Source organism: Xyrauchen texanus, chromosome 22 (genome assembly GCF_025860055.1).
Source record: "Xyrauchen texanus isolate HMW12.3.18 chromosome 22, RBS_HiC_50CHRs, whole genome shotgun sequence".
Taxonomy (NCBI): domain Eukaryota; kingdom Metazoa; phylum Chordata; class Actinopteri; order Cypriniformes; family Catostomidae; genus Xyrauchen; species Xyrauchen texanus.
In genome coordinates this window covers 14,569,322-14,641,410 of record NC_068297.1, presented here as the reverse complement: position 1 = coordinate 14,641,410, position 72,089 = coordinate 14,569,322, and the positions used below count along the sequence as shown (strand labels likewise).

Below are 72,089 nucleotides of genomic sequence, written 5' to 3'. Positions count from 1 at the left end.
CCAAAAATGAAAATTCTCTCATAATTTACTCACCCTCATGCCATATAAGATGCGTATGATTTTCTTTCTTCTGCTCAACACAAATGAAGATTCTTAGAAGAATATCTCAGCTCTGTTTGCCCTCACAATGCAAGTGAATGATGACCAGGAATTTTAAGGTCCAACATTGATATTAAGGAGGCATAAAATAATCCAGTGTTTAAATCCATATCTTCTGAAGCAATATGATAGGTGTTAGTGAGAAACAGATCAATATTTAAGTCCTTTTCTACTATCAATCTCCACCGTTGACCAGTCCCAACCAGTAGGTGGCTGAATGTGAAAGTCACTTCCACTAGAATGTGGAAGTGAAAGTGTAGATTTACAGTTAAAAAAAGGATTTAAATATTGATCTGTTTCTCGCCCACACCTATCATATTGCTTCAGAAGATATGGATTTAACAACTGGAGTCTTATGGATACATTTTTGTGGTAAGCAGGGCGATGCCGAGCGGCATCCGGGCAGAGCGAGGTCGGGAAGATAAGTGGTGAATGACTTCCACCTGTGTGCCACACTGGTCTCGTGTTCCAGTGAGGGGAGGTGGGAGTATTTGAGTAGGGGAGACAGTAGCAGACGGGGAGAGAGAGAGACGCATAAGCGATGTGTTTGTGTGTGACTTTGTCTTGAATGTGTGTGATGAAAAGCAGCACGTGCAGTGAATGTTTCGGCTGAAAAGCCTTATTGTGTGACACTGAAATGTTTATGATGCCTACGTGTTGTCAAGCCGGTCCCAGCTTCCTCCTTGTCCATCTTAAGAACTCGTTACACTTTTATACTGCCTTTTGGATCTTCAAATTTGTGGTCACCATTCACTTGCATTGTGAGAACCAACAGAGCTGAAATATTCTTTTAAAAATCTTTGTTTGTGTTTTGCAGAAGAAAGTAAGTCATACACATCTGGGATGGTATGAAGGTGAGTAAATCATGAGACAATTTTCATTTTTGGGTGAACTCTCCCTTTAAGTGACTGTGATCATATTTTTGCGAAATCATATCTTGTGGTTGACCATAGGGCAGCAAAAATCGCATTAGTTCAGAGGTGAAATGTTCACCGTGTGTTATCGAGTTTTAAATCAACAATACCTACCTACCTCCCTACCCCAAACCTAACAGATAGTGTCATTAATGCAAATGTGAGATGAAAAATAGATAAAGATTTTTAAGGTTAATGCTGCATCAAGTTTTAAATCACCATAACCTAACTCCCTTCCCTAAACAATACTGTCATAAAAAGCAAAGTGTGACAAACGCAATTTCTGAAGCAACCATGTCAATTTGTGGTGCTTTTATGACTCTTTCAGCTCACTTGCCGACTCACATGCTCTTCTGGACTCGTACCCGGGGCCTTTGAACTGAATTGCAATGCTCGATCAGTTGATTACACTTGAAAAAGCATGTAAATGCAGTTGGTTATGTAATGCAATGTTAAAATTTATCTTCTTACAAGTCATGTGTACAAGTGTTTAAATGTCATAATAAGCACTGTCTGAGGAACAGGGTGAAAAGTTAATGTTTATGAACTGTGTGTGAAAGGGAATCAAATAGCTGTTGTAGCACTTCTATTGTTCATTTTACCACAAAAGTGCATGGATTCAGAAATATAATTTTGCAAAAATGTAGGTATAGTAACACGATTCCATGAAACCAGGTTGGCTAGGGCGGATGTCAATCCAAAGAAGATGCTAAATGTTCTGCATTAGTCATATGGACCACATTTTTGTTTGGAAGATTCTATTTGCATCCTGGTGCAAATAATGGTATATGCTATTTACTCCTCAGTGCAAATAGTGGCAGACATGATTTGCAGCCTAACCCTGGTGCAAATAATAGTAGTTCTCTTACGAGAGGTTCTCTCGTATTGCGTAAGCTAGCTTACGCTATGGGAAAGATTCATCTTTTCTGAGATATTGAAGCCAAAAAATTATCCTTAATTTTGTATCCATTGTCAACGCAGTGCAGCAACTGCATACCTTGAGTGGGCTAGCTAGCGAGCTCATAGGTTGCTCTGCGGCAACTGCTGCAGCCTATAGACGAACTTGAGTGAACTTGCGTCCAATGACAGGCACCCGCGCCGTCACTGTATCAAAGCCCGCCAAAATGGGCGTGGCTAGAGTGCATATAAGCGTAAGTTCGTAGGCTGGAACCCTGATTTTCATCTATTCAGCGAAGCTCTTCGCATCTCTGAACTGCAGAAGCCGCGTCGCCGTTCGAGGGGCATCTAGCAAGCTTGGACAGCGCTCGAAGAAGCCGGCCGTCTTCGCCACCTTCAGCCGTCCTGCGAGCTACGCCATCCGGCGACGTATCCTTTTAGAGCAAGCTAGTTCTTCAGCTGAACTTCACAAAAGAGCAACGAGCATCTTTTTAAAGATGCCTCGCACCACCTGCGCCTCATGCCGCGCCCCTCTCAGCGCCGGAGACCGCCACCTCATATGCGCTCTCTGCCTGGGACTGGAACATGCAGAGCTCGCCCTCGCTGACGGCGGATGCAACCTCTGCGAGGAGCTTCCGATGTCGACCCTGCGGGCTCGACTCGAAGCACTCAAAACCGAAGCCACCGCGCCGCCTTTCGTTTCGCCGCGCAGAAAGAAGCGCCGCTCCCAAAGGCTGCCGGAACCGGTGTTAGAAGCGACTACCTCGCCGGAGCCTCTCCCTCGAGCCTCGCTTTCACCCTCCCCGCCCCCCCGGGACGCGCAGTTGCCGCCGAGCGGCCACACTGTTGCCATCTCGGATGACGAGGCGGAGGATAAGGGCTGCTGTTCCATCATGGCTTCGGACAGCGAGGAGTGGTCAGGCTCCCAAGCCTCCTCCTCGGCCCAGGAATCCAGCAGGACCCGCGCCGGAGTCGAGGAAGAAATAACGCGCCTCCTCACACAGGCCATCGACCGCCTCGGGCTCCAGTGGTCACCACCCTCTGAGCAGGCTCCCAACAGACTCGACGGCTGCTTTCTTCTCTGTATGTAAGTCCCATGCCCGTGACTATGCTCGCGCATCACTTCACAGATGTGACTCTTTCCCCATTTACCTCAATCGGGAAGTCACTCACAGAACAGCCTGTCCCTGCTGTATGCGAGCAGTCATGCATAAGCACAGTAAGCGCGCTCACACATTCTGTTCAGCTCGCTGTGTGCGGCAATCAGGGCGACTTGGCCATTCACCCTCTAGCGTTACGCTTCAAAGCGTGGAAAGCTATCCCAGGGATATCCAAATGGGTGTTAAGCACAATAAAACAGGGCTATTTGCTACAGTTCGATCGCCGCCTCCCCGCTTCAGAGCTGGCTCGAAACTACTGTGAACACAGAAGCAGCCTGCATGCTTCGTTCAGAAATAGCAAACCTTCTGTGCAAAAGGGCCATAGAGAGAGTGCCACCTTCTCTGAGCTGAGTCGGGTTTTACAGCCGTTATTTTCTTGTCCCCAAGAAAGACGGCGGCCTCAGACCAATATTAGATCTCAGGGTTTTGAACAAGGTGCTCGCAAAAAGACCGTTCAAAATGCTTACAATCAGGAAACTCCTTGCGCATGTGCGCCAGGGGGACTGGTTTATTTCTCTCGATCTGAAAGATGCCTATTTTCAGATTCAGATAAATTCCCGTCACAGGCCATTCTTGAGATTCGCCTACGACGGCCAGGTTTATCAATACACCGTCCTTCCGTTCGGCCTGTCTTTAGCACCCTGTACTTTCATGAAGTGCATGGATGCGGCGCTCGCACCCCTGCGGAGTCAGGGCTTGCGAATTCTGAACTATTTGGACGATTGGCTGATTTTGGCACAGTCACATACGGAGCTTCTGTCTCACAGGACAGTTCTCCTCAGTCATCTGAACAGTTTGGGCCTTGCAGTCAATTGGACCAAGAGCTCACTACAGCCCAGTCAGGCAATTTCCTTCCTTGGAATAGAACTAGACTCCATGGCGATGACGGCTCGCTTATCTACACAGCGCCGTGTTCAGTGACTAGCCACGTCCTTTCAGATGAACAGCCTCACGCCTCTGAAAAAATTTCAGAGAATGCTAGGTTACATGGCCTCAGCCGCAGCAGTACTTCAGCTGGGTTTACTGTGCATCGCCCGCTTCAGCATTGGCTGAACACCAGCTGTCTCGCCGGGCTTAGGCCACGGGCCGCCAGCCGATCAGAGTGACTCAGACCTGTATCTCAGCTCTGCAGCCCTGGGCAGTGGCCGAATGGTATCAGTGGGGAGTGACGATGGGAGCTGTATCTCGTCGAAAAGTCATCTCGACAGACGCGTCCAACACGGGTTGGGGCGCGGTCTGCGAGGGCTCTCCGGTTTTTGGCCTATGGTCAGTTCAGGAAAAGCTCCTTCACATAATTGTCTGGAAATGATAGCGGTCGAGTACGCGCTCGTGCGCTTCCTCCCGGTCATTCAGGGTCACCACGTCCTGGTCCGTTCGGACAACAGATCGGTGGTATCCTATCTAAACTGTCAGGGCGGTGTCAGATCCAGGAACCTCTTCCATCTGACAAAACGCATACTGAGTTGGTCCCAGTGCCACCTGCGCTCGCTGAGGGCGACGCACGTGCCAGGCCCTTCCCTCCCGTCTCGCTATTGCCACAGGTAATGCAGAGGATCAGGGAAACGCGTCACTCGGTGCTCCTCATAGCCCCGCGCTGGGAGAATCAGACATGGTTCCCGGAGCTTACGCAGCTGTCACTGACAGCCCCGTGGCCCATTCCAGTGAGAGCAGATCTCCTCTCTCAAGCTCGCGGCACGATCTGGCATCCCCACCCAGAGCGCTGGGCGCTGCACGCGTGGGTGATCAACGACTACCCGTCGCTTTGCCAGAAGGAGTAATAAACACTATCATACATGCTAGAGCCCCTTCCACGAGAAGACTCTACGCATCCAAATGGTCTGTGTTTTCAAAATGGTGCACCGACAGAGACCTGGACCCACGGACATGTGGGGTGTCGTCGCTGCTCGTGTTTTTACAAGAGCTGCTGGATAAGGGCAGATCCCCATCCACGCTCAACGTGATGCGTGACGGCCGTCGCGGCGTTCGCTGAACCCCTGCACGGCCAGTCACTGGGAAAAACGAGCTGGTCATCCGCTTCCTCAGGGGAGCTAGAAGGATGAACCCCGCGCCCCCATCGGTTCCTATCTGGGATCTTTCCGTAGTTCTCGAAGCTATGAAAGCCCCCTTTCAAACCGCTTCAATCCGTGGATTTGAAATACCTTTCACTCAAAACCGTTTTTCTGACTGCCCTGTCATCAGTTAAACGTGTGGGAGACCTTCACGCGCTGTCTGTCAGCGCTGCATGTCTTGAGTTTGGACCAAGTGACTCCAAGGTCATTTTAAAGCCTAGACACGGCTATGTCCCCAAGGTGATCGGTACTCCTTTCAGAGCACAAATCATTTCCCTATCGGCGCTGCCAGCATCCGATAGCGAACGCGACGCCAATCTCCTTTGCCCAGTCAGAGCACTGAGATTGTATACTGCGCGCTCCGCCTCTTTCAGACGCTCTGAGCAGCTTTTCGTTTCGTTCGGAGGGCGCACCAAGGGTTTCGCCGCCTCGAAACAGACACTGTCTAGGTGGATAGTGGACGCTATTGCTGCCGCGTACGCGTCAAAAGACCTACCATGCCCGTTAGGCATTAGGGCTCACTCCACTAGAGGCATGGCCTCCTTGTGGGCATGGTCCAGCGGGATTTCCATTCACGACATATGTGTGGCAGCGGGCTGGGCTTCCCCCTCCACCTTTGTCAGATTTTACAATCTGGAAGTGCCCGCCCTGCAGGCAAAACTACTAGCGGTTTAATACGCTACAGCTCCCCTGGTGAGCTGCACTGATGGGACACATTCCACACAGACCGGCACCGCCGCTCTGTCTTTTCCTTCCCACTATGTGCTTACGTATTACACACACACTGGCCCGCACTCTTGCCGTCCAAATATTATTTCCCCACTCACAAGGGCTCCCCCGGGTCCCCCCACCCCCGCGCGGGCGCCTGTCATTGGACGCAAGTTCACTCAAGTTCGTCTATAGGCTGCAGCAGTTGCCGCAGAGCAACCTATGAGCTCGCTAGCTAGCCCGCTCAAGGTATGCAGTTGCTGCACTGCGTTGACAATGGATACAAAATTAAGGATAATTTTTTGGCTTCAATATCTCAGAAAAGATGAATCTTTCCCGTAGCGTAAGCTAGCTTACGCAATACTCGTTCCCTCTTCTAGAGAGAACCGAGGTTACGTAAGGTAACCGATTCGATTCTAATTGCACCCTGGTGTAAATAGTGTCAGATACTAATTGTACTCATATTAAATACTAACATACAGTATATGGGCATCGATACAGTGTTTATTGTGTTTATTTAGAGTCCCACAGACACACTACATTAACCACTACCCCTAACCTAACCTTAGAAAAACTAACCTTGCTTTTACTACAATAACCATACATTTCACCATAGTATTCTGAAGTAAAATTATAGTAACCACAACGTTAACCATGGTTACTATATTACCACCATATTACTGTAGAAACACCATGGTTAACTGCAGTAAAACTATGGTTTCTGCTAAAACATTGTTATTAAAATATTAGTAATATAGTGATGCAATCTACGCACAAGCAACGCCGAGCCGCGGGAATGAGCGTGATCGACAGACCCCGCCTCCGGATCAAACCCTTCTCTGCACTACCTGACATTCACCGTGACCAAATCACTGCAAATTAATCGACATTTATTTGTATCTATTATTTGAAGTACTTTTTAAAGGGAATATTAAGAGTTGAAACAGGAAATCTGATGGGAAAAAGAGTAGGACAAAAGGCGGAAATCGAACCGGGGTCGTTTGGACAACAATACACAATCACACACCATCATTACACCCCACGCAATTTGTCTCTCCTCTGCAGAAGATAGAGCCACAACTCTGCCTGTTTATCATTTCAAGTGGTAATATTCGGTGCTAAATTATAGGTGCAGCAGATGATTATTATTGCATTGTTTACCAGACCTGAATGCCCTTGGATCAGGTGGATGCTTATAAAATACAAAAAGTAATTGAGGCAAAATATAAAAAGACTAGATTTATGTGTCAAAATATAAAAAAGACTTGATTTGTGTCAAATGTGTCAATAAAGTGACGCATTCAAATGACAGGGACAATGACTCGCACCTTGCACCAAAAAACAAACACACAGTGCAATTTAACATGTACAATCAAAACTTATTACACATAATGTCTCACTATAACCCTAGGTTACCCAGTAGAAACTAGGAAGCATATAATCATCCATCTGTGCACCCTGTGGAAGTGCCCTGAAAGGAAATATATATAAGAACATGACAAAACACTGTGCATGAAGTTTTTTTTAGACTTCTAATAGTCACCGTTTCAGAAGACACCTAATGGTCACTGTTATGGAGACAAATTCTGCAACAAAGGCCTGCACACATATAGCTGGGCTGCACATGGCTCATCCTCCAATCGTGTTTTTCTAATTCTCTTCATCTCTCCTTCCTCCTCCTCTCACAGCCGATTTCCACTCATTCATTTTGACTTCGCCACATGCTCCGCCACTTTTGACACACTCTTGAAACCATGAATCGACCTCAAAACCAGTCCACCCCGTTCACATTCGGTCATTCAGCACCAACAAAGGGAAGACCTGGTCCCAGTTCCTCTTCCTTCCCCTTTCTCCTTCATATTAAGGGTACTACGCCGCTCGCTGTGCGGGAAATCCAATTACCCATCCGTTGCATAAGCATTTGTTCAGTAATTCAAACTAATAGTCCGTTGGGTATCATTAAGCATCTGGCATACAGTTTTACTGACGTGGTAATTGAGAGCCTTCAACATTTGAGTGGCACATATTAATCGCTCGTAACAGGCTCATAAACACAAAAAAAAAAGGACATTGACAAGTGAAAAATCACAAAACAAATGCTAAAAGCTTGTGCAATTTTAAATGTGGTGTGTGTGTGTGTGCGTGTGCTCTATCTTTTAAAGCAGAAAGTGGTTAGGGGGAAATAACAGTGTTTTGCATTTATTTGCAGGGTAGCATAATCACAATGTAAACTAATAACCATGGTTTTGATGTACAGCATTAGTAAACTGTGTCAGAAATGTGCAGTAGGGATCTGAACATTCATTCAAACTCTAGCAGCAAAACTTGTTAATGCATACAAATATGAGCTTATGAATCTTTCAACTTGCCATTAAAAGCAGCCCTAGTGTTTATTCAATTTCAGGTAAATTATATTATGTGCCGTATATGAAACACAAATAAAAATAGAATATACTTGTAACTAATAAACAATATATACTGTAGCCTATATGAAAAGTGCAACAGATTAAAAAAAAAGAAAAAATAATAAACATTAATTTGATTTAAAATTCAAAACACACAGAATAAGGGGAGTGAATTTCTTTACTCATCATTTCCCCGTCCTTGTACGAAGTCGTTTTTGATCAGGTTTTCACTCTCTTTCTCCTCTGGATTTCGGTCAATGATCTCTAAGACAGGACTAAATTCAGCTGTCACAGGATAGTGAGAATTAGGAGAATACCAAGACGTGGGACATTCTCATTCAACGCCTTCAAGTCTCATTCAGCCTCTTGATACCAATAGAAATCTCGCTTTCAGATTGAAATTGATGAACATTGCACAATGGTGTGCACTGTGAAAAGTGTCTACCATTGCAGTACCTGATGGACAGGTATGTCCATTGGGGAGGAGATGTCCGGTATGTTGTGCCGATGTTTGGGACATTTAGAAATTAGTTTTAAAGAGTGTCCCCTGCCATCAGGGGACTTTCCACTCATCAATCCCATGATCCTCTTTGCTGGACATAGAGAGAGAGAATGTGAGCATCAAACAGCCTTTGGAACTGGATCTATGACTTTAAAAGCTGAAATTAGTAAATTTTTTTGGCAGACTATTATAAAATATATATATTTTAAAACAGCAATTATTTTGTTTATAATTTTTGTTTAGAGGTGGAATTAGCTGTTCAAATTCAGATTATAGAAATACAGGTTCAAATTTAGAAATTTAGAACTGCAAATACAAATCTCTCATTACGATTTCAGAAATTCAGATATTCTGTGAACAAACTACACCAAAGATCAAGCAAAGCTGTGTTATTTACTTGTGCCACCAAACAGATCTATGCAGTTACAGTTAATTCCACCTCTAATAGACTTTATGCTACAGCCATCTTTAATTTTTTATGAGAATGACAATGAGGCTGTGAGGGATAGACTTAAATGGCACAAATGGTAGAAAGATGTATAATGCTCCTAGATCACATCTGATTTTCCACAACTTTTCTGGAGTTCTTTGTATCCTGAATTTTCATGGACAGATATTTTATCAATGTTTTGTCCACGGAACGATCCAAAAACACCTTAAACTGCAGTACAACACCTTAAACTGCAGTACAGCCCATCGAAGAGACCAAGTCTACCCTCTCATCCTCGTTGTCATTCCCATTAAACATGAAAGATGGCGCTTTGCATTTTTAAACAGCAAACATTTGTTTTGAATTTTATTAAATATATCATGTCTAGAATTCAACAAATTATAGATTCAAATATATTTGACGGGCCCAAGCACCGTGGGTCCATTTCCACTTGGTGGCTTTTTAAAAACAATGCATGATGGACACATGCATTTGGTCGAGTAAACAAGAAAGACACAATGTCTTACCTTCTGCTCAGACATAATGGTTAAAAACTTTGATGTGTGCGGCCAATTAAATACATTTCTATTTATGTAAAGTTTTGGAATACCCTTGAACATCTATTGTTGCCAGCCGGAGGCCCTAAGACCATGACCCTCCATAGCCATAAGTGTTATTAAACATATGTGTTTAGTTTGTCAAATACACCCGAATACACCACAACATTATGTAATTTGATCAGTTGCCATGACAACACTTTTCAAGATATCAAGAATCCCTTCACAATTTTATATCAGCTGTATCTTGACATTATTGTTAACTATTTTGAAGCAATTTGTAAGAAGACTATTTCAAAGTCTGTTGTAAGTGCCACACTTCCTGCTGCCAGTTGGTGGTGCTATTACCATGACCCATAATAGCCACATCCATGTGGTCAGCCCCACTCAGCTGAATTTCAATCATAATCATACAATGCACACAGAAGATATAAGGCACTTTCTGTTTCCCATTTTTCACGGGCGACAGTTCAAAATATAAAAAAATCTGTTCGCAATTTTGCATCTACAATGTCTTGGCATGATATTGCTTTTTCAGAAAACTGCCTGTGATTTTCAGAAAATTCCTGTTAGGTGGAGCTAATGACTGAGTATGAAAGTTGTTCAGTTTGATGAAAACTATATATACTGGCTCCCAAATGTTTGTAATAATGTACAGAATTTGCTCTTATGGAAAGAAATTGGTACATTTATTCACCAAATTCATTCAACTTATCACAATGTATAGTAAGGACATTTATAACATGAAAAATTCCTTTTACAATTGGAAAAAAAAAAATCAGAACTCAAACTACTTCAAAGAGTTGTCATCAAAAAATCCTCCACGTGCAGCAATGACAACTTTGCAGATCCTTGACATTCTAGCTGTCAGTTTGTCCAAATACTCAGATGACTTTTCACCCCACACTTCCTGTAGCACTTGCCATAGATGTGGCTGTCTTGTCGGGGACTTCTCACACACTTTACAGACTAGCTGATCCCACAAATGCTCAATAGGGTTAAGACCCATAAAGCTCTTTTCCAATTATCTGTTGTCTAATGTGTTTCTTTGCTCACTCTAACATTTTCTCTTTTTTTTTCTGTTTCAAAAGTGGCTTTTTCTTTGCAATTCTTCCCATAAGATCTGCACCCCTGAGTCTTCTCTTTACTGTTGAACATGGTGTTGAGCGACTAGAATTCAATGAAGGCATCTATTTCTCAAAATAGAGACTCTGATGTACTTATCTTCTTGTTTGGTTGTACATCTGGCCTTTAATATCTATTTCTATCCTTGTTAGAGCCAGTTATCCTTTGTCTTTGAAGACTGTAGTGTACACATTTGTACGAAAGCTTCAGTTTTTTTCAATTTCAAGCATTGTATATCCTTCAGTCCTCAAAACAATGACTTACTGATGAGTTTCTAGAGAAAGCAGTTTCTTTTTTTGTATATTTTTGACCTAATTTTGACCTTGAGACATGCAAAAACACAATGTTAAGCTTCATTTAATGAACTTATATCTATTATAATTGAACTATAGCTTTCAATTGTGTTTGATATAATGACAAGTGATTTTTTAGTACCGAATTAGCAATTTAGCATGATCTCTCAACGATAAGGTGTTGGAGTGATGGCTGCTGGCAATGGGTCCAGTCTAGATTTAATCAAAAATAACTTTTTCAAACAGTGATGGTGCTGTTTTTTACATCAGTATTGTCCTGACCATATGGGATCAGTTGAATGCAACTTTGGTGAATTAAAGTGCCAGTTTCCTTCCAAAACAGCTAAACCTGTACATTATTCCAAACCTTTGGCAGCCAGTGTATGTACCAATTTTGTTGACCATATGTGAAAAATGGGGGTGCTACAGAGCCCCACCCCTACAAATTTGCCCAGACCTAATGGCTGACGACTCTGATGTGTGTGCAAAATTTCAAGAGTTTCACACATGGTAAGTACCCCCAAAGTACCTAAAACCTTAAAGAGAATAACAGTAATAAGAATAATCCTTACAAAATCAATAGGGCCTCAGCAATTTCAGTGCTTGGGCCCTAATAATAATAATAATCCTTAGGAGAACAATAGGGCCTCTGCACTTTTAGTGCCTGGGCCCTAATAATAATCCTTGGAAGAACAATGAGGCTAATCTAGATGAAAATGTGATGCTACCTCAGATATGTATTTATTATCCTACGGGAAGGACCAATCACAGCTGTAGCTGTAATAGTTTGTATTGAAGTGATGCGTAGCTACATTTTAGGAGAAGTGCATGTCAAGCTATGATGAAGAAGAATAAACCAGCCTTAAATCAAGTAATCCAAAGTAATCAAGAAAAACTAAAGAATCCAAAGAAAGAAGCCTTGTTAGTTTCATCCTAAACTTTACTCAAAGTAAAAAGAAAATCTACTATCTTTTGGAGCATTTTGTCTTTTTTCCCTCATTGGCCAAAGTTTGAATCCTGGCAATTTGATGGCTGAAAGGAAGGAGAGTTCATCATTCACTGTAATCACTTGGAACAGCTATGATTAGAATTCAAAACTTCCCCAATCACAGTCTTTGATGAGTGTGTGTGATGAAGTGACTCTGATCCACTTATTCTCTCAACTATGTCTCTTCCCTCCTTCCTCACATCCCTACATCATTACATCTAATTTTTGCTAGTGTTGTAGACTTGCAGCTTGGCTCTGCTACCAGTGTCTTTATGTACCATGAGGGCTATCTATTACTGCCCATAACAGATATTAGATTGTAAAACATGTAATACATTTTATTAGCATCCAACATTAGATTAAGGTTACTCACCTCTTCCTGATTAGGTGTTAGGTGAGGAGTGTTTATACTATATTATATATTGTATTCCTCTACTATCACTCTCTATCCCATTCTAATGAATGTGAAAGTTAATGAATAAACAAAACCTTTTGGAAATAGGTCCTCTTATGTAAACTGTTTTATTTCCATTAGTTAATCTGGAAAGAATGTGCATATTTAGCTGTGATTGGTTAGACAAGATGTGATACAATGATCACTGGAAAAAACTGTTAAAGTCAACATGAAATGTAGTTTGCAATCCATTTAACATCCATGATGTGATATTTTCTGAGAGCAAAAGGATATTCAAAGAGTGACATTTTTTTTCTTAATGTGGAGTCTGGTTGGAGGGAAGTGGGAAAGTGGTTGAAAAGTAAGAGGGGCTGGTGATATCCACCAAATAGGAAAGTAATTTCAGAGTTGGACCAATATATTGCAATTTAATGAAAGAGTATAAAGATATATATATATATATATATATATATATATATATATATATATATATATATATATATATATATATATACACACATATTAGGGCTTTCAATAGATTAACATTTTGAATCGAATTAATTACATGGAATTAATTAATCGTGATTAATCACATATACAAATATTTGTTGAGAAAGCCCCTCATATAACAATAATTAAATATATAAAGATTATTCATATTTATATCAATATATAACATTATACATAGTTACCTTTAAATATTTCAAAATGATATATATATATATATATATATATATATATATATATATATATATATATATATAAATAAAAATATTCAGATAATTAAAATGCATTACATTCCTGTAGCAGAAGAGTTAATCATTGATAAGACAATACGAAAAGCGGTTTTAGAATACAATGTATTGTTTACTACCATATTATTGATCATAAGTCACTGCATTCAGTTCACAGCAATCCATTTCACAAGTGAATTTGTCAATCAGTTGGAGATTTATTATGAGGGCTTGTTTAAGGACCCGTCAATTTACATCTACGTCAGACTTTTAAAAAAATGTTTTATTAATGCTTACAAAACTTTTACATCTAGAGCCAAGAGGTATATTAAAACAAACAACAACAAAAAGAAAAATAAACAAATAAACAGTTCAATAAAAAAATATAAAATTGTTTACATATTTCAATACACTTTACAGCTTTCTTGTTACTCAAATTGGAAATTGTTCTTAGGTATGGCTGAAATTAAAACGAATGGTTTATAACCACCATAATTACATTTATGAATAATAAACTTTGCCAACAAAAGCAGAACATTTAAATCTCTCTACAAGAAAATAATTAGTGAGGTAGTTCTTATAAATAAGTTTGAAGGAAATTTCTTTGATTTTATTCGTGATAAAATTTTTATGGGGTAATTTCCAAATTTTTCACCAGCTCATACAGCTGAAATTTCACTTACTGCCCTCTGGAGTAAACAGGTGGTACTACAAGCTTGCATTTCTCAGGACTCTTCCTTATTATGGTCTGTGGGCATGCGATTAATGTACAGTATTTTACATTTTATATATCTATATATATATATATATATAAAATACTGTACACTGATGAATTGTGCAAAATAAGACCTGGAATGAGCAATAAGCAAGTACATATGGTAAATTTTTATTTCAAATAAACAATTCCCCTGAATGCAGTGTTTAATCCCTAAATCCATTCAAAATGTATATGGAAAAACGTCAAGGTGACTGTTGTAACCTCTGTTACAGGGCATCTTGAATGGAAGACCCCTTGTGTCACTTAATTCGACACAACGTCAAGTGAGTTACAGAAGGGGAACAAAACACAATCCCATGCTGTGTTCCATGTCATCCAGGAGTTTTAAGACCTGACTCTCTAACCTTAATCTTTAATCATCAGCAACAAAACACAAACTGGCATCAGGTCATCTGGAAAGAGCAGCAGTGACATTTTTGACAGCATAAAACTCAAAAGAATGAATCCCTAAGGATTAGTTGTCAGATCTAGAGCCAAGTACAGAGCATTAAAGCTTCTTCAATAAGACAACAGAGCATCTGGCTGATTCCTCTCAATCTCTTTAAACACCCACAAACACACACACACAGCACAAAAAATAATATGAAACCATAATCAAATCTGTTGAATAAATGAATGCATCAGTCTGAAAGCTTGCTTAGTATCTCTCCGGTGACACATCAGTTTTCAATCTTTTTTCCCATCCTGCCTGCATTTTCTCTCTTTATCACTCCCTTCCTGTTGCCATGTCACTCTCTCTTGACAAGATCCCACCTGTGATATTGCATGTGACAGCCAATGCCATGCTTGCAACTGCCCTGCAGCCTAAACAAGGCAGACAGGGCAGATCTGTCTGTCAGTCACACTTGTCACCTGCTGTTTCACATGCTGGGAGGTGAGGTGCTATTCCACTGTCTGATTTACAAGCTCACATTAAAAGCAGACTAATGCCCGGACTCTGAGAAACCTACCAATTCTTTCACCATGCAATTCCACCAGATGGAAATGTGTGAGAAATGGAAAGTGATGGCTTGCTCGGCAGTCAGGTGTGAATGACCCTTGGCATGAAAAAGTTTCATTAAAAATGTATGATTACAGTGACTTCTCCCAGTGAAATGTGAGAAGTCGTAACCTTAAGGATTTTGTGAGTGACTGATTACAGTATGTGTAGAAGATGGAGAGGTCTACTTTCAATTCTACAGAGAATTATCTCCAAAAGCCTTTGTTGTTTATCTCTCTTGCAAAATTGTTAACTAAAAGAGATTTTAAAAATGTAAAAAATAAAAATAAATATACATCGAAAAATATACAGAAATTAATTTTACTAAATCTCTCTCTCTCTCTATATATAAGTATCCCACACGATTTGAGTGGTTTAATTCATGTTGTCTGAGGCAACAGAATTGCTTTGGGTAAGAAACAGACCAAAGTCCTTATTCACTGTAAAAATTGACATGTCCCTTTTGGTTACATCTCATAAGAACAAATGGTGTTTGGTGTCATTGACATCAAACCTGGTGCAATGCATCTTAATGCACCAAATCTGAAAATGTAAATGATATTTGAGTTATAGTGGAAGATTTTCAGTAAATAACGACTGGAATTTTGGTCTGTTCCTCAAAAGTTTATTGTAAACTTTTCAGAAGACTTGGAGAGTAATGCACAGGTCATATAAACTACTTTTATTGTGGATGTTTTGTCCTTTTGGAGCATGACAGTCTGTGGACACTATATTCGAAAAATCAGTCAACATCATTAAAAATGTCTCCTTTTGAGTTACACTGAACACATATGGATTTGGAACAACACAAATGTGAGTAAACCTTTTGAATGAACTATTCATGTAAGTATAAACTAAGCAAATTTTGAAGTAGCATCTGCATTAGAAAAAAATCCCAATATTGATCTGGAATGAGGGGGAGGGCAAAAACTGTAACTACATATTTGTGATTAATGGATTTATATTTTTTACAAATATTTATCTCTAGCTCTGTGGGTTGACCTGATGAAAGCAACAGAACCCCCAAACGTCTAGACTGTGAACGTCTGGTTCCACACCATTAGGTTCTGTGTTCTGAAAGTGGAAGAGCTGCTGTGGTTGCACTGAACAGGAGAGGGTACATCAGAATCAGGTTTAGGGAAAGCTTTCTTTTTCACTGTGGTGCTCCAGCCTCCTTTCTTCTTCAAGTAAACAAAAATGTAATTAATAACAATTTGTGCCATTCAATTCAATTATAAAACTTTCCAAAAATTAGCTGTGACACAGTGTGAGGAAGCATGACTCTGTTGCCAAGGACAACCAGTGAGAGAGTGCACGAGTCTTTAAAAATAAGAGAGCACATATTTAGAGTGGAGATCATTCTTTCACTGGAAAGGGTAACAACTTCAGTGCAGCGTTTTATAGTCTAAAGTGTATGGCTACTCTGGGAGGGCGGTATGACCAAAATATTATTTCACAGCATGAGAAATTTTATATCCCAATAACAGTATATTCTTCTCTGTAAAATCTTAACTAAAACATAATTTAATATTACGTAACCTTGAAGTAATGTCTAAATTTGGATAATCCAGTCAAATAAATTCTTCGCAAATGAAATGTATTTCACCATGTTGGATTGTCATTTTCTCTTCTCTTTTAATCTACTGTATTTTACAAACCAAAAGATTCATAAAAATGAATGACAAGTCTCACATTATATATAAACTGTTACTGTTTGTCAAAACAGTAAAACTGACAGAAAACAACAGATACTTCTGTCTTTAAATTAAAATTTTAGCCAATTTTTATTTATTAATAAAAGGCGAGTTTTGATGCTGCTATGCAACTGCAAACAGCTAGGCTCCATTTAGTGTCCCTTTAACATCCCTTTCATCAATTAATCAACCTCATGCCATTCCAGATGTGTATGACTTTCTTCTGCTGAACACAAACAAAGACATTAGAAGAATATCTCAGCTCTGTAGGTCCATACAATGCAAGTCAAAAGGGTCCAAAGCTTTGAAGCTCAAAGAGCATGTCAAGACAGCATAAAAGTAATCCAGTGGTTAAATCCATGTCTTGAGAAGCGATATGATAGGTGTGGGTGAGAAACAAATAAATATTTAAGTCCTTTTTTACTATAAATCTCCATTTTCAAACAGCCATCCTAAATTATCTTCTCTCCTAAGAGGAGTTCTTCTTTTGTTTTTGCCGATTCGCATTCTTCGTGCATATCGCCACCTATTGGGCAGGAAGAATTGAATGTAAATAAGGACATAAATATTGATGAGTTTCTAACCCATAACAATCATATCACATTTGATGACATGGATTTAACCACTGGAGCCATATGGGTTACTTTTATGCTGGATGTATGTGGTTTTTACCTACAAAGTTTTGCTGACTTGCATTATGTGAGAGCTTACATATAATTTTAAAGTCATCACTTGTGTTCAGCAGAAGAAAAAAGTCATACACATCTGGTGTTGCATCAGGGTGAGTAAATTATTAGAAAATGTTAAGTTTTGGGTGAACTATTCCTTTAGTAACAAGTTTACTAGCAAATGCACTAATCACCCACAACATTAAATCCACCTGCCTTATATTGTGTTGGTCCCCCTTGTGCCACCAAAACAGCGCCAACCCCATCTCAGAATAGCATTCTGAGATGCTATTGTTCTCACCACATTTGTACAGAGTGGTTATCTGAGTTACTGTAGACTTTGTCAGTTCAGACCAGTCTGGCCATTCTCTGTTGACCTCTCTCATCAACAAAGTGTTTTCATCTGCCGAACTGACCCTCACTGGATATTTTTTGTTTTTGGCACCATTTGGAGTAAATTCTAGAGATTGTTGTGTATGAAAATCACAGGAGATCAGCAGTTACAGAAATACTCAAACCAGCCTGTCTGGCACCAACAATCGTGCCATGGTCAAAATCACTGAGATAAAATGTTTTCCCCCATTCTAATGGTTGATGTGAACATTAACTGAAGCTCCTAACCCATATCAGCATGATTTTATGCACTGCACTGCTGACACATGTTTGGCTGATTAGATAATCACATGGATGATTGTTGGTGCCAGATGGGCTGGTTTGAGTATTTCTGTACCTGCTGATCTCCTGGGATTTTCAAACAAAACAATCTCTAAAATTTACTCCAAATGGTGCCAAAAACAAAAAAATATCCAGCGAGGAGGCAGAACTGGTCTGAACTGACAAAGTCTACAGTAACTCTGATAACCACTCTGTACAATTGTGGTGAGAAGAATATAATCTCAGAATGCAGAATGCAATTCAGAATGCAATTCTGAGATGCGGGTTGGAGCTGTTTTGGAAGCATGAGTGGGACCTACACAATATTAGTCAGGTGGTTTAAATGTTGTGGCTGATCGGTTTATATCAACCACAGTAAATGGTTCAGCAGAATCTCTACCAGTCACATGATATTTACCATCATACCACCCAGCCCAAATGGCTCCCCTTATGAACTATGCTATAATAAGCTGCTTACACACTGTTTATCACTACATTTACCGTAGATTTTCATACATTTGTAATCCTTTTGTGTGAACAATTCAGTCAAATTTATATAAACAGTTGTTAAAAATCTATAAACAGTTTAAACTCCGACTGTGTATTCAATACTGCATTATGTCTCCCAGAACAAGTGTCCACAGCAGTCTGTGGTTTATGTTGCCTGGAGAAGTTTGTGTGAGGAGAAGCCAACACTTTTAACGCATAGGGGAGCATGCTCAACCGCTTACACATAAATGTCTTCTCATACATAGAACCATATGCTTAATGGGACTGTCATTTTGCTGCCCATGCACAATGAACACTGATCGTTAAGTTTAAGTGGGGAAAATTAGAGCCTAGTTAATGACTAATTAAGGCAATTAATGGGCTGCTGGCTGTGCAGACTGGGTCAGAGGCAGATGGTCTGCTGATTTTCTGGAGAAAAACAATAATAAATATAGCCGCAAGTGACTATTTTCGGGGACCAAGCACATATGGTGAGATGACCAAAATAATAACATTTGACAGAAAAGATCCTGTTGACAGCTATTTTGATATGACATTTGATTTCACCTAATTTGACCACAGTTGCAAAAATAGGATTTTCTTAAGATATAGCACCCCCTAGCATCAAAAATGTATAAAACTCAGTATGTTCCCTCATCTTGTCCATGTGTACAAATTTTGTTAAGTTTGAAAATTGCACTCACAAAGTGTAGACTAATCAGTAATTATAAGCCACGCCCAAAACATATTTACTTATATCATTAGAACGATTCGACGCATCAAAATTCTTTTGATAACTTTTTGTCAGGAGGGTCTGTAGATTATATATATATACCAAGTTTCGTGAGAATCAGGCAAACGGCCTAGGACGAGTTCGAAAAATTCCTGTTTTCGAATAAATCGAAATTGTAAAAAAAGTTTCTTGCAGAAATTGAAATTCAGTAACCATATCATTGTGGGGCACTGTTGGATTCAGATAAGCTACACATTTGTATTGTAGCCTATATGGATCCGGAGTTATGAGCAAAAATGCAAATTAGCTAATTATACTGACAATTTTCACAAACTTTGATATGCAGCTTCGAGTTGACACCCTCCTTGTGTATAGTAATTTCCATAACTCTCATCCATTCCAAGTACAATTTATAAGGTGAATTGTTATTGGCCTTTGCTGAGAATATGTTATCACTTGAACCAAAGAAGATGGATATTTAATTTCAACCCGTTGACTATGTGTACATTTGGAGTTTGTGTTGAGTAGACATTGATCAATTACTCAAATTGCATTAAACCGAATGAATTGTATTGTTAATATCTTCGGAATGATTTGACTTGGGGGGGGGGTCTGTAGATTATGTATAGCAAATTGCATGCTGATCAGACTAACAGTCTAGGAGAAGTTCGAAAAAGTATGTTTTTAAAAAAATTCAAAATGGCACAAATAAATAAATAAATAAATAAATAGAAATTTTTATTCTATCCCTTATGGTTGCCGAGATATGAGTCAAAACTTAACAGTTTATTATAGCGCCACCTAGGGTCAGATGGGTGTGCATTTGTGTGCCTTAGTAGTTGGGAGGATTTGGGATCTTCCTGCCAAGTTTATTGTCTCCACAACTTACGGTCTCAGACACCCAGACACTTGTAGGGCAGAAAAAAGAAATTAGAAAATGAGAAAAATAAGAAAATCATTACAATTACAATAGGTTGTCCCTGTAATAAATGCACTGTAAGTCGCTTTGGATAAAAGCATCTGCCAAATGCATAAATGTAAATGTAAATGTAACAGCTTTTCAGACAGGCGCCTTTCAGTGGCCTAATCAGGGCATTCAATATTTGGGTATTTTATACCCAGCAAATTTGTGTGTTTTAGTTAAGAGTTAATTTTGACCTTTAAAAAAAAGTTTTTTGAGTGATGTGGGCAGGAGGGCTTCATTACATTTATCTATGATTGGGAAGGTTAATGTTATTAAAATGTATTCCACAATTCAACTATTAATTTGAATTTTTTATTTTTTTCACCCCAATTTGGAAGGCCCAATTCCTAATGACTCTACCAGCCCTAGCAACTGGGCCAATTGGTTGCTTAGGAAGCCTGACCGGAGTCACTCAGCAAGCCCTGGATTCGAACTTGCGACTCAAGGTGTGGTAGACAGCGTCTTTACTTGCTGAGCATCCCAGGCCCCGATGTGAAGTCCTTCATTTGGAATGGTAAACCTCCCAGATTATATTTCAATAATTTGCATAGGCCGTTTGACAAAGGTGGGCTAGGCCTACCAAGATTTTGTTTTATTATTATGCATTTGGTCTCAGACATTTGGCTCATTGGTCACTTCCACCTGAGAGAACCCCTCCCTGGTTTTGAATTGAAAAGGAAGTCTTGCCCCTATTTCGCCATTGCAAAGCCTTTCTATCAAACTAACCAGAGAAGTTAAGTTACACCCAGTTTTCTTGAATTTGAACTTGGTATGGACAAAAGTGTCCAGAGTGTTTAATTCAGACATTTATTTATATGTAGCTTAAAGCATATGGCTGAACCAAAAACTATGTATTAATAAGTCCCCTTTTTGCTTGACAGAGTGGATTGTGAGGGAGGTTAATATGCTCGGTGACCTATATAAGAGTGGAGTGTTGAGAGTGGGCTAGGATTCTATAAAAAGTCAAGTCTACATCTAGAGATGCAAGGATGCGCCTTATGCAATTTAAGATTTTACATAGATTCTATTGGACCCCCTCTAGATTGTATAGGCTTGGTCTTAAAGACACACCCACCTACTGGTGATGCCAATCAGAAGATGGGGCACAGCCCATGTTTTTGGTGGTGTGTTAAGATCCAAGATTTTTGGTTGAGTGTTCAGAGTTTTGTGACGTATTGGACACTCAAATGTAATTTTGCACCAGACTCTGTAAGGTGATGCGGCGGTCATCAATATACTGGATAAATACATAAAAAAATGTGGTCCTAGACTAGCGAGAGTTATGATTGGCAGGCAGGTCATCCTTATGGACTGGAAGTCAGCTGGAGTGCCCTCATTTCAGATGTGGTGCATAGAGATGGGCAGGGAGGTGGTTCTCGAAGAAATGTAATTTAGAAGGCAGGGAAACTTGGATTTATTTAATAATATTTCCATTTTTGGAAGGCTCTCGGGGAGAGGAAGTGGTGAGAGATGTGTAGTTTTAAATGAGTTGATTTATATATTTATAAATAAATATAAATATTTTTTGTTGTTGTGTGTATTCTCAAGTTTGACCACAGGGATATTTGTTGAGGTTCAGGGTGGGGTTGGGGATTGAGAGGGGGAAAGGGATTAATGGGGGTTAAAAGTTGATTTGGTGTATATATGTTTTCTTTTCTATTTCATTTGTCTGAATCAATAAAAAGTGTTAATTGGAAAAAGAAATTATTGTTCATATTACAATTTAACAATATTACTATACAATTTATATTAGTCTACAAAGCTAATTTCAAGCATTTAAGCATTCACCGTCAGATTAATATGTAAATTGTCTGCTACATAACAATGCAGTTTTTGAGTGCTGTAAGCAGGATTGTACTGACCTCTGGTGTTTGGGGGGTGTTACTGGACGGAAGGATTGTGATCTGTTTGTCTTTCTCTGCATTAGCCGTGATGAGTTTCTGCAGCTGAACTTCCAGGGCAGAGACCAGTGTGTCTCTCTCTCTCTTCTCCAGCTTTTCATCTCTTTGTCACAAAAGACATGAAGCTAGAGACTGCTGTTGGACAAACATAAACACAAAATCATTAACTGTAAGCACAAACAAGATTTGTGATACTGAATCTATTAGACACCAACTGTAACTGAAAACGCACACTAGACACGACTTTGTACCATTTCGGCCTGTTGGGCGAACACTATATTTCACAGAATAAATTATCTATGGCTGACTGTGAACAGAGCTATTCAAAAATGGCATTGGTAACTGAGAACTATTGCTTTTGTGTAATGTTGCATTCACCGTAGCACCATCTGTAATTTTGTATGTGAATAAAAACGAGGCTGTAAAGTATAGACTTATAGCCACTTCAGTGGTTTGAACTGTTGTTTAAAATGTTTTTTTTGTTGTTATATAGACATTAAACTCCCAAAAAAGTTGTGGAAAATTAGATGTGATCTAGGAGCTATATACACAGCACATGCCATTGTAAAGCCAACAAGTCAATCCCTCACAGCCTCATTTTCATTCCTGTACAAAATCTATGGCTCTAATGTGAATAAGGACTATAAGTTCAAAGCAACAGCCATATATTGGGCACAATGTAAACAAAAATTACTGAATGCACCTTTAACTGCTGTACAGTACAATAATGTACAATAGATGCTATATGCTCGATGTCATCTCATACCTTGGGTGAGTTCATTTATATGAGTCTCTCCAGGTCCAGCTGTGTCTGTGTTTCATCTTGTTCCGTCAGAGCCAATCGCATGTCTTCAATAACTCACGTTCCTGCAAATCTACACACACGAGCCATTAACAATCATTAACATCCATAACCATGTGTTATCACGCAGGTAAACACATTTAATTAAATATTCATGTGGTTCATAACAGCATGCACAAACACATGCAGTAATGAAGAAGAAAATGAGTTTAAAGAGAATCACATTTACATGCTCTCTGATAGAGCATCAGATGCTCATTTGATATTGGAATCTGAGGATCATTCCTTTTGAAAGGGAAAGTCTCATATCAATGATTTAAATCAGATGACCATTTCAATATGTGATCATTATAAGCACTTAAAAGGGAAATGTATTCTCTGCAGTTCAAGGCTGGTATTTGACACTAAATGAGGCTTAGAGCTTTGAATGGTGTGATCCCTGCTGGCGATCTCATTCTAGAGCCACGTTTTGGCCTTTAATAGATCACTGAGCCTCAGTCTTAAATATTTCTCTGAGTCCCGCATTGAGGTGATCTAAATGAAACCACACAGCGCATTTCAGCACTGGTTAGACTATAAGCTATGACATATTTCACTCCAAATCCAAGATATTGTTGAGACCACTTAGGTGAATTCTCACCTCTTTCTGCACTTGTTGTATCTGCTTATTTGAGTAACTAAGTTTATCATGAAGATCAGATGAATAATCATCTCTCCTCCGCAGATTGACTGTCAGACTGCTCACTTCACACTCTTTGGTTTTAATCTCCTCCTATAAACTGGTTGATGAAAAACGCAAAACCACATAACGAATAACAATGACACCAAACTCAGTCAAAATGACCATTTCATAAATGGACCATTAATTTGACAAAATGCACTCTCCATAATCTTGATAAATTTTTTTTTTACAAAGAATTGTCTTTTTTATTATTCAGCAAGACAAATTACTTATGGTACCTGCATCCAACAAAACAGCCTTCCAGAATACTAAAATAAATCAATGTCATTTTGCATTGGCAGATCATTAATCTAACAAAACCAGCCATCAAGTGCATGCAATCTCTCAACCGGGTGACTGCATTTCAACAGGAAAAAAGCTCTCAGAAACTATTTGATGCTTTCGTGATCATTCAGTGTTCAAAGTAACGTTACTTACACTTTTTTTAGGTCATCATTGACCAATGATGGGATTTTGGAAAAATAGGTGGATTGAAGCTCTTTAAGCTGCTTTTCTAGAACTTTTAGTCTCTCTTCTTTTCTATCTCTCTCTTGTCAATTCCTCACAACAAAGCTCAAGGTCTCTATGCAGGGAAGCAAATGTTTCTGCTTCCTTTTTCAGTAGTGTCACTTCCTGTTCAAGGGTCTTGACAAGTTTGTGTTTTTCTCCCATTTCATGAATTTGCTTAGCCAACTGTGATTTGGCATCTGTAAGTAATTTTTTTAAAGTTCTTTAGTGTTGCTATGGCTGGTCTCCATGGAAATAATCTCTGCTTTTAAATTGCTACGTTCCTCTGCCGTTGTCATAGATTTGGTCTCCATGGGTGCAAACTCTGTCCCCATCTGACCCTGCTTCTTTTGTTGAATATATTCCTCTGAATTATTTTCTTCCATTGTAGACTTTAGATCCTGAATGCAATCTTCTAAAATGTGGTATTCCTGCTCCAGATCTGTGATCCGCTTGTCTTTCTGTCTGGATTCTTCAAGACAACACTCAAGCTGATCTTTGAACTCCAGCAGGGCAGCGTCTTGGCAACCATTATCTGCAATGGCTTCCTGCACTGTTAAGTCCTCCAGAGGACCTAAAGACAATGGATATATAGATAGCTTTGTATATATGTTTGAGGTGTTATTATGACTGAAATTCATGCAAAAGAAGATTTGTGTGTGTGCTTAATATGAATTGCTGACTAGTCTCCTAGTTCCTGCCGCTGAAAAACATCCCCACAGCATGATACTGCCACCACCATGCTTCACTGTGGAGATGGTATTGGCCAGGTGATGAGCGGTGCCTGGTTTCCTCCAGACATGACGCTTGCCATTTAGGCCAATCTTTGTTTTATCAGATCAGAGAATTTTGTTTCTCATGGCCTGAGAGTCCTTCAGGTGCTTTTTGGCAAATTCCAGGCGGGCTGTCATGTGCCTTTTACGGAGGAGTGGCTTCCGTCTGGCCACTCTACCAAACAGGCATGATTGGTGGAGTGCTGCAGAGATGGTTGTTCTTCTGGGAGGTTCTCCTCTCTCCACAGAGAAATGCTGGAGCTTTGTCAGAGAGACAGTCGGGTTCTTGGTCACCTCCCTGACTAAGGCCCTTCTCCCCCAATTGCTCAGTTTGGCCGGGCAGTCAGCTCTAGGAAGAGTCCTGGTGGTTCCAAACTTCTTCCATTTACATATGATGGAGACCACTGTGCTCATTGGGACCTTCAATGCTGCAGACATTTTTCTGTACCCTTCCCCAGATCTGTGCCTCGAAACAATCCTGTCTCGGAGGTCTACAGACAATTCCTTGGACTTCATGGCTAGGTTTGTGCTCTGACATGCATTGTTAACTGTGGGACCTTATATAGACAGGTGTGTGCCTTTCCAAATCATGTCCAATCAACTGAATTTACCACAGGTGGACTCCAATCAAGTTGCAACCGCAACTTGCGGTTCAACCAATCAAGGATGATCAGTGGAAACAGGATGCATCTGAGCTCAATTTTGAGTGTCATGGCAAAGGCTGTGATTCCTTATGTACATGTGATTTTTTGTGTTTTTTATTTTTAAGAAATTTGCAAATATTTCAAACAAACTTCTTTCACGCTGTCATTATGGGGTATTGTTTGTCGAATTTTGAGGAAAATAATGAATAAAATCAATTTTGGAATAAGGCTGTAACATAACAAAATGTGGAAAAAGTGAAACGCTGTGAATACTTTCTGGATGCACTGTACAATATAAACATGATAACTATTATATGCTGAGTGTTTATACTAGTCCTGTACGTTAACTGTATCAGTCTAATTCATTCTTTTCCTTCACATTGCTTGAGCTTAAATGCTTTCATTCTATTATTTTTTTTTGTTTTCACGCTTTTTATTGTTTAAATATATAACAAAAGAAAAACAGGACATGATTTAAGCTTGATTTGATTATAACTCTAAGATGATTTTTTTGATGGTGACACAACCTTTATGACTATGAATCATTAAGTACCTTCATTTAAATAATAGAATATTCTAATATTTTTTTTTATGAGCTTAAATATTTAAATACCAAATTATTGATGAATGCCATCCCTAATAAGTCTAGTCCACTTTTTGTGTTAAAATGCCAGAACACCATTCATTCACAGAATCCAGTCATGAAAAATGGAATTAACAATAAAATGTAGAATGTCAAGGAATTTGACATACTTGGGATAAAATGGATTTATGAATGCACAATAAATCTAAATCAAATCGTGATATGTTCTAGTGTGATGATCAAACCACAAAAGGCTGCAATTTAATTAAATAAATATACAGTCTGTATGTGGTGTACACAATTCAAATTGAACACGTGAGGCAGACAGTTCATACAGTGACAACACCTCATCATGAGCATCACGCCTGCTCTGTGTGTGTAGTAGATGACATCAAGCAGTGTTCATTAACCTTGAAGTGCACAGCACACGCAGACTATATTTTATGAAATCTTTTGTGGTTTAATAAGCACATTAGGGCATGTTGCAAACTGATTATCCGGATTTCAGTTGTCGTCAAAAACAAACTGAAAGAGCTTCATTCAGTTTTCCGTTAAAGCACAACTAGAAGCGTTAAACTGAAAAACTGCAACAAAAATATATTACTACTGAATAGTAAAATGTAATATTCAATATAATATTAATAAATAATAATATATCAATAATAAATTCATTGTATTTAAGCAATATATCACAAAAAAGTGTGCTGTTGTCCTTTAAAATAAATAAATAATAAAAATAGGGTGGCCTTCTTCAACTCCTCCAGTTCATTTGACAATCTGCTCTGGGATTTCAGCTCTGTGAGGGAGTATGGCTTGGATAGAATAAGTGATTAAAGTGGTTTTCACACTGGCACATTTGCTGTGGTACGAATGTGAGCATGATTGTTCCCAGTGCCTCTCGGAGCTTTGGTCTGGTTTCAGACTTGTTTCAAATTCTGTCGACCCCGGTGCTTTTCGGTCATCATAAATGTGCACATGCCGGTTGCTCTATTTGTATGTTTAAAAAAAATTATAATTTGGTGTCATTATGCACACCAGAGTGAACGACACATGAGCCTCTGTGCATAGCATGCCATAATTCAGCAGATATGCAAGTCCAGGAGGAGGCGGTTGTATCTGATTTTTGCAAAACTTATTTTTGAGTAGACAGCTGATTGTATCGATTGCCTAGAGTTGCTGGCTGTTATCTTTGCCCTACGGAATTCACATTCCCGGCAACCTCAATGTGATAGCGGACACGCTGTCACGACAACGCTTGATCAGCGGAGAGTGGAGGCTTCACCCCCAGTCGGTCCAGCTGATTTGGGAATGGTTCGGCAAGGCCCAGGTAGACCCGTTTGCCTCCCGAGAGACCTCCCACTGCCCGCTCTGGTATGCCCGAACAGAGGCTCCCCTCGGGGCAGACGCACTGGCACACAGCTGGCATGCGGGGCTGCGCAAGTACGCATTTTCCCCCAGTGAGCCTTCTTGCACAGGTGCTGTGCAAGGTTAGGGAGGACGAGGAACAAGTCACACCAGTGGCTCCCTATTTGCCCACCCGGGCCTGGGAGGAGGCAGACCCAGCCCCTTTGTTGCTGTGTCCGGTACGTGCTTTGCGTACCTACTTGGACCGCACGCAGAGCTCTAGACGTTCTGTGCAGCTCTTTGTCTGCTTTGGCGGACAGCGGAAAGGGAACGCTGTCTCCAAACAGAGGCTTTCCCACTGGGTCGTGGATGCCATTTCATTGGCCTATCACACCCTGGCCATGCACCCCCCTTTTTTCCGAGCACGCTCAACAAGGAGTGTTGTGTCCTATTGGGCATCGGCCAAGGGCACCACCCTAGCAGACATATGTAGAGCAGAGGGTTGGGCAACACCTAATACCCTTGCGAGATTTTTTCAATCTCAGGGTTGAGTCAGTATCGTCCTGTGTTTTTTCAGGTCCGAGCCGGTAGAACTCGGTAACACGCTGACGGACTGGTCGGGTGGATAACTTGCACCTAGCGCCTTTTCCCTCAGCCGAGGTAAAACTGTGCACTTTCTCCCCTAGGAGATTCCGCATATTCAGATCCCTGGATGATTCCTCCCTAGCCCTTGTGGGTCCATAGTTCAGCGGAGGAACTCGCCGACCCAATCCACTGCGGGTACTTAATCTAACCTGTACTGGAATAGGTGCTCCACAGGGCAGGACTCCTATGTGTGTATTATCCACGGTATGGTCCCCTTAAAAAGTGGACCCGTGTCTCCCTTAGGCAGTCCCAGCTGCCCTCCGGTTGCCGTGTTGTAGCAACTCCCCCCTCCTTGAGGCTGGATCTACAACTGCGCCACTTTCCACATGTTGCCTAAAAACACATGTGATATATTCACCACTCTTACCTCCCCTGCCGGGCAGGTGTGGTCTCCGCAGGGTCTTTTACCCCTGAAAGAATAGGAAACTGGGTAAGACCCCCTTCCCTTGATGCATGTAAGGGCCCTGGCATTTATTGCTCTATGCGAGAAACATAGAGAGAAAAAGGCCTAGCCAGGCTCAGCCTGTTCCCAGGTTGGCAAGCGTCGCCTTGTTCCCCTGTCTAGGGTAACCAGAAGGATTCCAACGACTTTTTGGGGCATTGGGGAAGGGTACGTGCAGTCTGACACAGCTTGTCGCCTGTGCACGTAAAATACCTGCCCGCTCCTGTGTCAGCAGAACAAATACACAGCTCAGCGCATGGCATGATTTAAATTGGACCCCTAGTGTCGCTTCTCCGACACAACGCCGAGAGAGTGACAGACGGGGAACGTCTAGGTTACGGATGTAATCTCCATTCCCTGATGGAGGGAACGAGACGTTGTGTCCTCCCGGCCATGTCGCTGAGCCGAGCCACTGCAGTGGCCGGACCACTTTTTTTTTGATGCATGATAATTATGTTATCATAATTAATATTAGCAATTTTATATTTTAACCTGTTCCTGGAACCATGTCCTAACCAGGCACAAAACCAGTATCGTGTAATTTTTTGTCCACACGGAAAGCAGAATGTAGTGTGATTTTGAACCAATGAGAGTTCACTGTGGCAAGAAGCAACAGAAATAGCAGCAAAACATACTGCCACACATCACTTCATGCCTTTCTGGCTAATTAGGACAAAAAACGTATTTGAACACAGACGATGGTTCCTTCTCACAACTTTTGACCAATACATTTCCATGACTTTTTTTTTAATTACTGGGAAAAACTAATAATAAAATAATATCCATATAAACAAAATGGGTAGCATTTAATTTTTACAGTATTTTCTACATTTACGTACTATATAATTGAAACAACTATAGTAATTACTAGGTACTGACCCTAACCTTCATTAAGTACAAGTAGATACCTACCGGTAATATAACTCTGAACTTTCTTGGGTAATAACTCGCACTGTAAAATAAAGTGTCACATAACTAGAAGATATTACATTTATTTACATTTATGCATTTGGCAGACACTTTTATCCAAAGCGACTTACAGTGTACTTATTACAGGGACAATCCCCCCGGAGCAACCTGGAGTTAAGTACCTTGCTCAAGGACACAATGGTGGTGGCTGTGGGGATCGATCCAGCAACCTTCTAATTAACAGTTATGTGCTTTAGCCCACTACGCCGCCACCACCACTCCACCAGGACTTTTTAAGGTTGTTTTAATTATTTTAAGATTACATTATTTTCCCTATTTTTTAAGACCTGGAAATTGAAATGATCAAATTCCTTGATATTTCATGGTTGTCGATGGCTGACCATAGGAACACTGCATAAATGTGCTGCATCATTATTTGCATCTAGACATGGCATACACAGCCAAAACTCACCTTGTATAAACTTGTTTTTCTACCACCACAGTCTTTTTCCGCTCTTCATCATCATCCTCCTCCTTAGTGTCATCTAAGCATCTTCAAGGCTTGGGCTCAGTATTCAGAAATTCGGCCCAAGATGAAGATAATAAGGAATAGGAAAAAATACTTAATATTACAAAATACCAGAAGAAAACGATTATACTATAAGAATAATAGAGGCTGCAGTTGAAGGACGGAGCAATGCTAACTATATAGAACTCATACACTAGCAATTCATAAAATGTAAACCAATCAGAATAGAGATAATTTATGTCAAAATCTTCCAAAGATTTTAAAAAATTATAATAAAAAGAATCAGTTTAACTCTAGGTGTAAGAGAAAGGATGGAAAATGGCCATGTGAAACTAAATTACAGCTTTGGTGCAAGAAACTTGGCTAACATTATTAGTAAGCATCATGGAAAAAATATAAAATGCTTCAAGTGTAGAATCCAGTCCATTTAATGAGAAACGGGGGGGGGAGGGGATGGGCAGAAAAAATCTAGAGCCTAAAAAAATTTTTTTTTTTATAATAAAGTATTAAGACAAGAAAATCTGGTATACACAGCTATACAGTGAATCGTATTTCTGTGGAGAAGATTGAAGATTTGCTGGTGAAGAAGTTCAATTTAGATTTTCCGGAAAGTCGTTATGAGGATAAGTCTGAAATGTCTCAAGAAGACAGACAGTTCATGATGTCTGTGACCAAGTCCACTCGGCTTCTGAATGGTAACTACTGCATGCAATTGCCTCTGAAGAACGACAAGATCCAGATGCCAAATAACCGAGATGTAGCCGAACAGCGGCTCAATAGCCTTCGAAAAAGACTCAAAAGGCATCCTGAGTTCCATGAGGATTACACTGGATTTATGAACAACATCATTGAGAAGGGATATGCTGAGAAGGTACCTGATGAAGAGTTGCACCGTGATGATGGAAGGGTACATTAACCACCACGGGGTTTATCATCAGAAGAAGAAGAAAATCTGTGTTGTCTTCGACTGTAATGCATCTTATCATGGATTTTCTTTGAATGCTCAGCTACTTCAGGGGCCCAACCTCACCAGCACTCTTATCAGAGTCTTGATCAGGTTCCGTGAGGAACCGATTGCAATGATGGCTGACATTGAATCTATGTTTTATCAGGGTCAAGATGAAGTGGAGTACAGGATGTGTGTACACCTGTTTGGTGCAACCTCTTCACCAAGTTGTTCTTGTTACGCTCTTCAAAGAACAGCAGATGGAATCAACAACACTACTCCAGAAGCAGCTCAGACACTTTTGAAGAATTTTTATGTAGATGATTGCCTTAAATCAATGGCAACTGAAGAACAAGCTATCACTCTTGCAAGAGATATCAGAACGCTTTGTAAACAAGGTGGGTTCCATTTGACAAAGTGGACTAGCAATAGCAGAGCTGTACTTTTGTCCATACCTGAAGAAGAACGAGCCACTGACGTGAAAGACCTCAATCTGGATAGTGAGTTACTTCCCATGGAAAGAGCATTGGGAATTTGCTGGTGTACAGAGAAAGACACGTTTAATTTTAAGATTGAAGTGCAAAACAAACCAATCACCAGAAGAGGTATATTATCAGTTGTTTGCTCTGTTTACGATCCCCTTGGGTTCCTAGCACCATTTGTGCTACCAGCAAAACTCATTCTGAGGGACATGTGTAGAGAAAAAGTAAGATGGGATGAGGAAATCATAGAGCAAAATGCTGAAAGATGGCTGTCTTGGCTGGAAGATTTGCAGAAGCTCTCGAACTTCAGTGTGAGTAGATGTATCAAACCTGCAGGGTTTGGGCATGTCAAGACCTTTCAATTGCACCACTTTGCAGATGCTAGTGAGAACGGATATGGGACTGTCACATACCTGTTGTTGACAAATGACCACGATCAAAAGAGCTGCAAATTTATGATGGAAAAGTCCAGAGTAGCACCACTCAAGCAGGTTACTATTCCAAGAATGGAGTTGACTGCAGCCACCATTGCAGTCAAATGATAGAATGTTGAGACAGGAGCTTCAAATTGATCTCGAAGTGTCTAACTTTTGGACTGACAGCACCACGGTCCTGAAATATACTGAGAATGACTCCATGAGATTTAAGACCTTTGTTGCAAACCGAATCACATTAATTAGGGAGGCTTCTAAACCTTCTCAATGGAGATATGTAAGCTTTACAGAAAATCCTGCGGACCAAGCTTCGAGAGGTCTAAACGCTGACAATTTGATCAGAGGCAAAAATTGGATCAAAGGACCTAGTTTCCTGCTGAAGCCGCAATGTGAGTGGCCGGTTCGAATAGAGCGTTCGGTGTCATTTGCGGATGACAGAGCTCAAAAGGGTTTCCACTGCCAATGCAATATGCATTCAAAACAGTAAGGAAGATCTGGAACGTCTGGTTTGTTATTATTCAAGCTGGCATCGACTAAAAAAGGCTATAGCACATTTAACACAGCTCAAAGAAATCCTTTTGGATTTAAGTCGCAAGAGGAAGGAGGTTCCAATGAAGATCAGTCAAGGATGTAAGAGCCATAATTTGAATAATTAAAATGTAACACTAAAAGGTACAAACATTTCAGTAGATATTCAAATTATGGCTCTTACAGTGTCTTTTTTTCTCACTCTCTTCTCTCTCTCCCTCCCCGATGTCCCATTCTCAGTTTCGGTTTTCCCACATCTTTCACTTTCAGGATCCAGAATGAGAAAATACTGTGGCTAAATGTGAAGTAGTAAGTGAGAGGGATATGATATCAGAAAAACTGAGAGACATACAGAAATCACTCAGTACAACTAATGCAGCTTTCAAGTGGAGTCGGAAATACCATAATTACGAGTTATATGGAAATGTAAAAAAAAGTACATTTGCAATTATACTTGAGTGGCAAAATTCAGCAAGAATTTGCAGTTTTAATAGGTTTTTGCAGTCTGTCAGTGGGTGGTTATAATGTTACAATGCGTACCTCCGTTACAAGCAGAATACTGTTCGGTTCGGTGCATTGACACCCTCTCACAGTTGGGCAAAGAGGCGCTTACTGTTATAGTGAGATTTCATGATTGTATTTTTATGTTTGAGATTTTCCTTATTACGTTGAGTTAGATAAGGACCCTGACATGCTGTTTACTGGTATCTGTCATGTTTATTCTGTTGGTTCCTGTTTTTCATGTCTCTTATTTTGAAAAGTTAATGTAATGTCATGTTTTGTTCCTGTTTCCTTGTCATGTGATCTTCCTGTTTCCCTCTATGTTCATGTGTCTTGTTTTCATTGGTTCATTGTTTGAGTACTTTGTTATCAGTTCTAGTTTGTCATTGGTTTTAGTTTATTATCTTGTTATCTTGTTTAGAGTTCTGTTTGTTCATTGGCTTATGTTTCCCCATGTCCATGTATTTAAGCCCTCATGTTTGCCATTGTCTCTTGTCTAGTATTGATGTATGTTTAAGTCTAGTCTAGTCTAGTCTAGTTTAGTTCAGTTCATGTGTTGAGTTAGGGTTTTCACGATTGTGGTATAAACTTATTGACATTGCCATTGCAAGCTAAAACGATAAAGAATACTAGACCGCCCATTATAGACCCAGCAGTTCGGCTCTTGCAGCTTCTTCAGGGGAATCAACCCCTGGAGGACTACGTGGAGGATTTTTGTGCTCTGGCATGCCAGGTGAACTTCAATGAGGTTGCCCTCAAATACATTTTTGTTTTGGACTAATTGAGCCAACCTCTTCCTTAATGCCCAGCAGTCGCAGTCCCCTCAACCTGGCTCAATATATCGACCTCGCCCTACAGATCACTGGTTCCACGTTCACTGTGGGGGAGGCGGATGCCGAGCCAGAGTTCCATGTCATGGCCGCCGCCGAGCCAGATTTTCACGTTATGGCCGCCACCGAGCCAGAGTTTCACATCATGGCTGCCAAGCCAGCATCCCATGACATTACCAATGAGCCCATGCCTCCCATGGCCAACGAGTCAACGACCATGTCTGCCACGGCCAACGAGTCAACATTACCAGCCTCGTCTGTCCCCGTGCCTGCACTACCAACTTCATCCTCATGGAGGAGGAGGAGGAGGAGAAGGGATTTCGTCTCTGAGTCTCAGTCCATGCCTGTGACCACAGAGGTCGCTCCCGAGACTCAGTCCATGCCCACGCCCACAGAGGTTGCTCCCGAGACTCTACCCACGCCCACAGAGGTCACTCCCGAGACTCTACCCATGACCACGCCCACAGAGGTTGCTCCCGATACTCTACCCATGCCCACGACCACAGGGACCATCCCAGAGTCTCTGCCCATGTACACGACCACGGAGGTCGTTTCCCAGATATCCACAGATCCACCTTCCACGACCTTGCCCCATGACAGCCACGCCAGAGTCAGCCAGCTCCAGGCCACGTCGCAGCCACGCCAGAGTCAGCCGGCTCCAGGCCACGTCGCAGCCACGCCAGAGTCAGCCGGCTCCAGGCCACGTCGCAGCCACGCCAGAGTCAGCCGGCTCCAGGCCACGTCGCAGCCACGCCAGAGTCAGCCGGCTCCAGGCCACGCCGCAGCCACGCCAGAGTCAGCCGGCTCCAGGCCACGTCGCAGCCACGCCAGAGTCAGCCGGCTCCAGGCCACGTCGCAGCCACGCCAGAGTCAGCCGGCTCCAGGCCACGTCGCAGCCACGCCAGAGTCAGCCGGCTCCAGGCCATGTCGCAGCCACGCCAGAGTCAGCCGGCTCCAGGCCACGTCGCAGCGTACGCCAGAGTCAGCCGGCTCCAGGCCACGTCGCAGCCACGCCAGAGTCAGCTGGCTCCAGGCCACGTCACAGCCACGCCAGAGTCAGCCGGCTCCAGGCCATGTCGCAGCCACGCCAGAGTCAGCCGGCTCCAGGCCATGTCGCAGCCACGCCAGAGTCAGCCTGCTCCAGGCCACGTCACAGCCACCCCTCAGCCTGCTCCATGCCACGTCACAGCCACAGATCATGTTGAGGGAATGAGGTAAAATGCCTGGATTATTATCTGGACCTAAAGCATAAGCATACAGTACATTTATGGGATAATACATGAATTTGAATATTTCTTGAATATGAGTTCAGGTGAACTGTTTAAAAATATGAATTATTATTATTAGTTTCCGGTCAGAAGTGGTAGGCATGTGTGACGTAACTGCATTAGCAGTTGAAACATGCAAGAACGGACACAAGTGAGTCACAACTGGAAGAGCAGCACTGTTTGCAAATGAGGAGGAGGAATGCGGTACAGAAGCTTCGTTGGTTTTGGTTTAGATCTGTATTGATCTGTTTCTTTACACAATGGTGCATTTGTGTGCTCATCCTGGATGTCTCAACCAAGTTGAGAACATGAGATTACATCTGTATCCATGGCAATGCGTCCACAAGTCCACACTTGGAATCCACATTCTCATGAAGCGTTGGATTATGGTTAAAAAGTACTTAAATATTGATGGGGGGTTTTTCGCACCAAAAGCGATCATTTCACTTTAGAAGACATTAATTTAACAGCTGCTGTCATATGAATGACATTTATGCTGACTGTATGTGAACTTGAGCTTCAAAAGAGAAATGTCCATTCACTTCCATTTTAAGGGATATTTTTCTTCAAATGTGTTCTGGTGAAGAAAGAAAGTCATTCAAACCTGGGATATCATGAGTGTGAGTAAATAATGAGAGAATTTTCATTTCTGTGTGAACTGTCCCTTTAATGCAACAAGATTTAAAACAAAACACACAAACCTAAAAAAGTGAAGGTCTTCACAGCACTGGTAAAGACACCATATGTAAAGACAATAGAATTCTGTCCCTCTAGCACATTCATCACAAGACTCTTCACTGTGACCTTATTAGGAAAATAACTTATCCTTTTAGACCAAATTCTGGCCATGAACGTATATGCCCAAGACAGAGCACGACATATGACCTCAAAAATCTTTTCCGAAGATAAAGGAGAAGATGAAAAAAGTTATTTTGGGTCATCAAATAATAGAGAAAACTTCTGGCTTAAATCATCAGTCACTGTATGAATGGTGTGTGCTGGTGGGTTTGCTTGCCTGAGAGAACTGGAAATGCTGAGCTGTATTTGGCACAAATTTGTCACTGTGTCTGGCAGAGAGGGATGATTGTGGGGCTTTTAGGAACACAGTCTCTGGAGGCTGAATGGCCACACAGTCCTTCGGAAAAGACAGAAGAGGTACAGTCAGATACTTAAAAATGTGTTAACGTTAGCTAACATGAATTAGCAATGAACAATCCATTTACAGCATATTAATCATGTTTAATGTTAATTTCAACATTTACTAACACATTTTTAAAAGCAAATGTTGTATTTGTTGACATTAATGCACTGGCGATGAACAATTGTTGTTAAGAAGACACAGCCAATAAGCAAGCTCTCCTCTGCGTGACGTCAGCCATGCAGCCAGTGTGTGCCCGCTGAAGAGAGATGAGCATTAAGTTTCCTGAGGCTGAAACATTAGCAAAACTTTTTCCATAAAGTGGACATTCCCTTTAGTGAGTCATTGAAAATACGTAAGTGCGATTTTCTGTACTTTACTAGGTGACTCTATATTTGTGTTAGTCAATTGATTGTATGACTTATTGGTTTATTATTGTTAGCTTGTTTACTCGCACGAGCAGTATAGTATTCGCGTGTACAAGTTAATGTTTTGTATTGCCGCCTTAATAAGTTTAATTCTTCATTCAGTAGTTTTCAGGGATGTTCGTAGGTAATACATTTATGGTATGTAGTATTGTACATGTGTGGATTGTTGATTACATGTCGTTCGTCACATTTACCGTGCCATTTAATAACGCAGCAAAATATAATGACCTTTCACCTACTTTATTCGGTGAGCTTCATGCGCCATCTAGTGGCACTACATAGTATTGCAATAATGTATATTTCAGTATATGTTATATACTTCAAGAATATGATTGTTTCTTGCAAATGTTGAAAGGTTATCGTGATTATTGTCTACTCATTGTTATATTTGTTATTTACAGACCACTTCTACATAAATGTCCACTATATGAGACTGTTGAACAATAAATGCCCTGTGGTCTGACTGTGCTGTCATGTCTGAATAATTTCATACAATTCTGTAAACTGAATCCTGACTCAGATGTCCTGACCGACACACTAGTGCGAACACGCACCCACCTGAACTAGTGCACACGATAGTATAATTGCCCTTTTTACATTGGTCCTTCGAGCCGGATAGAGTGTTTACACTAGACTAAGGATGTCAAACCCCCAGAATATAGAATATCAGATCCAAGGTGCACGGCCTAGACGTTCAGTTCGTCAGCCAGCATACCTCCAAGACTGCAACTCCAACACTGATGGTGAGTCATGGTTCATTCCTCACCATATGGTTCATCATAATGGAAAGAATCGTGTGGTTTTCAACTGTTCCTTCCAGTTTAGAGGCTACAGCTTGAATGACTACTTACTGCCTGGACCAGCGTTAGGCCCCTCCTTATTGGGCGTCCTGTTACGCTTTCGTGAGCACAGAGTGGCAATAAGTGGTGACATCAAAGGGATGTTCCATCAGGTCCGCCTTCTTCCAGAAGATAAACATCTCCTCCGCTTTGTGTGGCGGGACCTTGATGGAACCAAACCTCCTGATGTCTACGAGTGGCAGGTGTTACCCTTTGGCACCACTTGTAGCCCGTGCTGTGCCATTTACGCCCTTCAACAGCACATCATGGACCACAGCAAGCCCAATGATGATGTCAGAGTCACAGTAGAGAAACATTTCTATGTAGACAACTGCTTGCAGAGCCTACAGTCACCTGAGGAAGCAAAACAACTGGTGGATAAACTCCGCCAAATCCTGGCCAGTGGTGGTTTTGATCTTCGTCAGTGGGCAAGTAATGTTCCAAGTGTGGTTGAGCACCTGCCAGCAGACGTACGATCCAACAGTACAGAATTGTGGCTGTCACAAGATTGGACTGACATACAGGAATCTACACTAGGGTTAAAGTGGTACTGCCAATTGGACACCCTTGGGTATAAACCTCGACCAGTGAAGCCTGGACCACGTACCCTTCGTTACATCTACAGAGTGCTCGCAACTCAGTACGACCCACTTGGTTTCGTCATCCCATTTACCACAAGAGCTAAAGTTTTGGTACAAAGGTTGTGGGATAAGCAGAGGGAATGGGATGATCCCAACCTACCTGGTGACCTTTTGAAATCCTGGAATGACTGGGAAGAAGAACTTCCTACCATAGCTAGCATTTCCCTGCCTCGTTGTTTTGTATCTTTAGACACTGACCAGTTCCAGGTTACCAGACAGATACACATCTTTTGTGATGCCTCTGAGCAGGCTTATGGGTCTGTCTCGTATCTGCGCACAGAAAATGATAGAGGTCAAGTCCAGCTTGCCTTCATAATGGCCAGATCTAAAGTTGCTCCTAAGCGAAGACATACCATACCTCGATTGGAGTTATGCGCAGCCCTGAATGGTGCTCAGCTAGCCAAACTGCTTAAGACTGAACTTACTGCGGAAATAAGTAGAGTGTTTATGTGGACAGACTCCACAACGGTACTCGCCTGGATCAACTCAGAATCATACCGATTCAAGGTATTTGTCGGAAACAAGGATAGCGGAGATCCAAGACCTCACAGTAGGGTGTACCTGGCGGTACGTGGACTCTGATAGGAATCCAGCAGATGACCTAACCCGGGGTAAAACCCTCAAAGACCTGTCAGTGACCAATAGATGGAGTCAAGGACCATCATTCCTCCTTGAACCTGAGTTAGCATGGCCAATAACTCCTAGTCTACAATCTTCGGAGGACAAAGCAGAGCACCGTAAGGGAATTTTTTGTGGCATTTCAACAGAAATTATTCTCCCAAGTATTCCCGATCCTGTTACTTACAGTTCCTGGAAGGAGCTAGTAGAGGCAACAGCCCAGAACCTTAAAGGAACAGAACAGCCCTCAGCGGCAGATTATCTAGCTGCAGAATTGCTCATCCTCCGAAAATCCCAGAGTGACAGTTTCCCTGATGAGTACAGGTTACTTAAAGCCGGGAAGCCTGTACAGTCAACCAGTCGGTTACTTACCCTTGCACCAGAATTCGACGAGTCCAGTCAGCTTGTCAGAATTGGTGGTCGTCTGCGACGGGCTGAAGGACTGGAATCATCAGCAATCCACCCCATAGTTCTACATCCTCATCATTTCAGCACTAAATTACTAATCCAGGACTACGATCGCAAGCTCTGCCACCCAGGACCCGAGAGAGTTTTTGCAGAGATGAGGAGAAACTTCTGGGTATTGAGAGGACGTGAAGCCATTCGCAAGCAGCAGCATCTATGCAAAGAGTGTCAAAAGTGGAAGAGCAAGCCAGTTATTCCCAAAATGGCAGATCTACCGCCAGCCCGCTTGAGACTATATAAGCCACCATTCTACAGTACTGGAATGGACTGTTTCGAGCCATTTCAAATTAAAATTGGCAGGCGCTGTGAGAAGAGGTGTGGAGTAATCTTTAAGTGCCTCACTACAAGAAGTGTACATCTGGATCTTCTCACTTCCATTAATACAGACTCATTCCTGATGGCCTTAAGGAGGTTTGTAGCTCGGCGTGGCACACCATTTGAATTAATCTCAGACCAGGGCACCAATTTCCGTGGAGGAGAAAGAGAGCTTCAAGAATCCTTTTCTTTTCTCAGCCCTCAACTACAACAACAGCTGGCCAAACAGAAAATATCCTTCCGCTTCAACCCACCAAATGCTCCACACTTTGGCGGAGCCTGGGAAAGAGAGATTCGGTCAGTGAAAAATGCCCTACGCACCACCATTGGATCACAGGTTGTGACCGAAGAGGTGCTCCTGACAGTCCTCATTGAAGTTGAAGGCATTTTAAACAGTAAGCCACTAGGATATACCTCAAGAATTAAACTTATTAAGGCGGCAATACAAAACATTAACTTGTACACGCGAATACTATACTGCTCGTGCGAGTAAACAAGCTAACAATAATAAACCAATAAGTCATACAATCAATTGACTAACACAAATATAGTCACCTAGTAAAGTACAGAAAATCGCACTTACGTATTTTCAATGACTCACTAAAGGGAATGTCCACTTTATGGAAAAAGTTTTGCTAATGTTTCAGCCTCAGGAAACTTAATGCTCATCTCTCTTCAGCGGGCACACACTGGCTGCATGGCTGACGTCACGCAGAGGAGAGCACGCTTATTGGCTGTGTCTTCTTAACACTGCCGCCCCCAAATATGCTAAGCATATTTGTTCCTTTATAGGCTTAATCAGTTTGTAGGGGCCAAGTCCTGAACAGATAAATCCTCGTCTGAGAAAGAAGGAAGGGGAATCAAACGAGCAACCGGTTGGGTGTAGATCTTATCATTGATTTGGATCTCAGCTGCTCTAATACATCCATCTGAACCAGGGAAGGTTTTCATAACTTTGCCCACTAACCACAAGGCACGTGGGACCTGTGGGTCTACAACCATAACTACATCTCCAGTGGAAATGTTCCTAACCTCAGAAAGCCACTTGTTACGAGACTGTAGTGTAGGTAAGTAGTGATGGATGAAGCTCGACCAAAACTGATCAGCCAATACCTGACTTTGCCTCCATCTCCGCCGCCCCATGAGTTCAGTGGCTGGATAGACCACTGGTGGCAAGGAACTATCTGGCCGCCCCATAAGCAGGTAGTTAGGCGTAACAGGATCAACATCAGCTATGTTACTTGTTTTGTATTGCCGCCTTAATAAGTTTAATTCTTCATTCAGTAGTTTTCAGGGATGTTCGTAGGTAATACATTTATGGTATGTAGTATTGTACATGTGTGGATTGTTGATTACATGTCGTTCGTCACATTTACCGTGCCATTTAATAACGCAGCAAAATATAATGACCTTTCACCTACTTTATTCGGTGCGCTTCGTGCGCCATCTAGTGGCACTACATAGTATTGCAATAATGTATATTTCAGTATATGTTATATACTTCAAGAATATGATTGTTTCTTGCAAATGTTGAAAGGTTATCGTGATTATTGTCTACTCATTGTTATATTTGTTATTTACAGACCACTTCTACATAAATGTCCACTATATGAGACTGTTGAACAATAAATGCCCTGTGGTCTGACTGTGCTGTCATGTCTGAATAATTTCATACAATTCTGTAAACTGAATCCTGACTCAGATGTCCTGACCGACACACTAGTGCGAACACGCACCCACCTGAACTAGTGCACATGATAGTATAATTGCCCTTTTTACAATTGTATTTTTATTAACTAACATTAATGAAGATTAATAAATTCTGTAAAAATTATATTGTTCATAGCTAGTTCATGATACATAATGTATTTACTAATGTTAACAAATGTTAACCTTATTATAAAGTGCCACCATTTATCCAAATTAACACTGATCCACAGAACAGTGGTTAGGATTTTTAGCTTGTTTTTCACACCAGTCTCTAAATCACAGACACGCATGTTGGCAGGTACAGTATAGAAAAAAAAAAAAGGGTCCAGTTTTACACAAGGCCCTTCACCTCATGAGAGTTCTTATCATATGTGTGCAACATCTGTGAACCATTTCCCCTCATTTATTTTTTACCTGTGATTCTCCATTCTCAATTTCGGCTCCTGAAAAAGGTCTTATCCTAAGATACACCTTCAAATGTTCCTTCTCCAGGTCACCCTGATCCTTCAAAAGAAAGAATCTCTATTAAAATTTGTATAGTTTTACTTTATGTAAAAATCATACAGTGACCTGTAATTATGTTCATAAAGTCATGACCAGCTAACAACAGCTCAGCTTACCTAGAAATCTTAATGCTTGCCGAACTCTGAGGACGGATTTCACCTTATATCTTCAACACTTATCTTTATCTGTCTTGTCATTTCTTCCTTTAGCCCTGAATCCATCATCCTGCTGTAAAACAATATAAAATCATAATCATAAAAGGAAAAAAAACGACAACCACAAAAAAAAAAAAAACAATTAAGTATACAATAACAACCTCTGATACAGACAAAAAAAAAAAGAAGAATGTAACTCGATTGTATCCCTTTATTGGCGTTTTTACAAACTTTATATTTAAAAAAATATATTTTACAAGAAGAATTTGCTTAAATTTCACATCACGACACTCATAAACGTAGGCCTACAACCTCAGAGCGTAACTGAATAAAGACGACAGAAAAGGACAGGACGGCAAAATTAAGCGTTAAAACTAATTCAATTAGTTGACTTACAGGACTTTCAGTGGACAAACAAGACTGTGAGTTGTAATAACTTAGAAGTTTCGCTGCAGGGTTTTATTTGTGTGTTGTCATCTCTCAAACTCTAGCGTGTACTTTCAAATCCTTCCAATCGGAAGGAAGAGCGAGAGCAACAGCAAAGTTTCCTATGACGCGTCAACGTCGTGGTGCTGGAAAGTTACGCAGAACGCTCACATTGCTCAGATTTGAGTACTGTTGTTCCCTTACGACTTCAGTCCACTCGACATTGCGTTTACTAACGCATATGGAGAGTGCCTTCATACATGACCTATTTGAAATCTCTCTACAATAACGCCAATATTCTAATATTGGCTATGGTATTTGAGCCTCGCCTGTTTTGGCGCGAAACTGACCGCTATAAAACAGGTGTACAGGCACCATTTCCTCAGACTTACTTCCTTAAAGACAGTGATTACCTCTTGACTCGAAGCCCTCTACCTTCGCCGTCGATACACACCAGTCAGCGGACGGAATCAGGCAGTGAGAAGACTCTCCGCACCCCTGCAGTGCTCCTGCAAACATCACTCCGCCTCGCTGCTGACGCTTCGCTGGTGAACGGACTTCAGCATCCTGATTCTCCGAAGCATATCAGCAGGTGTGGAGTATCATTTTAAAGCAAATTGTACTTGTGTGTTATAAATATAAGTTATATAAATCTAAATCAATATTTACTTACGTGTTCGCATCTTTTTCAAGATGTCGTTCCGTAAGTGTTCCTTGTGCGAGAGACACATCCTGCTGTTAGACAAGCATGAAAGCTGCGTATTCTGTCTTTGCTGTGCCCATGCAGAGTCAGCTCTAATGGAGACATACTGTCCTAACTGTGAGGACATGAGTCTCAAGTTGCTTTGCTCACAAATCACCCTCGTTCTGCAGGATGATTCAGCCACTCGCACCCTCCCAACCACCTCTTCTGTGATACCCGAGGGTTCACAAGAGGTCGAGCAGGATGAACTTGAGGTGGATTCTGTGCCGGCACACGCCCCACGAGCCCCTCAATCTCCATGAAGCACATATTTCCCCATACGCTATGTGCGAGACAAGCTCCGGCCCTTTGAAGGAGCGTGCGGCCTAATCTCATTAGGTGGATCTGACGCTGAGGATGATGACTATGTCATATCTCTCACCACATCTGGCAAATGGTCAGTGGATGATGCTGCCGCCCCTCCCCCCAGCAAGGGCGAGGAATGTGCACGCGCCACTGACAGGGGGATGCTCGCGTCCTTACAAGGGCAGTTGAAGAGCTTCACCCTGACGGGTCTCCCGCAGAGGAACCTGAACAGTCTCTCCTTGATGAATGTTCCAGCAGTCCGGACACTGTCAAACGGCAGCATATCGCTCAATTCTTCCCTGAAGTTCATAAAAAATTATTCAAGTCCTGGCACGGGACCATATAGGGTTATATGGTGTGCTTGCGCAGTGACGCCATCCTTTTTAATGTGGATCATGGGAAAGAAAACGGTTATGCCCAATTACCCCCTGTGGAGGAGGCGATAGTGGCACACCTCTGCCCAGCGAGTAACATGTACATCCTTCCTAAATGTGTAGACAAACGTCTGCACTGGCAGGAAAAGCTTACTCAGCAGCAGAACAAGCTGAATCAGCACTCCACACAATAGCGGTGCTCTAGGGCAGAAATGAGTGATAAGGAAAACGCCACTCTTTTGGATGCTCCAGTGTCTCCAGCCGGCCTTTTTGGCGGCTTTATGAATACGTTTGCTGAGCGTTATGTTGCGATTCAGCACCAGTCACAGGCTATGAGACACTTTATGCCCACACGGAGTATATCACAGCCGGTTCGCCCTTGCTCTGTTTCGAGTCAGTGCCTGACAAAAGCCCCATACCTCCTGCCTCACAGGCACCTGCATATCAGCATGCGCAGCAAAAGCGCTCCTGACAGGCACAACCCTTTGTAGCAGAAAGCAGAGCCCGCGATTCCCTCTGGTTCTGCTCCAAAAAATGCTCTATTGGAGAGACGCAAAACAATGTTACCCAGGATAGGGATAAGGAAAGGGATAGGGATAGGGATATTGTTGTTCAAAATGTTGTTTCAGTGTCTTGCACTCAAATAAATGCAATAAAAATGCAAGTGCAAAAAAGAATACAGCATTTGTTGCAAATGCACGAGATGCTCACACATTCTCAATAAAGAGCCCCTTTTTCCTCTTCAAAGCACACACATTATGCGCAACCGCTTCCCTATAGTGAGCGTCGCATCAAATAAGGTGAGCAAACCAAAGTGCCACCCATTTTCAATGGAAATGCACATCTCATCGTGAAAAATGCGATTGAGATTGTGCCAAATTTTCAAGCACAAAAATGGTTTTACAGCCATTATTTTCTTGTTCCTAGAACAAGGCTTCAGCCAATCTTGGATCTGAGACATATAAATCGCACACTTATAAAATTACTATTTAAAATGATTACTCAGAAAAGGATCTTATCGCATGTATGCCTACACGATTGGTTTGCATTGATAGATCTGAAGGATGCATACTTTCAAATCAAAATTGTATGACATTTTAGGATGTTTTTGAGATTCGCATTTGAGGGAACAGCATATCAATTCAAAGTCCTGCCCTTCGGACTCTCTTTGGCTCCTCGTATATTCACAAAGTGAATTGATGTGATTCTCGCCCCTCTGAGACTTAGTGGCAAGCACATCTTGAACTATCTCGACAATTGATTGTTACTGCCGCAATCAGAGGCTTTGTTATGCCAGCACAGTCTTACTGCTTCAGCCATTTTACAGTGTCCATCTCAGTTCAAACTGGGGAGAACATTTCCACTGAAACTTGTTTCAGAAAGCAATGGGATTTGTGGCGGGTTGGGAGGGGGCGGTGTGTGATGGACACCCAACTTTTGGCACCTGGACAGGTGCGAGGAGGGCGTGGCACATCAACCGCTTAGAGTTATTGGCTGTAATTCTAGCCTTAAAGGCTTTCAGTCAGAAATAGTGAGCTGTCATGTCCTGATTTGCTCAGTCAACATGACAGTTGTGGCATATATAAACAGCCAAGGTGGAATTCATTCACCGCCACAGTCGAGAATGACACATCGAGTGAGCATCATCTCTCCCTGAGAGTGACATATGTGCCAGGCTGCCTGAATTACAGGGCGAGCTACTGTCACGCTAAGGGGTGATACCAGGTAATGGAGACTTCGTCCTCAAACTATACTGAGGATTTGGGAAATATTCGGCAAAGCAGAAATCAATCTATTTGCCTCAGTGGAGAATGCCCACTGTCCCCTCTGTTATTCGAAGTCCCAAGCCCCACTGGGAAGGGATCACAATGGCACACAAATGGCCGGCGAAAACAAATATGCGTTTCCTCCGGTATGCCTGATCCACTCTGCCATATGCAAAGTCTGAGAGGACAAGGAAACGGTTCTATTAGTTGCACCGAAATGGCCAACCAACTATGGTTTCCAGAAATGATGGAGATGCTGTACAGCTCACCATGGGAAATACCACTGAGGAGGGATCTCCTCTCTCAGATGCAAGGCACAGTCTGGCATCAGCCCCAGCTGTGGAATTCACATGTGTGGCTACTGAACGGAGAGCACTACATGCATGAACTACACAGAGTTTGGTCCCGGTCTTTCAAGAGCCACTGTCAAACCCAGAAAAGACTATGTACCTAAGGTTCTGACCACACCCTTCAATGCGCAGGTTGTTCACCTTCAGGCCTTCTTCCCTTGTCAATTTAATTCAGATGAGGAACAATCATTGCATTTGTTATGCCCTGTACTGACGCTACACACATACGTTGAGTGTTCAAGCCAGTTTTGACTGTCTGATCAGCTCTTTGTATGCTATGGAGGATGCACAAAAGGAATATCCATCTCTTAGCAAAGATTTTCTCACTCGATTGTCGATGCAATTACCCTTGCACAATTGGTGTTAAAGCACACTCAACTAGAGGCATGGCCTCCTCATTGGCATGAACGAATGGTGTATCCTTACAAGACATACGTTTTGCAGGATGGTCCTCTCAAAACACATTCGCAAGGTTTTACAACCTAGACGTAACGTCTCTTTCTTCACAAGTCCTCTCTGTTTAGAGCACTTGCTATTCATTGGCTCTATATATATATATATATATATATATATATATATATATATATATATAATTCATACTATATGGCTATAGCTCATACTGTATATTCATTATGAGTGCTCTCCTCCTGGCCATCATGAGGATCACTTACTGCGGCACACACATGTCGGTCGCTGTCCCATAAGACTGTGCCGCCATGTTTCCTCTCTAGGAAGTTATGTTGTGAAGTGCGACGTGATGGGATTTTGTTCTGTTCCCTATATGCTTTATATATGTTTTACATATACTTTATATGTCTGCTTTATATGCTTTATGTCAAGTGGACTGAAGTCGTAAGGAAACGTCTTGGTTATGTACATAACATCGGTTCCCTGAGACAAAGGGAACGAGACATTGCGAATGCTAGCCACACCACAAGACTCAGAGTTCTTGAGGCACGAGCAATGCGCTCCTTGTTCTCAGTCAGAAATTCTGAGGAAATGGTGTCTGTGCACCTGTTTTATAGCGGTCAGTTTGCGCCGAACCGAGTAGTCAGTTTCGCACCAAAACAGGCGGGGCTCAAACACCATAGCCAATATTAGAATACTGGCATTATTGTAGAGAGGTTTCAAGTAGGTAGTGTATGAAGGAACTCCCCTTCGTCTCAGGGAACCGAGGTTACGTATGTAACAGAGACGTTATATTTGGTTGTTGAGTGGTTATTCCGTTGCATTTGTTCATGTTTATTATTGTTCAGTTTTGTTTTTTTTTTATAATATTTTATAAAGGTAAATATGTAAGGCAAGCATACCTAGAGTTGACAATTTTGAAATTTTAAAATTAGGGGAAATTAAATGGGTGGAATCAGGGCCGGCCGGTGATTTAGGCAGAATAGGCAAATGCTTGGGGCTCCGTCCACCCATAGGGGGCGCCCAAATGAGTGAGTGATTTAGTTTTTTTTTGCTGATACTGTTTTAATACTATTCATTTGAAATATAAAAAAAAGTGAAAAGCCCCTACAACAACATAACAACATAGCTTATATTTTCTGTTGCCCTCAGCGTCACCCCGGCCTGGTGCATCAATCGCCCCCCCGCTCTCATAGTTAGACTACTTGATCGTTGGGGATGGGCGAATTCAGTTATCTGAAGTGACACTGTCACTGAACAAGATAAATTAGCATCAGTAGCCTTCTTCAAACATGTCAAAAACAACAAAGCCATCTGGTGCCCAGGGTAGAAAAAGAAGAAGATCAGAGGAACAAAAATGGGATAAGAACAGAGGTAATTATATAGTTTAAATTATAAATTATAAATTATAGTTTATCTAAGTTCATAATAGTTACCCTTGGATCAGTGTTACTACAAGCTAGCTTACTTTGGACGATACTAGTAACATTTGCTAATTTAAATATCTAGCTAGAGTTAATGTCAGTTTCCTTTACCTTAAATTCATTACGTTATCCGAAGATGTGTGTGAACAGTGAAACCGCTTTTAGGGAATGTTAGAAAGACGATTCAGGTGTTGTTTGGGGAATAACCTAACATATAACATAAATAATTTTGAGAAATTGTAAAAGTAAATTAAAATACCCTTTTGTAATTAATAGTTGTAAGCCATTGCATTTTCATTATTGATTGTTATATTATATTATAATTATTATATATTATATTATATATCATTATATGTATTATAGCAAACAGCATACTAGAGAAGTGCTCATTGAATACATGTTTTGTGCATGAATGCTAGGTGTAATTACACTTGCTATTTGTGTTTAGGCTATAAAGTGGCTTAAGTGCTATTATTGTATATTGTTTCACCATCAGCAGCTTTTTTATTAATATAGGCTAATATAACAACCATATACTCCTGTTCTCTCTTCACATGCACTTTTGAAATATTTGAATCCCACCCCTACAAATCCTGGGCCACCTGCAGACACCTTCTCTACCTCAGCACAGCCCAGCAATACAGCATCAACTGCACCTGTCCCCCCTACCTCAGCACAGCCCAGCAATGCATCATCAACTGCACCGTGTCCCCTCTACCTTAGCACAGCCCAGTGATGCAGCATCAACTGCACCTGTCCCCTCTACCTTAGCACAGCCCAGTGATGCAGCATCAACTGCACCTGTCCCCCCTACCTCAGCACAGCCCAGCAATGCATCATCAACTGCACCGTGTCACCTCTACCTTAGCACAGCCCAGTGATGCAGCATCAACTGCACCTGTCCCCTCTACCTTAGCACAGCACAGCCCCAGCACAACATCATGCATCTACAAAAAGGCTGCACTAATAGACCCTGCTGACTAGCCATCTGTTTTAAATGATAAGGTAAGAACCAAATTTGTTCTCAGAGGACCATATCAAATAAAAAACAGTTTCAAGTTTTTAAAAAAAAAAAACGATGAGAGAAGGTGTCAGCATCACCATTTTAACAGAGTCTTAGTCAATGGAGAAAAAAATCAAAAGAAGTTGGCTAATGTTAAGAATGATAGTTTGTACACAATGATCAGTGGTGGAATTGGCTGCAATGCAAGGGGCACCAGCTAAAATCTTGCCTAGGGCACCAAATTGGTCAGGTCCAGCCCTGGGGGGGAATCACAGCCTCTAACCACATCCTCCACAGTTTTAGCAATACATGCGTTGTCAATATGCATTATTAATACAAAATTGTGTATCCTTTCTTATTTGTTTCCTTAACTTTCTTGACCCATTACTTAACCCATGATAACAAATACATAATTTATATGTTCAAAATATCTTTATTAAAAAAAATATCTATTTTTTATCTTTTATGTATACATTTTGGATGGTTTATAGATATTTTTTATTTATTTGTAAAAAAAAATATTTATTTTAATTGTTTATTTTTTTCGTTCATCTTTATGATTGTATCCATACATTGTTTGATCTTATTGAACATTTATATAGAAAAAACAGCACAGTTTTACCACCATTTGTGGACTTTTCAGACGGTCCCGTTACCACACCCTCCACAGTATTAGCACATTTTAGAACAATATTTATATCAATGTTAAATTGGCGACCTGGAACAATTTCATCGTGATACCATTTGACCAGCTTAAATACGAGACAAATCACGTCCCACGGGACGCATCATTTTATCTTTAAATACCGGACGATCTCGTAATTCACGGGACGGGTGGCAACCCTACTTTACATACCACACACACTTATTCTCTTATACTTTATTCAGGTATGAATTCAAATGAATCAAAATTACTTTAACATGCTCAAAAGGAGAAATAAAAGTACAAAATAGATTTTACCAATGCACATTCATTAAGTGATGTCCATGTACCCGGTTTCAAAGACTTCTCAATTCCAGTCCATTAATACAAAACAATTAAAATAATAATATCAGTCATAATAAACTTCTCAAACATTCTCAGACCCGCATTCACATTCTGTTCACATTCTGTTCCATTTCTGATCTGAACACATAGTTCCAATATGTCTAGACATCTGTAACAGCTAAACACAGCCATGGGCATTCAAATGCAATCACTTAAGTTATAAAGTCAACTAAAATAATGTTTAATAAATACACTGATTCAATACACAACCACTATTGACAAATGTTCTTGTGTTAATTGTTGAGTATTCCATTCTCTCATAATCTCAATAACAGGGAAAGCAATATTTACAAATATCATCAATATGTCAGTCGCTCTATTGCCAGCAATTAGCGTCATCATTGCGATTATCTTCCATTGCAAAACACTGTTCAGTCTTTAATCTTTAACAAGAAAGAAAGAAAGAAAGAAAGAACATTTTATAACACTTGTTCAGCAGGGCGGATGTTAAAAAGTTGTTCATTTGGCTTTGGAGCTGCCTTCTCATTAAAGTTATTTAGAATGTTTTTCACTCCTTTTTGCCATGAAAGCAGTGTCTCCATTGGTGTCTTTCCGTCCTGTAAAAGATGAGTTAAAATAAGTAAGGAATATTTCACCCCAAAATGTAAATTCTCTCATCATTTACTCTCCCTCAGGCCATCCCAGATGTGTATGACTTTCTTTCTTCAGCTGAACGCAAACAAAGATTTTTGGAATTTCCAGCTTTGTACGTCCAGACAATGCAAGTGAATGGTGGCCAAAATTTTAAGCTCCATAAGAACATAAAGGCAGCATTTCTATTTAAATTAGTTGTGCATATCACCACCTTCTGGTTGGGCCAAGGTGGATATTGATAGTAAAAAATGACTTAGCATTGATAAGTTTCTCATCCACATCTATCATATCACTTCTCAATACATGGATTTAACCACTGGAGTCTCATGGATTACTTGTATGCTGCCCTTATGTCCTTTCTGGAGCTTAAAAGTTCTTAACATCTTGAATTGTGTTCTGCAAAAGAAAGTCATACATTTCTGGGATGGCATGAGGGTGAGTAAAATATTAGAGAATTTTCATTTTTGGGTGAACTATTCCTTTAAGATAAGTGTAGGATAGATATATAATGCTAACACTCCAAAATCAAATTTAAGAAGCAAGAAATGCAAAAAGATGTGAAATACTTTTCATCTTCATTTATAACAAACATTTATATATATACACACACACACTGGAGTGTTAGCATTGGGGCATTGAACAGAATCATGTAGTAAATCAATATGGCTCTAGAGGGCGTCAGGTAAACTTAAAATAAAATAAAATAGGGCTGTATGTTCTCAGATAAGACTTACATTGTTTTTGGCATTGAGACTAGCTCCATACATCATCAGCAGTCTTATCATTTTAAATCTATTGATCCTTACTGCATCGTGCATGGGTGTGTCTCCATCCTATACAAAGAGATCATTGGCATTATAAGAGAGGAAAGCAGCACATGGGACAGTGGACTAATGCTGCACTTTGTGTTTTAACAGAGTTACAATTGTGCAAAATGAGAGTGACAGTCATTTTCACATTTGTGATTTGATAGGAAAAAAAATATGTGACTGAAGTACAAACCAGTTTCTCACCCTGTCTTTAGCATTTACGTCAGCTCCACAGTGAATGAGATGCTCGGCACACTCATAATGTCCTGTTCGAACCGCAACATGAAGAGGAGTGCTGCTTAGCTGTAGATACACAACAAAGACACAAATTACTGTGCTAAATGTGTTAAAATAAGGTTCCAGATCAAGTGTCGGCTGTGGACACTTAAGTGACTGTGGAAAGCAATATGTGGAAAAAATGCATGCTTTATACTTTGAAGCACATGTAACTTAAAGGTGCGCTCAGTCACTTTTTGCTCGCGTTATCTTGGACTTACAATGACTTACGTGTTATCTTGGACTTACACACCTAGTGGTGTGGGTGCAGCATCATTCAAAATCAATAGGTTTAGTTACAGATGCCACTGTAGAAATTCACTATTCACAATCAGCCATGATTAATTTAATCCATGAGTGAAAGTGTCCAATAACAAGATGGTTACTGAGATTAAGTGAGTAGTATTCAGCATCCTATCACGTGGCTTGATGAGTGCGTTACCGCAGAGACATAGCGCATGTGAAGGCTTCACGCTATTCTCTGTGGCATCCACGCATAACTCATCACATACCCCACCGAGATCGAGAACCACGTTATGACCAATTTGCAACCAGGCCAATTTTATTGCTTAGGAGACCTGGCTGGAGTCACTCAGCACACCCTGGATTCAAACTTGTGACACTAGGGGTGGTAGTCAGCATCAATACTCGCTAAGCTACCCAGGCCCCCGAGTTATTTTTTGAGACCTTTGTCTACAAACATATCCATTTTCAATTAATTTATTATTAAATAGATTTAAAACATGTTTTGTTCCTTGTCTCAAGAATCAGCGAGTTATGAAATTTGCAAATGTTATTATCAATGTTCACAGACCATCTAGTGCATATAGGAACAGCGGCTTTATCTACCTTGTCTCTGGAGTTGAATTTGGCTCCTTCGTTGAGTAGCAGTTCCAGGGCTAGCAGGCTTCCACCTCTGCATGCCCAGTGCACAGCTGTGGCATTCAGCTATAGATATTTTATAAGGAAGAATTGTAAATTAGATGAAATGTGTGAGAAATGTGTCTCAGAATTATTATAACATAAAATAATAATACAAGGGACAGTAGTCTTGTTGCACTGGCATCTGTTCTACCTTGTCTTTTTGCTCCATGGATGCGCCACTCTCCAGGAGCTTCTTCATGATCTCTGTGTGACCTTGTGCACTGGCTTTATGCAGAGCTGAGCGTTTAAACTGTGTGAGAGAGAAAAAGAGAAAGAAGGAAAAATCAAGTAAAATTACAAGTTACACTGATGCACATTTTGGACTTGGCAAGAAAATGTTAGCAACACAAGTGAAGGAAAGTGTGATGTGTGTATTTGTTTGTGTGTCACACACATCATCACAGGCATTGGGATCTCCACCGTCTGACAAATATTTTTCAACCACAGCAAGTTTGTTCTCTGTGACAGCTTTTAGAAACAAAACCTGGTCCACAGTCTCAGGCTGAAAAAAAATATGCAAATAGATTATTGACTTATTGTACTACACAAATCTGTAAATTAGTTTGAAAGTTGACAGGATATACTTCATCTAAACTATTTTGAACATAATTTTTCCAAAATAATTTTTTAATTATTATACATAAGTCTTTTATGACTTTAGAGACTACATGGAATATTTGTACTTTTAAAAGTTAATATGTCACACCACAGGACGATTTAACATTTAAACACTTATACTGTACTAGTGAAGGCAAAAAGACGATTACACATTGCGATTAAACTAGTTACAGACCAGTTTTAGGGCCTAAGATATACACTTTCTCTTAAATAAATAAGAATTTAGCTAAAAATCTTGATGTTAAAAAATAAACTTCCATGGACATGTTGGTTTTATTCATGAAACATGAGGAGGACACAATTTGTGTGTAAAATAAATGCATTCTTATGTTAATTCTCAGATTCAATTGAATGGAACACTTTGCTTAAAAATAATTTTACTTACTATTCACACAAATTTGTTCTGCTTGTGTTTCATGAATGAGGCCCAATATGTCTCTCAAATGCATTTTATAGCATTATAATGCATTAGGGAATAAGGATCCTCACCAGGATGTCAGGCTCTGGTTGTTTCTTTAGCTCTGCAATCTTCCTTTCCTTCCTTCTCTTCTTCAGCTGTAGAATGTTGAAGAGATCTTCAACTGTTTCTAGCTTTAGCTGCCCTGACCGGTCAACCTAAGTTGAAGGAAAGTAAGGAAAGTTGAAAAAGATGTCAGTATACACAGCACAAACTGTGTGACTGTTTATCTCACAAAGTGTCATGCCATGTTCACTCTTGCAAAGTTGTGTTCATTCATACATTGAGTTTGATGTTGCGTTCACTCTGTTTAAAGTCATTCTGGGTGGTGGAATTCAGGTCCTGGTGGCCATCCTGCTTCTCCTGAATGATGGTGGTCTCATATTCTCCTGCAGCAAACAGCTCTGCACAGGCGTCTTCCGTCCCCTTGCCCTCGCCTCTCTTCCCAGTGACCTGTGATTGGACATGACAACAGTCTGTCTTGCATTTATTATTATACCCTCTGTCTCTAGGATTGAACAGCCCACAGGGAAAGATCTAGGGTGTAGTGTAAAGCATATGTAGTTTAATTTGGGTTGATTGTGTGGGTGCGGTGGAAGGAGAGTCTTCAGCTGTTTTGAGTATGTAAATAATAAATTATACACATTTGTGTTGTCTCTGTTGTTTAAAATAGGAGGACATGCTCCTGCAGTTTGGTTATTCTAGACATCCTGGGCCCTCCTTAATCACTGATATTTATTAATAACATCTATCTATGTATTTATCCATCCATCTCTTTCTTTCTTTCTTTCTTTCTTTCTTTCTTTCTTTCTTTCTTTCTTTCTCTCTCTATCTTCTTGATTTTTCCCACTCATAATCCTTAAGGACATATAAGCAAAGGCATGTATGTGTGTGTGTGTGTGTGTGTGTGTGTGTGTGTGTGTGTGTGTGTGTGCATGCATGTGTTTGTCCAGGTATTCCCTACATTGTGGGGACCAAATGTCCCCAAAAGGATAGTAAAACCTGAAATTGTTGACGCTGAAGTCGGTCCCCATGAGGAAAACAGCTTATAAATCATAGTACATTGTGTTTTTTGAAAATGTATTTGTTTAGGTTTAGGTTTAAATGAGGTTTAGGTTTAGGGTTAGGGGATAGAATATAACATTTGTACAGTATAAAAATCATTATGTCTGTGGAGTCCTCATAAAACATGAAAACCCAACGTGTGTGCATGTGTGAGATGCACAGAATTCTAACTAAATCCATTTTTAAGTTACACTCCTTAGCACGTCAACATTGAAACCCAGCCGAGAGATGATAAGACTATAAGACTCTGAGATTCAGAAAAAATAAAATAACAAATACAACACTGAGCACTGCATGCATCAGCACAAAACTCACCAGCTCTTCCACACGCAGCAGACCCATGTCTATGAAGTGAAGTTTTTATGAGTCCTTGTATCTGCTCAAGGTGCCTGTGTTCTCCACAAAGGCTGATAGTGGTAAGAGGTAGTTCTCTTTCAATTTAATTAGGGTCCCAATGCGATCGGTGTGCCTGCTCAGCTCCCTAATGATCTGTGCATCTCCTCTCCATCATCATTCATATATAGTTCCAGACTCTGACGCGGACCACATAAAAGTTAGATCATATGCCTTGCAATTCTTTGCCTCTCTCTCACCGCCCACAAAATTCCTGTGGTGCGAGACACACATTCGTCCTTGCCGAATCATTGCGTCGCGCGATGACCACACGATCCAGCAACGCGCGGCTTCCTTTCTGGCATTTTGCCGCGGGTCGCACTCGCGCTTACCAGCCTGCTCTTAAGTGTACATGCGTGGGCAACAGGTGCACGGCTGAATGACAGCATAGTCTTCTCTGCGTGTGAGAAAAGCAATAAACGTGATGTGTACTTTTGGTATAGAAACCTATTGTGTGTGATAACTTGCTGTTCAGTATACTTACAATATGTGTTTCTTTAACGTCGGTCTCGTTTACCTCTGTGGGCATAGGCCTAGCCTATATAAAGTCTTGTTTAAAAATTTTTACACTCTTAGTAGTTTAATTAATTTGTCTACTAAGAATGTCCAAAAGTGTATGTAGCTACTTGTATCACATGATTTTTGTATCATTTATTTATTAAGTTGTCATAAAAATTCACACAACAGTGTCCACCACACCTCAAATTATGTTTAATAGAATTGGTGATGGAAATCACTTAAAAAAAAAAAAAAAAAAAAGGCTTATTTCATAGCTAACATTCTCTGTACCCAATTAAATACAATTTGCACACATTGTGTGGGACAATCATATTTCTTTCAAAAGATAGAGATAATTTTCACACAATAGGCCTAAATACGGTTTGCTTATTTCACTATTTGTTTAGATAATCATAGTTTTAATATGTAAAAATGTTTATTTTTATGTTTATGTTTATGTTATGTAATGGATTTTCACATTTTAAATGTCTGGGTCTGACACAATTATTTTAATATAACAACTAGAAAAAAAGCTGAAATCTTTTAGTTAAAAAAAAAGAATGAAAATCAACCCCTGGGACATAAAATTGCCCAAAGTTGAATAAACACCTGTTTATTTGTTTCTTGACTTGTTATATGAAGCACATTTTTTAGATTACCTGACAAAATGTTTTTACAGTGTAGTTCAAACCACCATTTGTAACAAATTCTCAGTTTATGCATTGCACAAAAATGTCATGAGCATGACAGGTATGGAATGATGTTATGGTCCATCCACTCACATGACATTACAGTCAGTGTTAAAGCCTTTTAATAGCCTCACGGTAATGAGTGACGGATTTGAGATACCTCCTCACCTCTTATGGACAGAGAAAAATGTCTGTGTATATATTTAAGCTGATATCATCCGTTAGTGGGCGTGTTTGTGCAGGTGCAATATCTGCAGGGCGCTTGTGCCCTTCAACCGCAAGCTGAACAGGTGCAGAATTGGTCACAAAAATGGTCAGTGTCACATCAGTCAGTAATGCAGATTAAGTTTACTGTTAAGAGTGTGAGGCTCTTAGTCAGCAACAAATTACTATCTATTGCAAGATGATTTGTGATTGTTTTTGGGCAGGGTTCTTAATGTCTTCATTAGGAGCCACTCTAGACTGTCTCTAGACTTATATCTGAGAGTGAGCTATGGTGACTCATGATGAGGACAGAGTGACTAATGAGAGGAGGTGCACAGAGAAGCAGTTATTACTGCTTTGATCCAAAGTGAATTTCTGCTACCTGTATTACAAGAACAGCACTCTTGAAGAAAATGTGCATAACACTGTAAAAAGTTGTAACTAACTGTAACATTGATTACCCATTTTGATCTAATCTTTAAAAATAAATTTTCTCGGTGCAACCAGGTGAATTCAGTCATATTAAATAATATTTTCTGAATTGAATAAAAGCAGTTAATTTAGTTGTTACCACTTGAAGCACATTTCTTAGTCAACCTGGTTCCCTAGCCTTAGACCTTATACATGTGATTTTAATGAATAGCCTTACTAAAATGTAACTTGATAACCATAGTTCCTGCCAAAATACCAATGAAATTTAAATGAATAAATACCATAAATGATTAATGTGCTATGTCATTAAAACCTATGCTAAGCTTTCAGTGTAATGTATTTGATTGATTGATTGATTGATTGATTGATTGATTGATTGATTGATTGATTGATTGATTGATTGTAGTGGTGGTTACTAAGTTATTACAGATTTATTGTTGTAACAATAGATTTTTCGGTTCATGATGGTAAATATGGAATGGCAAACCTGATCTAAAATCAATTCATACCTTTCATGATGAATGTGGGCCTTTCGAAGAGCGTGCAACAGTAGCCTTAGTGAGTGATAAGTCAGGTTTGATATTGTGGAGAGCTCCCACATTACAACAGCTCAGCCCACAACTCCTATGACTACTTAAGTCTTTAAATAGTAGTTTAAATTGCATGGCCATGTTATGCTCTATTATGGGACTATAAGTCATTCCCGTTTTACTAATAACTAGTGCCGTGGATCAATTAAAGAGTTATATGCTTTGTTTAAATTCTCTGCAATGTAACATTTTTGACCATCTCCCAAATACTGTGCTGGGAATAAAATAGAGCAATGTCCTGCTCTACGATGTGCAGACTGCATAAATAATAAACCTTTCATTTCATGATTACAGTCATCAAGACGCTATCCATGGTGCTGAACTGCCGCTTGAATGATAGCTGTCAATCAAAGGTGTTTAGAAGGCAGAATCGTGTCTCACATTGCACTTGTTTTCATACACATTGCTTATTCTGCATTACACACATAGGTGTGTGTGTGTGTGTGTGTGTGTGTGTGTGTGTGTGTGTGTGTGTGTGTGTTTGTATCAACTGGTGTGTGGTTTAGTAATATTTAGCCGCTGGCTTTGTGGGGGTCTCTAATAAGAGTTATTTACGGGGTGTCACAGAGTGGATATGTGTCAATATCACAAAAGGCTTGCAGGGATTCAAAGCTTTAACCCACTAACCTTGGCAAAAGTCTTCCCTGGCAAGTTGTTGTGATTGTGTGGCAGCACATGCAACAGCTGCCTTGGTTATTATTGATATAGTGATGGTTTTTATTTCTGTGTATCCAAACAGGCACCAGACCAGAATAACTGCCCAGCCTTAGGGTTTAGATTTGCAGAATGTACAGCACACTCTCTTTCCTGTACACACACACACACACACACACACACACACACACACACACACACACACACACACACACACACACATACAGATATAAATTATGATAAATGCAAATAATAAAATAGCACTAGTCATATAATTGTGCAGTTAGCAAAATAAATAGGCTCATCAACTTTTAAAAGTGAGGAGAAAATGCTTCCCATATCATTTGTTGTTGACATCAGGCCAGATGTCCAATCAAACATTTGCTAAAATCTAGCAAAATAAGGAAGATGTCAACATGGACAGATTGGTTGTCATCCACTATTCTCAGAAAATAAACAAATAAATCTATGCAAGGTAAAAGAACATACGGCCCACACTAAATTAAATGCAGGGTCACATTCAGTGATGAAGAACATGGTTTGTGCTGATCTACCATGTGTTTTGTGTGATAAATTGGCAAGACAAACATTAAACAATTTAAGAGATAATGTAATGTTAATTATTTTGCATATTGGTGGCCCTATATGCAAATAGAAGTAAAAACACACCTTTAAAGATGTAAGAACTAAGATACTGAAACCTGAAATTTCAACTTAAGTGTTGTGTTAAATTAAAGCACTTTTCCACAATTGGGCCAAATGCATCTGACCATGGTAATGTTTTCAGTAGCATCTCCACTTGAGCATGGTACGGTACATCTAGATTATAAACCGTTCCCAACTTGGATTTCTCAGGACAGAAAACCATGCTGGTGGACTGGCTTTAGTGATGTGGCAACTCATGATTGGTCCCTTGCCCACACAGCACTTGCCCACACAGGAATAGAGCCTAAAAGTTGCTGTAAGTGATATTTAATGAAATCACTCACAGAAAACGTCCCTAATACCTGTCAGATATCATTGGAAAAATATGTGGTCAGATTCTGCAGGCCATGCTCCGATTCTTTGTTTTGCCAATCAGAAGACTTTTAAGCACTTTCTGCCCATCAATCATTCTGCACATTCCCAAGGCAGCCCATATACTGTACTCTATGTGCAAAAGGAAGCTGAGAGCATCAGTTCGAGTCTTGTCTGTTTCTCATGTGAGAATGCTATTTTACTACCATTGCTTTTGACTACTAGAGTAATGCTAGTACAAGCAGTGAAAAATTGTGAAATGTAGTAATGGTATAGGGGCCCACAGGTCCAGGGGGTCCCACAACAAATTTTAAACTGTATTATTTATAAGAAAGGGACCCAGACTAATATACAATGGAACTCTATGGCCCTGAGTACATGAACAAGGTCATTGTAACTGTTTGGGTTTGTTGACATCAAATTGCATATTTATTTTTATACCTGTGAAATATTTATGCTCTTTTGCTCAATCCTTAATTATAACAGTCTCCAAGCGTATCAGAGGGCAATTTCCTAATGGAAGGGTCATTCCAAACAAAAGTAAGAAAATGTATCTTTTAACAAAGACTTGTTCCATGAGAATCTAAGCGAAGAGTAGATTCATACAGTAAAGCCATGTTCCCTTTAAAGTACCCACATCAATGGCTCTGCTCTTCAAAGTGAGTATGGCAAAAGGATGATCACTTTTGATTGTAATTCACCCTGTGTGTTTATGTGTCTTTGGAAAGAGGAAGTGTTCATCAATTAAGTCTCAATGGGATTCTAGAACAGCTAACAATGCTTAAAGCACATTGAAGATTCTTCTGAACTGACTGTTCTGTGGGTCCTCTAAACTCAGTGAAATGTAGTCATCAAACAACCCAAATGAGAACCCAATGCATGTGGATATTTGGAATTCTGATTTAATCCCAGAGCTGAAATACAACACTATCCTTCTATGCCAGACTAGATTGGGGGCCCAGGGCATACTGGGAGAGTTAATGGAGCAGTAGTACACCAGCAAATTAACATAAGAATGTGGAATTATGTTCTCACAATGGCAGGGACTTGGAATACTATAAAGATTCAGAAATGAAGGGCTGTGTATGGACGTAGCACTAGTTCAAGTAGAAATGTAAGAACCTCCAATCATGGCAATTCTATGTCATCAGCTGTGGCCATATGTTTTAAGATAATTTTTCTTCCCACATGGTTTGTATGGCAGTTGTGTGGAGCTTACATGTTGATCACTTGATCCCATCAATATGTCCACAATACATCATGTGTTCATTCCAAAAGCACTCTGACTATGACAGGAGTCACATCGAAGATATGTGGTTTAACATCTTTTACTGGCCTTGTGAAAAGATGTGCAATGGAATGTCTCAACGTATAGGTCTTAGTTATGATCAAGCAAAATTTCAGTAATCTAAAGGAGAGCCTGAAATAAAGTTTGGTCAAAAGTTGAAAATGTGAAGATTAATAATATAGTACAAAAATAAATGCACTCAGCACAAGCTCTTAGTCTGAGAGGTTATATCAATAAATTAATTAATTCAATAACATATTTATTTTCTTCAGCCCTGAAGTATTATGACAACAGCACATCTAGAACGGTCTTGACCAAAGACATTATATCACCCTGTTCCACTTCCATCTTCATTTATTCAAAACCATTAGACTTCCACCAATCCTCCAGGATAGCCCAAATCACAAGGACACTGATGTGTGAAGTCTCAAAAGTGTTCAAAGGTGTATTTAATGAGCAGCTTTCCTCTGGTTGTGTCTTTTGCTCTCTATTGTCACTTTGTTTAGTGATGTAAACAGCTTTACATTGGAGCTTGAGGTCTTTGTCCTGGATATAGTTGATATGTAACTTTGAAGTTTAGCCAAGAAACTCTGTGGACCAAGCAGATAGGTTCTTTGAATTGTAATCTGTTAGTCAATCGGCTTGCTTACACGTGACATGTTAAGCCAATGGGCTTGCATGGTGTAAGCTAATTGGTGCTTTGATTTATAATCTGGTTACCAATCAAATTGGGTCTCTCTCTTGGTCTAACATTTAAATGGCTCAGTTTTGAGTTTTTCAAAACTAAGTGAGTTTTTCTCTGATACCCACCTCCAACCCAGCGTCACATGCTTAAATCTCGTACATGGGGATTGTTTGTAATGCCTTTTTGACATGCTGACATGCTGCATTGAGCATTGAGCTGTTTTAGCATGCCTTGCATCTTGTCTATTGTGCAGCAGCATCATGTCCACATGCTAACTCCAAATGAATGTGTATTTTCTGGCTGTAGTTTCCGTACTTGCTCTGCAGAAGCAGCCGCAGCAGTAGGATTAGCAGATCTAATCCGCCAAGACCAATATCCTCTATGAATATGTAATTCCCAAATTTACATGCTAAATCTTTCAGATAGTTGTCATGACTGAAATTAGGTTAATGGTCCAGGGTTTGGCTCATCATAAACAATCAGAACCAGAAATCCTCTCAACCTTGGAGGTGAACTAAGTCAGAAAACAGTGGACTTGGAATGCTATTAGAATTTGGAAGTGCTGTGAAGTTTTGGAAATTGTGAGGGGATTTCAGAATATTGGAACCTCCAATCATGGTCCTCAGCTGTGGCCATCTGTTCCATGTATTGCTTTAAGATAATACATATTCCCACAAGGTTTGCAAGACATCTGTGTCCAGATCAAATGCTTATACCTTGACTCATCAATGTGTCCACAACACATACAGTAGGGTATATTTTCTAGTCAAACCTTGGATGTGAAATAAGTCAGAAATCTGGCTTCCTGTCCATTTGCTAGAGATATGGAAGACAGTATACAAGAATCCAGGTATGAATTTGTTTTCTAAGACTCCACTTGGATTGGTCAGTGCTAAGTGTGTTTTTAAACCCTAAACCAGCCACAAACACAAGCGGGAAGAGTAGAGAATGTGTGTGTGACTGTAGACAAATCAGAATGCAGACACACACTGGTATGAACATTTGGTTTTCAGATTTTATTTTTATGACCTCTCTTGCAGCTGCTGAAGTGGTATAAATCATTACATACCCAGACACATGTGAACACAAACAGACACACACCTTTTTATGGTTCTGTATTCTGTTTCCCTCCTCAAAGCCAAATGTGAGCACTCATTTACATACTGTGGTAATGTGATACTAACGAGAATGCATTGTGCACAAGTTCTTTTACAGGTTGTTCTTACATATCTTCACTTTTAACTGAAATAACTCTAGGTTCTACAGTTCTCTTTTGTAAGTTTGTGTTCATGGTTGATGTGGATTGTATTTTTTGAGTGTTTAATATGTTAGTAGTGTTATGTAAGCAGACTTTCCTAGATTCTTCTCTCACTCACACAGTTTCTCTACTTCAATTCATCTATTTTGTGCTATCACAGTCAGTGGGAGTCAACGAGTTCATTATTCCTTTAATTTTATTCAAATAAACAGTCTTATCTGTGCTTCTGCAGTCATTGTGTGAGGAAAATAAACTAAAAAGAAAGATGTGAGAGGGCAAGAAAGACTAAAGACGGAAATATACAGTAGCAAGAAGGAGAGCAAGAGAGAGCACTGAACATCTAGGTTACGGATGTAACCTCCATTCCCTGATGGAGGGAACGAGACGTTGTGTCAAAGAAGCGACTCTAGGGGTCTCTCTTGAGGGCCTTTTGCATCTCTGATCTATGAGAAAAGGCCAGTGAGAAATTGGCAGACAGAATTTGCATGTCCCGCCTTGGACATACGGGTATAAAGGGAGGGAAATGCATCTGTTTCATTCAGGATTTTTCTGAGGAGCCGACGATGAGGTTCGGCCACAAAAGTGGCTCGGTTCAGCGACGTGGCCGGGAGGACACAACGTATTGTTCCCTCCATCAGGAACGGAGGTTACATCCATAACCTAGATGTTCCCCGTCTGTCGCTTACTTCGATGTTGTGTCGAAGAAGCGACATTAATTTAAATCATGCCATGCACTGAGCCGTGTACGTGTACTGCTAACACAGGAGCGGGCAGGTATTTTACATGCCAAAGCGACCAGCTGTGCCAGGCTGCACGTACCATTCCCCAATGCCCCATAAAATCATCAATGCCTTCTGGTTCTTTACCCCCGTCAGGGGGGAACAAGGTGACGTGCCAAGCATGGGAGCAGGCCACGCCAGCTGCGCCTTTTCTCTCTCTATGTTTCTCGCATAGAGTTAAAGCGGATGGGGCCATCTTAACGCTATCATACGCATCGGGGAAGGCGATCTTTCCCAGTTTTCCTATTCTTTCAGGGGGGAAAGACCCTGCGGAGACCACACCTGCCCAGACTGGGGGGAGTTAAAAAGTGGTGAAATACATCACATGGGTATTTAGGTCACATGTGGAGAATGGCGCGGTGGTAGATCCTACCTCATTGGAGGGAGGAGTTGCTACAAACACTGCGACCAGGGGGCTGGGAGGACTGCCTAAGGAGACGTGGGTCCGCTAGCAAGGGGACCATAGTGCGGAAAATACACACAGGGGAAAAGTCCACGTGGGAGCCCGTCCTGTGGAGCACCTATTCCAGTACAGGGTAAATTGAGTACCCGCATTGGTCTTGGTCTTTCAATTCCTCCGCTGAATTCGCAGACCAGAGGGCTAGGGAGGAGTCATCCAGGGAGTCGAGTTTGTGGGATCTCCTGGGGTAAAAGCGCACGGTATTACCTCAGCGGAGGGAAAGGGCACTAGGTGCAAGCGGTCCACCTGGTCAGTTTGTCAGCGTGTACCAAGTTCTACCGGCTCAGACCTGAGAAAACAAGGGACGAAACCGACTCAACCCTGAGATTGTAAAATCTCGCAAATGTATTGGTTGTTGCCCAACCCGCTGCTCTGCATATGTCTGCTAGGGATGTACCCCTGTCTAGTGCCCATGAGGACGCAACACTTCTTGTTGAGTGTGCTCGGACCCACAAGGGGGGGGGGGGCACGGCTTGGGTGCAATAGGCCAACGTAATGGCATCCACAACCCAGTGGGAAAGCCTGTGTTTGGAGACAGCATTCCCTTTCCGCTGTACACCAAAGCAGACAAAGAGCTGCTCGGAACATCTAAAGCTCTGCGTGCGGTCCAAGTAGATACGCAAAGCACATACCGGACACAGCAACGAAGGGGCTGGGCCTGCCTCCTCCCGGGGCAGCGCTTGCAGGTTCACTACCTGGACCCTGAAGGGAGTGGTAGGAACCTTGGGCACGTAGCCCGGTCGCGGTCTTAGGATCACCTGAGTGTCTGCCAGACCGAACTCCAGGCAGGTGTCGCTGACAGACAACGCTTGCAGGTCCCCAATCCTTTTGATGGAGGCGAGCGTGATCAGGAGGGCCGTCTTCAAGGAGAGTGAGAATGGTTTGCGGGCCAGGTGACCCAGAGACAAAGGGAATTGCTCTTTTATTGAGAATGTGGGTACCACAGCCTGAAGGGGGTGCGGAAATGTAAATAAACTTAACTGAAGATTCTCCTCCCGGCCCTCCACCGGGGGACGGAGTGGTCTGCTTACCAGCTCTGGAGCAAACGTCTTGGTCCCTGGGTTGTCCGTCTCAGGAACGCTTGGGAGCCTTCCCTGAGACGGGGGGCATGTGCCTCCTGCAGGGTGCTCGACACTGGGGCTGAGAGCTGGGACTGGGTTGAGGCAGAGCTCTGGCCGAACTGGGAGACAGGTGCATCGAGGAAGTGTGTTTTGTCCACTTTGCGCATCTCGACCATGTTCAGCCACAGATGACGTTCCTGAACCACGAGTGGCCATCGCCTGCCCGAGTGACAGCGCTGTGATCTTTGTGGCCCTGAGGGCGATGTCGGTCGCTGAGCGCAGTTCCTGCAGCACATCGGGATCAGGACTACCCAAGTGCAGATTTTTAAGAGCCTTGGCCTGGTGGATTTGCAGGAGGGCCATGTCATGCAGGGCGGAAACGGTCTGTCTGGTGGCGCTGTAGGCTTTCTCGGGGCACATGTGGATCGCAACTGCTCTGTCCACCTGGGGGACCGCCATGTACCCGTGGGCCGCTCCGCGTGAAGGACAGACTGAAATTCTGCAGGAAGTACTTGTACTTGATTGGATAGCAGAAGACTGTTGCAAAGTTATTCTGTCTGATGAAGCCCCCTTCCGACTCTTTGGGACAAGAGCATCTTCTCCAAACAATCCAGGAGCAGTTTGGTGATGATCTGTGCATTTTCCAGCATGATGGAGCACCATGTCACAAGGCAAGTGTGATAATGAAGTGGCTCGGAGATCATTACATTAAAATTTTGGATCCGAGGCCAGGCAACTCCACTCGTGTTTACTCTAATAACTTGTGAACTGTAAGTCCTAGAGAAAAAATAATTTTCTGTGACTCTTTGATTCCTGAGCACATACTTTGGTTTCGATTTCCGCCCAACTAGATTTACCGCCATTTTGAATTTGTCTGATTTCCACCAAAATTGTGAGCATTAGTGAGATAGAGCTACACAAAAGTTATCACCTTTTTATGTTTGAAATTGTTCCAGAGAAATGGCTTCACGAAGCTGACACGAGCACGCCGTATGCCATGCTGTATCTCCGCAACACTTTGACTACACTACCCTCTACAGGTTAGGAGAAAACAACTATTTTGGCTTAAAACGCTTTTAAAAAATTAGAAAAATAGTACATTTTTTAGACAAGTGAGAACATGTCAAAATTTTGCTTGTAAATGCCAAAAAGATGCAGATGAATATTAAAGGGGTCTCTGCTTTTATGTAAATTGATATAACACTTAAATTAAATATTTTCACCAAACTTGACACACTAATATAAGGGCTCAACCTGAGAACACACAGAAAAAGTGGCAGGGTTTGGCCATTTGGTGCCACTATAACAGGGAACAATATGAAAGTGACTCTTGAATATAGAAACAATGGTCCGATTAATTAAAAAATTTGCATGCAGTATCTTTGCATTTAGTGTCTTTGTGGGAGTTGCCACAGTTGACATATATTGAGAAACATGGTAGCCATTGGCCAATCATCAACAAATTTAACATTGAGCACACCAAAATGGACTTGAGGCTGTTTGTTTGCATTTTTATGAGACTGGTCTTGTTAGATTGTGTGGGTCATGCAGAGAATAATGATACACTTGTTGGCCATGATTTGATTTTATGTAAATGTTTTGTTGTTTGTATTACTCCTATAACATTTGTCCAATCAACATGAAATTGAAATCTGCTGATTATTTGCACATCATGCCAGAAAATATTAGCATATAGATTTTTGTTGTTTAGAATTGTTTCACAAACAAATTTGAAAGTACAAAATGTATTTAAAAAAAAAATAAATAAAATATATATATATATATATATATATATATATATATATATATATATAAATACCAAAGAAGAATTCAGGCTGTTGTATTTGCTTAGTAAAAGTTTAAATTGGATTAAACTAAATATTGCATAGATGTCTAGAAATGTATTGCATATAACTCTATGGATGTAAAAACTGACCTTTCCAATTTTTTCCAAAAAATCCTACAAAGTGCTTGAGAATACTCAAAACAATGTATATTGTGCAATGTTGCACTTAACACCCTCTGCACAACCTTGAGTTAACATTCTTTATCAATGTACTAATAGCCAAAAGAGCAAGTACTTTTGTTTTGCCAATGATAGAGATTTTAATGTGCAACTAGTAAACGCAAATAGAACAGTAGTGTATCTTGAGAAAAATGTCCATAGATGTTTGGTTTTTTTATCTTTAACTCCTACAGCATTCATCAGAATTCTAACTTTAAATGTGTCACAAAGCTTCTTTTGCTGCTCATGCTGCCAATGATTGGCTTGACCATGGTATTGCTGCTTGCAGCTATATTTATTATTGTTGTTGTTGTTTGTCACGATCCCTTGTTGTCTGCCCCGTGTTTTCTGTTTCACTCACCACTGATCACATTCCATGTCACGTTTTCCTTGTTGTCCGCCCTGTGTTTCACTAGCCCTTGTATAAACTACACTTCCCTTCATTCCTGGCCCTCATCACTGCCTCCTCTGTGTTATTGTCCGCACCTGTTTGTTATTTTGTCATTATCTTGTCTGTTTATTTAAATCCCGCTGTTTCCCCTTTCCTTTGTCGATCGTTATCGCTTCATGTTCGTGCCAATGCCAGTGTGTGCGATCTCCATTCGTGTTTGTTCGAGGTATCCCTGCCCTTCGTGGATGTTTGTGAACTTGTGTTCACCCGTGTGTTAGTTTGTGTTTGAGTTTACTTTTCCCATCGTGGACCTTTTATTTGTTCCAGTGTTTGTGTTCTTTCTATTGTTTATTAATAAACCGCATTTGGATCCAAACCACCCATCTGCCTTCTCCTGCTTCCCACATTCATAACATTGTTGTTGTTATTGTTATTATTATTATTATTATATTAAAATATTAATACAATAATATTGGCTTAATTTAGCCATGCATTTCTCTTTAATTCTCTTCCTTTCAACTTGTGGGCTGCTGATGATTTTGTCAAAATAATAACTAAATATATAATAGCACCTGCATCACTGTGTCGGTGACAATATACTGGTGTTCAAGAATAGATTTATTCTATCCACACTGCTAAAAAAGGTTTTGTCAGGTAATCTAAAAAATTTGGTAACATCTAAATGAATTGATTTTAGTCTAGTCCAAAATGTTATTTAAAATGACTAAATCAACCTGACAAAAGAAAGTCATACCCCCAAAAAAGTATTTGTTATGGGTTGGATCAAGTAGAAATAAATACTTGAGGGAACAGTTGCAGGTCACTGCAGTTTTCAGTACATGTCACTATCCTTGTGTATCCTTGTCCTCTCTTCATGCAAATATTTTAGAATGCAAGTGATTCCAAGGTGTGTGGAAGTCTTTTTTTATGAGTTGACATTTTTTTTTTTTTTTGCAAATGCATGCCAATACACTCCTCCTCTTTCACAAACAATGACAACTTCAACAACCCAGCTGTCATAGTGACACACTGGACACGGCAACCTCAATGCAGAAGTCGTTGATACCCATCTCTGATGCTTTGTTGTAACAATGTATTGTTGAAATGCTTTGAAGTGAAAATTGTGAGGTCAGTAACTCCATCACTTTAAGTAAACATTAAATACCTTTGAAGTCACAGGTGATGTCTTCCTTTTTTATGCCTAACACAGTTATGGTTTTTTTTTTTTTTTTTGCTTTGGTAAGCTGTTCTATAAATATTGCAGTGTCATGGCAAGTAAAATCAGGATTTGAAAGACAGCCAGAGGCATTAGAAGGATAAAATCTCTAAAAACACATTTACACACACGTGCTTTTTACAAAACCCATGGCAATATAACATGTGAATGTGTATTTATTTTCTTTATGTTTGGGCATATGTCACCAGAATGAAAAAGTTAATTATACACCGATCAGCAACAACATTAAAACCACCTGCCTAATATTGTGTAGGTCCCTCTCGTGCCACCAATACGGCACCAACCCGTATCTCAGAATGGCATTAGCAGTCTGGACATTCTCTGTTGATCTCTCTCATCTACAAGGCATTTCCATCCACAGAACTGCCGCTCACTGGATGTTTTTTTGTTTTTGGTACCATTCTGAGAAAATTCTAGAGACTGTTGTGCATGAAAATCCCTGGAGATCAGCAGTTACAGAAATATTCAAACCAGTCTTCTGGCACCAACAATCATCCATACGATTATCTAATTAGCCAATCATGTGTCAGCAGTGCAGTGCATAAAATCATGCGTCAGCATGGATGAAGAACTTCAGTTAAAGTTTACATCAACCATCAAAAAGTTTACAAAAACCATCAATCTCAGAGATTTGGAAAATGGCATGATTGTTGGTGCCAGACGGGCTGGTTTGAGCATTTCTGTATCTTGATCTCCTGGGATTTTTACGCATAGCAGTCTCTAGAATTCAGAATGGTGCCAAAAACAAACAAAAAAAAACATCCAGTGAGGGGCAGTTCTGTGGATGTAATTGCCATGTCGATGAGAGAGGTCAACAGAGAATGGCCAGACTGGTTCGAACTGACAAAGTCTACGATAACTCAGATAACCGCTTTGTACTTGTGTTGAGAAGAATAGCATCTCAGAAAATGCTGGCTGTTCCTGTTATGGCTGCACGAGGTGGACATACACAATATTAGGCAGGTGGTTTTAATGTTGTGGCTGATTGGTGTAAACTGGTCTGTATGTGGATAGTCACTTAAAATTTCAGAATGCTTATAAACAATGCTTTGGTAGACACATCTATGTTTAAAGACATCACTATGCTCCAGGCTGCAGAGATGTCAGAAGATCCTTCCTTGAGAAGTGAGTTATTCCATTTAAATGGGACTGCTCTGGTGATCTGTTTCTATAACCTAAACTAATAGAGAGTGTTTACATTATTCAAAGCTATAACACACAAGTGTATCATAAAATTTTTACATAAATTACTTTTCAACCATCAGAGCCTGTGCTCTCACCCACACACTTTATAACCAAACCTCACCCACTCACTTGGGCTGGCTCGATATTGAAGGCCTTTTAGTACTGGAATAGTTACTATCCTGTGTTAATATTAAAAGTTTATTCTAAGCAGTAAAAGTGAATGGGATGAGGAGTTTCATTGAGATAAAAATCTTAATTTAGGGAGCCCGGGGCTAGTTATCACAATAGCTTTATCTGATATGAGCCTACTTATTTGTCCAATTGCACAGATGATTGTTTTCTCTTGCATTGGTAGGTTGGTTTCATGCAACTAGTTCAAAACGGTTTTAAATTAGATTTCTTTTTTCTGTGCTCCAACTAAAATTCCAACATTGTTATATTTTTTTGTAATAGCTCTTAGTAGTAGTAAACAATTGAACACAGTTATGCAGCACTAGGATACACTGGAAAAAGTGGTAACCTGTATTTGTCAGCTCAAGAATGTATTTCTACTTGATCTAACCCATGAAAATAACTTTCATTGGTGTTACCTAAATTGTCAGGCTGATTTAGTATGAATTAATATATTATAATCATATTATTTATATATATATATATATATATATATATATATATATATATATATATATATATATATATATATATATATGACGTTTCTAGAGGAAGCTGTTTCTTTTTTGCAATTTATGACCTAATGTTTGCACAACGTGTGTGTATGTGGGTATGTATGAAGGTGAGTGTATGTACGTATGTATAATTATTTATTTTGTGTTCTTTTTTGTTTTTAATTACCTATGTCTTGCTGCTATTTTTGGTATTGTTTGTATTGTTGTTGACTGGAAGCTCCTGTCACCTAGACAAATTCCTTGTATGTGTAAGCATACTTGGCAATAAAGCTGATTCTGATTCTGATTCTAATATTGACCTTAAGACATGCTATTGCATACTGTGAGAACTCAAAAACAAACAATGTTAAGCTTAATTTAATGATCTTAATAGCTTTCAACTGTGTTTGATATAATCAAAGTTTTTACATCAGTAATGTCCTGACTATACATTGTGATCAGCTGAATGCCACTTTGGTGAATTAAAGTACCACTTTCCTTCCGAAACAGCAAAATCTGTACATTATTCCAAACTTTTGGCCGCCGGTGTATAAATAAATCAGACTAAATCAGACTGACAAATTAGGCAATATATAGTGTTTATATTTAAGTAGAGGAAAACCTGTTAAAGGAATAGTTTACCCAAAAATGAAAATTCGCTAATCATTTACTCACCCTTATGCCATTCCAGATGTGTATGACTCTCTGAACTCAAATTAAGATTTTTAGAAGAATTTCTCTGCAATTTTAGTCCATACAATGCAGGTGAATGGGTGCCAAAAATGTGAAGCTCCACAAATCACATAAATCAGCATAAAAGTAATCCATAAGTCTCCAGTTGTTAAATCAATGTCTTCAGAAGCAATATGATAGGTGTGGGTGAGAGAGAGATCAACAGTTTGCTATAAATGCTATTCCCAGCCCAGTAGGGAGTGACATGAAGAGCAGATGCATGAAGAGTGACAAAAACACAAGAAGAAGAATGTAAAAGTGAAAGTTAAAGTGGAGATTGACTCAGCAGGGAGAAGAGTCAATCTCCTAAAATAGTCTCAACTATTTCAAGAAGGTACCCCCCACCCCCATCTGTTTCATGAATTAATCTGCAAAGAATGAAAAAGTAATATTTTTTAAAGCCAAGACTATAAAATGTATGTGTTTCTACAGAAATTTATTTAAAAAAAAATAAGCATATCCTGATAAAAATTGACTGGTGTGGAGTGACAGCTAGCCCTCCTCCTCTGTATCTTGCACTTCTCTAATATTGTCTACCGTGTACTGGCAGTTTTTCTTGCGTACCACCATTTTTCAGAGTCCAGGTACCATGTAATGTCTTTATTTAATGTAAGTCATTGATTCGATGGGGCCAGCCAATCACTTTATCTGATCTTCCAAATAATTTTGATAAAATCGCTGTGATCAACATCCAAGCCCTCTCTGTGCAAAACTCAGAGGTTAGTTTAACCACAGCATCTGTGGCCGTCAAGCAATCTGTGGTCCAGTTTAAGCTTGTCTGGGCATAGTTCAGTTACACTCTTTTCCAAAACATGAACCAGCAATTTTTGGGTGAACGCATTTTATCATATCTTATTCAATCAAATGTATTTATGCAAATTGTTTAGCCAGTGGGTGCAGTCAGAACTACAGACTTAAAAAATGTCAAAGTTGTTACAGAGGTGATGTCAGCTCATATGCACAACTTTTTTTTTTTTTACAAAAGATAAATCGATGATGAAAACCAACGCTTCAAAGAAAATACACAGGAAAATGTGCATTTTATTCTCAGTTCTTTTCAGTGGTGCTCTTAAAAAGATTATGTGAAGTGTCACTGAGCTTGCATAAATCCTGACAGTGTTTAGTTGTACACATGTTTGTCAGCATTCACAATCCTGAACATCATCAAATCAGATTGCTCAACGTTTCTTTTGATATTGTCTGCACAAGTGGCTCCTGTGTGCAAATTCATATGTGCAGGACAAGAAAAGGCTAATTGTCCCCTCACTGAATGGGAGAATAATAATAATAAAAGGAAAAAAACAGACATAATGCTCCTTTTTCAGTTTTAGGCTACATTATTTTGTGTAAAAAGAGAGTTCAACATTAGATTGCCATTGTTTTCTTATGTGGGTTGATATTATCAAAGAGACTTAAGAAGGTCCAAATATTCTTCCTCTG

The 72,089-nt window shown here is 40.5% G+C and overlaps 2 protein-coding genes across 2 annotated transcripts; one reads left to right on the top strand and one right to left on the bottom strand.

The window, feature by feature from the left end:
* Positions 1-33,726: 33,726 nt before the first annotated feature.
* LOC127662899 (mucin-2-like) lies at positions 33,727-34,968 on the top strand. Its single transcript, XM_052154293.1, has 2 exons — positions 33,727-34,113; positions 34,186-34,968. Exons 1-2 carry the CDS (start codon positions 33,727-33,729, stop codon positions 34,966-34,968), a joined length of 1,170 nt encoding a protein of 389 aa, XP_052010253.1.
* A 14,510-nt stretch (positions 34,969-49,478) lies between these two features.
* LOC127662900 (ankyrin repeat domain-containing protein 1-like) lies at positions 49,479-54,927 on the bottom strand. The gene is made up of 9 exons (XM_052154294.1): positions 54,742-54,927; positions 53,644-53,814; positions 53,394-53,519; positions 52,681-52,788; positions 52,438-52,536; positions 52,212-52,310; positions 51,291-51,389; positions 51,012-51,110; positions 49,479-50,240 (listed from the first exon to the last, which is right to left on the bottom strand). The coding sequence occupies exons 1-9, from the start codon at positions 54,766-54,768 to the stop codon at positions 50,103-50,105; spliced, it is 966 nt and encodes a 321-aa protein (XP_052010254.1). The 5' UTR covers positions 54,769-54,927; the 3' UTR covers positions 49,479-50,102.
* Positions 54,928-72,089: the final 17,162 nt, after the last annotated feature.

What these genes read in the sequence shown, in the direction of transcription:
- LOC127662899 (XM_052154293.1), top strand. Translation starts at nt 33,727, where the DNA reads ATGCCCAGCAGTCGCAGTCCCCTCAACCTGGCTCAATATATCGACCTC. An exon ending in CCATGCCTGTGACCACAGAG is followed by an intron (nt 34,114 to 34,185) that starts GTCGCTCCCGAG and finishes ACGCCCACAGAG; the next exon opens with GTCACTCCCGAGACTCTACC.
- LOC127662900 (XM_052154294.1), bottom strand. Translation starts at nt 54,768, where the DNA reads ATGGGTCTGCTGCGTGTGGAAGAGCTG. An exon ending in AACCAGAGCCTGACATCCTG is followed by an intron (nt 52,789 to 53,393) that starts GTGAGGATCCTT and finishes ATTTTTTTTCAG; the next exon opens with CCTGAGACTGTGGACCAGGT. An exon ending in AATTCAACTCCAGAGACAAG is followed by an intron (nt 51,390 to 52,211) that starts GTAGATAAAGCC and finishes GTGTATCTACAG; the next exon opens with CTAAGCAGCACTCCTCTTCA.